The sequence below is a fragment of the Chenopodium quinoa genome, unplaced genomic scaffold (assembly GCF_001683475.1).
Source record: "Chenopodium quinoa cultivar QQ74 unplaced genomic scaffold, ASM168347v1, whole genome shotgun sequence".
NCBI classification, from domain to species: domain Eukaryota; kingdom Viridiplantae; phylum Streptophyta; class Magnoliopsida; order Caryophyllales; family Amaranthaceae; genus Chenopodium; species Chenopodium quinoa.
Window position 1 is genome coordinate 1332343 of NW_018743791.1, and position 50941 is coordinate 1383283.

Sequence of the window (50941 nt, forward strand, 5' to 3'; positions counted from 1 at the left end):
AGTTGAAGTTTACTTCTGGCAGGAATCTCATTCTGAAAGATGTGTTACACACTCCGGAAATGAGGAAGAATTTAGTTTCTGGTTTTTTGCTCAATAAGGCTGGTTTTATACAAACCATAGGTTCTGATTTGTTTACTTTAACTAAGAATGGAATATTTGTAGGAAAAGGATATGCTACTGATGGCATGTTTAAACTGAATGTTGAAGTTAATAAAATTTCTAATTCCGCTTATATGTTGTGTTCTACTATTAATGTTTGGCATACTAGACTTTGTCATGTGAACAAAAGACTCATAAAAAATATGAGCAATTTAGGCCTTATTCCAAATATCTCTCTCAATGACTTTGACAAATGTGATTCTTGTAGTTAGGCTAAGATTACAAAAACACCTCATAAATCAGTGATTAGAAACTCAGAACCATTAGACTTAATTCATTCGGATATTTGTGAACTAAATGGAACGTTGACCAGAAATGGACAACGATACTTTATCACCTTTATTGATGATTGTTCTGATTATACTTGTATTTATTTGATGAAAAATAAGAGTGATGCTTTTGAAATGTTTAAGTTGTTTATAACAGAGTTTGAGAATCAGTTTAACAAGAAAATAAAAAGATTACGAAGTGATCGTGGAACTGAGTATGATACTGATGCTTTTGTAGAATTTTATAATTCACATGGTATCATACATGAAAGGACAGCTCCTTATTCCACAGAAATGAATGGAAAGGCTGAAAGGAAAAACAGGACCTTTACAGAATTAGTAGTTGCTATTTCCTTATATTCTGGTGCTGCTGATCATTGGTGGGGTGAAATTCTACTAACTGTTTGTTATGTCTTAAACCGTATTCCAAAGACTAAGAGTAAGGTTTCTCCCTATGAAATACTTCGTAATAAACGACCTAACATTTCTTATTTCAGAACTTGGGGTTGTCTAGCATATGTTAGGATTCCTGATCCTAAAAGAGTTAAATTAGCTAGTAGAGCTTATGAATGTGTATTCATTGGATATGCTATTAACAGTAAGGCATATAGATTCTTTGATTTAAATGCTCGTGTAATTATTGTATCTAATGATGTTGATTTTTATGAGGACAGGTTTCCTTTTAAATCTATAGTGGGGGTTCGTCCACCTCTATTATTCCTAAAGTCAGGTCTAACTCACAAGAATTGGATGCTGAACCCGAACTAAGAAAGAGCAAGCGGGCTAGAGTAGCAAAAGACTTCGGCCCAGACTTTGTAGTTCTTAATGTAGAGGAGGATCCTTCTACCCTCCAAGAAGCTCTAACCTCAGTTGATGCAGATTTATGGCAAGAAGCCGTGAACGATGAAATGGACTCACTTGAGTCTAATCAAACTTGGCATCTAACTGAGTTACCACCAGGCTGCAAGTCAATTGGTTGCAAATGGGTCCTAAAAAGAAAGCTGAAAGTTGATGGGACCGTTGATAAGTTCAAAGCCCGTTTGGTAGCTAAAGGCTACAGACAGAGGGAGAATGTTGATTTCTTTGATACCTATTCACCTGTAACTAGAGTAACATCTATTAGAGTACTAATATCTCTTGCTTCTGTTTTTAATCTTGTAGTACATCAGATGGATGTAAAGACTGCATTCTTGAACGGTGAATTGGAAGAAGAAATCTACATGGATCAACCGGAAGGATTCGTTGTTCAAGGAAAAGAGCATCTGGTATGTAAGCTAGATAAATCTCTTTATGGTCTCAAACAAGCACCTAAACAATGGCATGAAAAATTTGATAACTTAGTCATCTCACATGGTTTTAAGATAAATGGTAGTGACAAATGCATATATGTAAAATTTGAGAATGACATATGCACTATAATTTGTCTATATGTGGATGACTTGTTAATTTTTGGCTCGAACATTCATGCTGTGAATGATGTAAAGCTATTGTTGAATGCTGAATTTGACATGAAAGACCTAGGAGAGGCTAATGTAATCCTTGGAATTAAGATTACTAGGACAGAAAATGGATTTTCTTTGGATCAATCTCATTACATTGAGAAAATCCTAAATAAATATGGTTACTTTGACTGTAAACCTGCTAATACACCTTATGACTCCAGTGTTAAATTATTTAAGAACACTGGTGATGCCGTAAGGCAATCGGATTATGCGAGCATCATTGGCAGCCTTCGGTATGCCACTGATTGTACTAGACCCGACATTGCCTATGTCGTGGGATTGTTAGGCAGGTTTACTAGTTGTCCTGGTAATGAGCATTGGCATGCTATTGAAAGGGTCATGAGATACCTTAAGAGGACCATGAACCTAGGGTTGCATTATGAAAGGTTTCCAGCTGTACTAGAAGGCTATAGTGATGCTGACTGGAACACCTTATCAGATGACTCTAAGGCTACTAGTGGATATATTTTTTTCTATAGCCGGTGGAGCTGTATCTTGGAAGTCTAAGAAACAGACTATTTTGGCTCAGTCCACCATGGAGTCAGAAATGATAGCACTAGCTACGGCTAGTGAAGAAGCAGGTTGGTTAAGAGGCCTGCTAGGTGAAATTCCCCTATGGGAAAAGCCATTACCGGCTGTCTTGATCCATTGCGATAGTACCGCGGCTATTGCAAAAGTTCAGAACCGCTATTACAACGGTAAGAGACGACAAATACGTCGTAAGCACAGCACTGTGAGAGAACATCTCTCTATCGGAGCTGTTAGAGTGGATCACGTACGCACTGAGAATAACTTGGCTGATCCTTTGACGAAAGGATTAGCTAGGGAGAAAGTCCATTTTTCCTCTAAGAAAATGGGACTATTGCCATTGAAATGAACCACACATAATGGTAACCCAACCTATGAACTGGAGATCCCAAGAAATAGGTTCAAAGGGTAATAACAAGTTATGGTGTGATATGAGTTGAATATGTTCAAAAGACATAATTTCCTGAATCGATCAAGGATGAGTTAATAGGAACTCTTAATGAAATCTATACTCCAATTTGGAGTGGAGTACCAAGCTACAGGAGTACTCTTGATAGATTCACCTATGTGAATGTGGAAGTTAGGCCGCTTCCTATGAAATGTGTGGCAGCATTTCTAGAGCATTCACTACACTGGGATAGACGTGCATGGCCGAAATAGCACGGGTCTAGAACAACACCAAGAGTAGGTTGTGTGTGGTACTTTGTCAGAGATAGGGTTCAAAACTTCGAGTCACCCTTGTTGAATCTGAATCGTACTCACTACGTAGAAGTTCAAGTTGAAAAACACTTCTGTTTATGCGCAACCTATATATGTATGGATTTTGCTCGAAAATGTTTTCAAAAAATTCAAGTGGGGGATTGTTGGAACAACAAGTGTGTAGTGTGTGAATTTTGTGAAAAAACTCAAAGTCCCACATTGGTGGGAAATGAGAGTTTTACTCTCTTTATAATATAGAGAGTGGGATAAAGGGGTGTGGCCCTTGGGCTACCCACATTTTGTGGAGAGGGAGGACCTATATGGTAAACCATATATCACACACACGCGCGCCGAACCGAGCCGGGCTGGGTCGGGTTTGGGTTTGGGTTATTAAACAAACTTAATTTTTGTTACCGGTTTGATTAATATTCAGTTACAAAACGTTTTACTGTTTTGGTTTAAATTTTTCCGTTACATTGCTTGATTCTCGTTGCTGTTTTACTGCTAAACGTTGCACCGTTACACTGATTTAATGCCTTGATTCTTGCTTAACGGATACACTAATTGCAGTAAACGTTGCTAATCTTTCTCCCGTTTTCATGGTTAAGCTGTTACGTATCTTTACCTATAAAAGGACGGTTCCAGTTTTGTTTTTATGTACCCGAAAAAATACAGAAAACCACTTTGCAAAATATATTCTCTTCCTCTCAAAACAGTCGAGCAGTTTCTTTCTGATTTTCTGGTGTTCCGTTGTCCGGTGGTTCGGTGCAAAACCGCCGGTATTTTATACTTGTGAAAGACTGTTTTATCCTGGGGGCATCCGGTTTGGTACGAGCTGCTTGCACAAGTTTGAGGCAGTGTCGCGAATGTTCTAAAGAGAGCGACATAGTCCGCGACTCAGTCTTATTCTCGGTAACATTGTTCTTACTATTTTATTTGTGCAATTCCGTTTATAACACTAGTCGATCGTAGCTAATTGGTCCCAAATATCTGCAAAGTTTTTAGAGTCCTCCACTTTAATTTTTGTTAACAGCCATTTTCACCAGCTAGTAAATGGTCTGAATGGCGCAATAACGATGGAGTTATTTACAACTTTTGTGTATGGGGTGAGTCTGTGGTCACAAATAGATCGAGTGTATGTCCATAGGTTTAGACTACGTGTTGAATCCGTTGATTTTACCAGATACTGAATATTCTGTAATCGAGACGAGTTGTACTCCAGTTAATAATGTTGTTCCTATTCGAGGGTAGCTCAGCAACTAAATATCACACTTTTGGTTAAGTTGAAACCACAAATACTTTTAACATTTTTATCACGAGGTACATCCTTAAACCTATAATTTATGCCAAGTATGTGTTGGTTAGGTCCTTGGAGCTAGCTGTAATGATTTTTTTTTTGCAAGGCCTTATACATAAAGTCGGTGTTATATGTGTGTATGAAGCACGTGACTAAAATGCTACTTGTAGATAAGTTAAAGTAGCTTTTAGTTGCGTAGTGTAGTGTACACGCTAATACACTCTATAGAAGAATGAGACATGGGAGAGTTAAATGACATATACTCGTAATGTCTTAAATCATGTGTGTACACAATCTCGTAATTTTAGAGGCAAAAAAACATGGTATGTTACTATGTTATCTATCCTACGTAGTACATTATGAAAAAGAAAATGAAAGTATACAATAATTATGTATCATGTTCATGATGGTTATGCATTCTTAATGTTGTTTTGTTCATAATCATCTAACATAATTAATCTATATGCCATATCAAATTTGAATCACGAAAATTTTGGTCTAGTATTTCGTAAAACATCTTCGATCATATTATATTAGCCTTCTAAATATTGTTCTTCATTAGCAAATTAAATGATTTGGGGCTTTTGTAAAACGTAACATCGCTATTAGATAGCTTTATTTTACATGGTATTGTCAATTGATATTTTATCATGGAATTGCAATTAGCCAATTAGTGCATGCTTTTGAGACCAAAGTGCGTACTTTAGCTTTGGAAGCCACATTTTTATTAAGTTGGCAAAGAAATGAGTCCACACAATATAGCTATTATTCAAGAAATGAATGATCTCTTTGTGTCCCAATCTACTTTTCATCTATTCATCATCTTTAGGTCATTTGGCATATCAAGTTATCAACATCATTAGAATCTGTGATTATGCATATATGGTGAATATACTTGTTCCTTACGTATAATAGTATGCATACTACAGATAGAATTATATATATATATATATATATATATATATATATATATATATATATATATATATATATATATATGATAATATGATATTATATATTGGGGATTATTTTGGTTAGTTGTATTTTGCCCTAATTAGTTGTGATGATCAATTGGTGCCGCATTAGTCTAATAATAGGTTTGTATAAATTCTTTGCTGATATACATAGTAGCTAGGGAACTTAACTTTTACTAAATTTTAGCGTGGTTTCAGAGTCCGGCTTAATTTTAATAATATTTACGAATGTACTAAGGCCAATTGCAAACTTGAACTAGCTAGCTATGTTATATATATAATAGTACATTTTTGTCAATATACATCTTATGAAATTAGATACCAATTATTGTTGGAAAAAAAACACATTAGTATGATATATTTGAGATTTTATATTTTAAATAAAAATTATGTAATGAACATTATATGTATAGTGCAAAACTAAAGGGTGGCATATTCAAAACGACGAAGTATCACAAAATTGAATATAAAAATATATGGACCATTCCACTTTACGATATCTATATACCAATGACATTTAATACAATGGTCTTCATATCAGAAAGGGATTGGTTTAATTTAAACATGCATGGTTTAGTATCTTGGACAACTCTATGTCTACATTCAATATATATTCTCATCCCTCACTACCTGGCCTATTATTAAAAAGATCTTAGACTCAGTGAAGATTTTCTTAAAGTATATAAAATGGCCCTCACCTTCTTTCACTACACCTTAATACTGTCCTACCATATTAATTACTTCATACGGAGTATATATATATATATATATATATATATATATATATATATATATATATATATATATATATATATATATATATTAAATAATCTAAAACATAAGGATTGGAATCTATATTACTATATATACGGAGTATATATATATCTTTAGGGGAAAAAAAAAGGTTTTAAATATAGTAGTACACTATACATTATACGTAAAGAAAGATATTAAACGATTAAAACAAATTAAAACATGACGGTTGAAACTCATTGTAAACCCACTTATAACTTGTGAGTGTCTCACATTGAAGAAAAAAAAAATTTAATAATTAATTCCACTTTAAAAAGTAGAGTATTTACTCCTAGTATCACTAATTGATTTTAGTAAGAAACCTCCTTAACATTGTTTATAAACCAAACATTCTTCCTCGGAAAAATTAATATAATGTAATCCATGCAATAGAACATGTATTAGAGCTCAAAAAGAATTTAATAAGATTGAGAGCAACTTTTAACAATATCAAGCAATAAATCGTGGTAGGACGAGCTAGGACTAAAATTTTTCTTTGTAGATCATATTTTATCATCCTATCAAGACACTTGTATTCATCCGGTCGTTACTCACTCTACTTGTATGTGTAACCTTTATCCTCGCGCTACCATACTTTATAACTCCGTTAAACGTTATTGCAGAGTACAAAAAAATAAAAATAAAAAATTGAGCCCACGAATTATTAAGAAAAAAAATAAGAAAAAAATCCACCTAAGATTGATGCCAGATCATCAAGCAAATAGTCATGAAAGCCAGTTATAAAACCCCACCTCTTCTTCTCATTTCTTGCATCAAAAAAAATTAACAGAGCAAAATACTCCTCTAAGTTATTGAAGGGGAAACAATCATTCCCTTTCCCCTTTATCAAATCCCCCAAACATTCTAAAACTCCCTTCTTTTCAATTCCCTCCTCCTAACCAAACCCAAAAAATGGTGAATCTGATTCCCAAGTCCCCAGAAAATGAACTGACAAATGATCAGTTAATAGAGGAAACAAACAGGGTATTGGGGTTAGGGAAAGGGAATGGGAAAAAACAGGGGAAAAGGTTTGCAGTACTATTATGTGCAGATGATTCAGAGTATGTGAAGAAGAAATACGGAGGGTATTTTGGGGTTTTCGTAAGAATGTTAGGGGAAGAAGGAGAAAAATGGGATGTTTACAAAGTAGCAAGAAATGAATTCCCTAAAGAAGAGGAATTAGGAATGTATGATGGTTTTGTTATTACTGGAAGTTGTAGTGATGCTCATTCTAATGATGTTTGGATCTGTAAACTCGTTAATCTACTCAAGAATCTCGACTCTTTGAAGAAGAAAGTTCTTGGCATCTGCTTTGGTCATCAGGTAATTTTGTTTTTAATTTTATTAATTGTCATTAGTAATAATTAATTAATTTAATTAATTTGTTTTTTGAGATATGGTCAGAATCATGCTGTTGATGTGTTGATACCTTAATTAGAGGGATGTGTCCCCTACAAATAGTAAAAACTTTTTTTTGTTTAATGCGAAACTAATCATGTGATCATTTATAACGCGACTAGTAATTCTGAATAGAAAGAGTAACTTTTCTATTTGTTTTTTGGTACATTGTCTAGTTTGTAGAGTTAATTAACTGGTTTAGCTAGAAAGAGCTAGACGTGTGATGAATATACTTAAATTCGATTGATACTATAAAATAAGAGTATTAATTGAGGCGATATACAATACTGCCAAAAAAATTGCATCATTTCGATTTGCGTTGAAGCATGTATAGAGCATAAAATTTTGTCTAGGGAAAATTAAATTTTGTGTCATTAGACAGATTTTAATGATTTTCTTGCTGAAAAATGGGCAAGTTGAGGCATAATACCTAACCATGTTGAATATAAGTGGATTCTATACGTTACATTGTACTATACGGAATTTAAAGTAGCAAGGCTTGCTAAATTTACTCGTAATACATTCCTTTATTTTAAAGGAGTTTTTCATGTTATTTTTTAGGCTACTAAATAAGGCCGAAATTTATCAGTTATTACGATAGTTTACCATTTTACCCCTTTGATTATTCATCTTCTTCTCCCTTCCTTCCTTTTATACTCAAGTGGTCCAGTAATCGTACAAGCTGACTAGTTGTTACTTGTTAGGGTAAATTGGAGCCTTAATATTACTACATACTTCGTATATTGTATGAAATTGGTCTACCACTTTCCTTATTGCGTAATAACGTATTAGTTCCTCTATCTATTAATATTAATTAAGTGGCAGTACATCACTTGGAAAAGTGTTCTTAACTTATTTATTAATTTACAAAGTACACACGTACAAATATGTGTTTAGATCCAAAAATGGCCAAGTCTTAGCTTGCATTGTTAGTATGATGAGTAGCTTCTAGTGTACCAATTATTATGAATTGATAAGCTTTATTTCGCGAGTTCTACTTAATACTCCCTCCATTACGAATTACTCGCAATAAAGGGGTATTATTTGTGAGAGATAAAATATTAATTTGTTGCGAGTAATATGTAACGAAGGCAGTATTATAGATCATATAATAAGAGGGATTGGAGAAAAAAAAATCAAGTGGACCTTTCCAACGAAACCCTATATAATTTTTTAGTTGTTGACAATTTGATATTAGTGGTGTAGAATTTGTAGCATGAAACATGAGTTAATTAAACAAGGCACTTTCTAATATTGCAGGGTTAGCAAAATCTCTATCTATTTTACTGGCTCCTACATACTTGTTTTTTGTTTTTTTTTTTTGGGTCACAAATATGAAAACATATATCTATGGCATTTTAATTTTTTCATATTAATTTAGAAAAATATCTCATGCAATTATTACATATTTACATACAAAATGTACATTACAATATATAATCAACAAATTGGAGTATTAATAATATATTTATTGCTTATTTATAGGGATAGCTAATTATAAAAATAAATTAAATTATAACTTTGGGGGGTATATAATGTCAATCTAATTCAAACTCATGTCGGCAAATTACTAGATCATGTAATTTGACTTGCACTATTAAAATAGTGTTAAATGTTAATGCTTTTTAATTGCTTACTTGTTCTTAATTAATTTTAGGTAATGTTGCCAGATACTAGTGGGCCCACTTGCTTTCTATGAGCATTTAGGCCATTTTAGAACAAAAATTATGGGTTACGTGCTGGTTTTCAAACCCTAATATAGTAGGGGAGGAAGATTGACACTTATATTTTTTATGTACTACCTCTGTTTGTGTATCATTCATTTTTCACTACCAGTTCAATTATCATTGTAGTATATTATGAACGATAAACATAAAAAGTAAACATAGTATTTGTTTGATAGAGAAGATGTTTATGTGCGAGTTTAAAATTTTATCTAGTGGTATAGACAAGGGAGTATGAAGCATTCAACTTTTAAGTTTGTTGCAAATGACATTACTTTTACGAGTATAAAGTAATAAGATATGTCACAAACGATAAGCATATTAGAGGAAAGAAAACGAATGCAATTTTTTAAATCGTCATCTTGTTTGGTTCATAATACATTCTCAGTTATACGTAACACGTTTTCACTGTTACTATACTTATGTAACAAACACTTGTTGCTTCTTGTTTGAGCAGGTATTGGGCCGAGCATTGGGAGGAAAGATTGGGCGGGCTAGTTCGGGTTGGGACATTGGGCTTAGAACAATTAAGTTCTCATCTTCATCAAATAAACTCATCTCAAATCTCAAAATTCCTTCTACGCTCAACATAATCGAATGCCACCAAGATGAGGTTAGTACTTATTAGTACTAATTAAGGAAAAAAAATACTACTTGCTAATCAGTATTATATCAATCTTACATACATTTTCTAAAGTATTTCATAATTTTTGTTAAAAAAAAATAAAGGTGTTAGAACTTCCTCCCAAAGTTGAAGTGATAGGTCGGTCCAACAAAACTTCAATTGAGATGTTTAAATATGGTGATCATATGATGGGCATTCAAGGTCATCCCGAGTACAACACGGACATTCTTCTACACCTAATCGATCGCCTTCTACAAAAGAGTTTTATCGTGGTATGTTATTGACATTTTACTTATACTTCTTCGTTTCATAATAATAACCTTAAGTATTTATTACTCTGTAACACTTAAAAAGGTGTTGATAATAACTAACCACGCGTTTATGGTATAATGGTGGCTAATTATTGAATGTGATTGGCAGGATGCTTATGCTAATGAGTTGAGGGCTAAGTTTATGGAGTTGCGTGATCCGGACAAGGAAGCTTGGAGAAAGCTTTGTGTCAATTTTCTTAAGGGAAGATTGTGATAGTAATTAAATTAAGCCATGATTAGTGTTCTACATTCATGTATTAGCAAAATTAAATAAATTAGTGAGGAAAGATCAAATTTTTTAGATGTATATATTTGGTGTTATGAACTACGTATTTACTTGATTACATACTACTTGTAAGTTGTGTAACAAGTATAATTAGTTCCGAGGAATTGAATGAGGCAAGGTTGTATTACCAACTTACCATTAGGTATCACATGTTATTTAGAGAGATTTCTCTTGAAATTATGAAATTTCCAGACTCTTAGCTTGATATCACAAATGTTAGCGTTATCTGAAAGTTTCTCTCCTTAATATTCTCAACTTGACGGCTAGTAAGCTTGAATCATGTATATACAAGATGGGACCGACTAGGCTCATGGCATTGTATAAAAAACTCTTTAATTAACATGTGATTAGCTAGATAGTTAGACTTACGATCATTTCATAATCTCATTACATTACATGAGACTGTCTCATCTTAGAATTACATACCAAAGAAACTATATACTCCATACAACAGCGGTGCATTTATTTGATCAAGCTATATACCTAATTATGTGACCAAGTCATTAACATTAAGCAGGCAAACTTGAATGAATGATCACTATAATATTGTCCAAATACAAAAATGTTGGCTTTAATTTGATTGCATTAGCTTGCATGCTTTGACATAAATAGGTAAATAACTTAATCAAAGATTACGTTGAAAATGTGACTTGTGCATCCAAACACGTACGGAGGGGAATAATACTGTAATAAAGAACGTATTGAAATTGTCAATTTCCTCGATTAATAGCATTATATCATCACTATTTCATCCTAATTAAGCATCACATTATGTAATGATTATGAATATGTATAGAAGTCAAATTTCTAAAAAGTTCTAGTTTTTAGCCAATTACAAGCGTTAAATTTAAATATTGCATGGTCTTAATCAATATTCCTTTAGTCTACGACCTTTCCTTCATTTGTAAGTTTGAAAAACAATTTTTTTTAATAATTTTTGTTGTTAATCTATGGATTGGAGGGAGGCTAAAATCATTAGACTCAGTCTCTTATGCTAGCTTCTTTAATTCATTGACTTGCTCATTGAACACTGGTTTTCTTTCATATTTTCAAAGTTTCCATTTTGTCTGTTTTGTTTCATTTGAGAGTTCATTATTTTATATATGGAATGAATAATTAATTAACTACATGACTAAATCCACCATCATGTACTCTCCCTCTAAGAAAATTTAACCTAATTTGATATGTCTTTTTAGTCTTTTATAGCATCCTTTGTTTTTAACATGATTGCAATACGTTTTATAAGCATCTATTATACAAGTAGCATGATTTGCTCTTTCGTGTTCAAATAGTTTTAGCTAATTTATTTATTTATCTCATAATATTGTATAACATTTGTCAATACATCATACTATTAGTTATTAAGATTACTGCGCATTAGATGATGTGTCCATCGAATAATAGACTTTCTATTCTTTTGATTGTTGCGAATAATAGACTTTTTATTCTTTTGGTTGTTGCCTATAATTCAAGTGCATATCAAATGATGGGAATTGATGGAATTTTTTTTGTTTGTTTTTAAGTGGGGGCGATCAATTGATGACAATGATGGACATTTGCAAGAGCAACTTTAAATATTGGTAAATGACTTGTAACCCATTGTCATTTGTTCCATCAAACATACCTACATACTTAGACTAGCTGTAAAATTGATTATCATTTGACACAATGACAATATGGTTAAAATCTTTGTCCATAAACAATCCAAAAGAATGCAAGCAATTTTGGTTCTTACTCACTTCACACTTACCTCCTTGTAAGTTTGAACAAATACCACCAATGAATTCGAAAGAAGAACTAAATTACGGAAAAGAGGGAGTAAGTTATTACGTTATTATTTTTCATAGACCAAGCTTGCTAAAGCGATGACATTTTATGAGAAAGAAAGTTATCTCATATGGCCACTAATGGACTATCCAGAGAAGGGCAAGGTAATATTACCTCATCTTATCTCAATTGCTTGGTATGTTGGTTAAACCTGTATTACTAAACCCAACCAACGTACATGGACGCCATCACTAATAGATTTTTAACTTTTAATGACTAATTACATGGTGCGTGTTTTATTTTAAATATTATTGTTATTATTCTACTTCAATATTTATGATTTTAGTAACATTATATTGTCTCAACTCCTGATCCTCATAATTTAATTAATAATGCGATATACTTTTACATCAAGTTATCAATTGTGTTATGGTATGATAAAATCACTGTGTATTCTACAACCCCTCAACATATTTTCTAATCAATGACATAAAAAGTACTATAAAATCCAGTGGTAAATCATTCATAGTTTTAAGAAGCAATGCAGTCATACAACAATACCAACTACCAAGCTAAGTGTCACATTTAAAAAGGTTAATTCATACGAATCATACCCCTTATAGAGTATGAGCATTAATTTCACTCCAAAAAATATATATATGTAGTATAATAATATTGTATTAATCCATAACTCAAAATAAATAAATAACCAAAGTTAATACATATTTGCATATAAAAAAAAAACCATGAACTCCAAAAAAAAAAAAAAAAAAAAAAAAACTTACAAAGTAGAAATGAGAGCACCTTTCAACCATGAGGTTGGAGGTTCAATCCCTCGTGCGAGTGTTGCTTTGTAAGTTGGTACAATGGTACATCATTTGAGTCCATGATTGCCCAAAATTATTCTAGGGTTGTCCAACACAAAGTGGGCTCGTAACACCTAACAAGCACATAATCACATCTCTTTTTCGTTGTTCCCTCTCAAACTCAAAACGACACCTCTCCCTTTCCTCCACTCCAAGAAATTGGCAAAACCAAAAATCTCCTCCAAAAAAAAAAAAAAAAAAAAAAAATCACAGTAGTAACACATCACACCTTCCTCTCTGAAAAATTCCCAATCTCTCTCCTCTTTCTTCTTCTTCCTGTAAAATTTTGAAAAACCCCTCTTTCTCTCTCTAGGGTTTGTTTCCATTTCTATCGATCGATTTCTCTCACTTTCTCTCTCCTCACCTCCAATGTCATCAATGGCGGACGATTCAATCCCGCCGCCATCGCCACCACCGTCTACGGCGGCGTCGTTAGGGCAGTCGGTGATTCCGATTGTGAACAAGCTTCAAGATATTGCGGCACAGCTTGGAAGTAGTCCTGCGTTTGACTTGCCGCAAGTCGCCGTCGTCGGAAGCCAAAGTAGTGGTAAATCGAGCGTTCTAGAAGCGCTTGTTGGCCGCGATTTCTTGCCGCGAGGTTGCGATATTTGTACTCGTCGTCCGCTTGTGCTTCAGCTCTTGCAGACTAAGAGGAGTGATGAGGAGTGGGGAGAGTTCTTGCATCTTCCTGGAAAACGTTTTTATGATTTCAATGATATTCGGAGGGAAATTCAGGTATATTTATGTTTCTTTTGGAGTTTAGTAAAAATTTTTGTTTTTTTTTTGTGAGAATTGGATGTTTTGATTTGCATTTTAGCTATGTTTATGGAAATTGATTGGTAAATCAAATGTAGAAAATGCGAATTTGAGTGCTTAATTTGAAATTGAAGTCATTAGAATTGTACGAGTAAGAGTTAAAATGCTGCATTATAATCTAATTTTCTTTGATTGATTACAATAATGGCAAATGATTGATGAATCATCTGTGGAGTGCGAATATGAATGCTTAATTTCGAATTCAAAGTCATTAGAACTGTGTGAGTAAGAATTGAATGTTGCATTAATCTGATTTTCTTTGCCTATTTATGAGGACGAAATGAATGTGACTAATTTGTGAATTAAGGTAGTATTTAAGTGGATAGAGTATTGTTTTGTTTAATTGATGGTTGTTTCGAAGCAGGATTGCCTCTTTAGTGTTATTACCCTGTATGAATGTCTGATCGGAAGAATACTGAATATACAGGTGCAGTTGGAACATAGTGAAGTTTTGAGGCTTATTGATCATGCTTAGTAGAGTGTTTAAATTAGTGTTGGGTGGTGTTGATATTTTTTTTTCATTTTTTTTTGGCGTGGTCAATTTAAGCTTTCTAATGGTGGTAAACAACGGTACTATGTGCTTTGGAGTTCAAACCTAGTGTTTTGCATAATGGTTAGTGGCAGCTGCAAGTATGAATACTACGTTTTGGTGGAATGTACCTGAAGTATGTATTCTATATGTGTGGTTGTGTGAAAGGCTTTTGATGTGTTTCGGATGAAAGAACCAAGCAACAGGCAGGTTCTAATAGACAGCACAAAGGGAAATATTTATAAAGGAAAAAAAAATGTCAAATTTTAGATTTACGAGAGTGTAAATCTAAGTAACATTATATCTTACTTATGAGCACAAAGCAAGACTAATTCAGAATCAATGATCAATGTTCACACACAAAGTAAAACCACTTGTACATCTTCAAAAACTAACACTAAACATTACTTGAAATAAAATATGCACAGCTCTCAGTGAGTGTGGAGGATTTACTCCTTAAGATATCTATACTGATTGGTAAAACCAAGTTTCCTTATAACGTTGAGGATGGCAGTGTTTAGTATAGGATGGAAGTAGTGGTAATATGAATGACATCCAGTGGTATCAGGATTTAGTTCTTGTGATCTCTATTGATTGGGAAGAGGAATCAATTAGCTACTTGATTTGTTATACTTGATGCTTTAATTCAGGATGTGAGATGTTTCTCACCGTTTGGGCTTCTACTTGCTATAAGGAAACACATACGACTCCCTTGCTAAGGTTATAGGTTTAAGAAGCTTCATGTAATAATCTTTCATTTCCTCCTTTCTTAAATATGCACTAGGCAGTAGTGAAATTATGAACAGATCGATCTATTGTAGTTAATTGGTACATGCTGTGTACTGTTTCTGTATAAGTGAAGAGGAGTTTTTTTTACTACTTTTTTCACCCTCTTTTTGCATCATATTAAAATTTCTATCTCCCCTATTTAGTTTTTTTTTTTATTTTTTTATTTCCTCTTTATATTTATTATTTATTGCTGGAGTGGCATTCACTTGCTAAAGGAGCATTGAAAAAGGCTGGATTATCGATTTGGTAGCTTTTTGCATTGCCAAATGCACATTTATGACGATGAATGGTCTTCTTTCTTTTGTTCTGCAATTGAAATCATGCACAACTCAGTTTTGAGAGTGTCCGTTGGCCTATTTTACATGACACTAGGTCTTGATGTCTTGTTGATGAGACATTCGTTGGAGTCCTTGTCAATGCTAATTCGGTATATGAATGGGTCACCCATCTACAATAGGAATAAGGGCGCGGGGGGGGGGGGGGGGTTCAAAGCTTTAGGGTCCTCAAAGGAAATTTCAAATTTATATAGTAACGACCAAAGCTTTGGACAAGAACTATTTGCTCATGGTTAACGAAGGGCTGATGTTGCTTGCAACGAAGCACTAGGCTACAAGCCCCCCATATTACAAAATCCTTAAAAAATGGAACTTGCTATTTTAAATTGCGGAGCACTCTCAATTCATTCCTTTTAAATGTATGATGAACATTGTCATGGAAATTTTATCGAACTTGTACTACTAGATTGGCTTGATTATGTTCCATTTATTCTTTGAGTCCTCCTCCATGCTTCAAATTGATGCAATCAAAAATTTAGAATGACATTTTGTTTGACTTGAGCCAGTATAGTCGTCTTGGTTTGATTTGTTAAATTATACTACCTCCGTTTCATATTTTTTGCAACTTTGGAATATTTTATATTTCACAAATAATACCCAAAGTTGCAAAAAATTATGAAATAGAGGTAGTAGTTATTCTGATACCATTGTCTATTGCATTGTGAGAGTTTTTAAGTAGAAAAGTAAACTGGTTAGTTTTAGAGTTTATGGTTGTGCATCGTTGCACTTTATGCTTCTGTCGCATCTATTTGGAGTAGTGTATAAAAAGGTGCGCCTAGGCGCTAGGTGATGGTAGCACCTATTTTGCTCTAGGCAAGGCGCATTTAAAGAGGCGCACCAGAAGCGCATATAATTTCTCTAGCTGTTTTATACTGTGCGCCTGGCGGACCATAGCGCGCTGTAATAGACTAATAATCTGACTCTGTATTTCCGATTTAACAAGGTGAATGAGTAAAAATTAAAGCTTGATGGATAATGGAAAAAGAGGTTGCAAAAGATAGGTTAGTAGCTTTAGGCTATCACTCTCTAACAATGGCTTTAGGCCATAACTCTCCAAGGGTTCCCAATGCAAATTTTTGCCTATCTTCCTTTTACTACTCTCTACCTATATATACTACTTAGCTAAGCAAATACAACTTTAGTTGCTACCTTTACTAATTCATGTCTTCATCCCTAAAAGCCAACACAAGTACTGCAGCATTAAGGCAGTGCAGCTAATAAGCCAACACAACAAAAACTGCAGTTTTAAGGTAGTGCTTCTCCTTGTGGTGGTGTGTTAGCCTACCTCTTTTTCTGCCTCTTGCTGCCAGTGTGAAGAACAGGTGGTTTGTTGGCCTGATTTGTTATTCGTGCCCAAGGCGCACCTAGGCGCAGCAGGACCTTTATTGCTTTAATTTGCCTTTTATTCATTTATCTGGAGCACCAAGGTTAAGAAATACGAAGTATATTTCACCTCAAATACAGCTTACTGACCAGAAAGAACCACTATCTACTGTACACTTGTTTCAGCTTTGATGTTTGAAGATAGCCATCTTGTTTGCAGTAATGCAGTTGGTTTGTTTTGTGCTCCACATTCTAAAATATGTTCACATGTATATTCTTAATTAATTAGTTCAAATAAAATTTGGTTGGTATCACTTCTTCACCTTGCTGTTGCTCTGTTTATATTCTCTACTTGTTTTAATACCATACGTGTGATACCTCTTAGAATTGGCCTATGACTCTAGTAGTCTAGTAGGATTGGGAAAATCTAATGACTAATCATTATTATTATATACTTTTTTATATTGCAGGCTGAAACTGACAGAGAGGCTGGAGAAAACAAAGGTGTTGTTGACAAGCAGATTCGTCTGAAAATATTTTCACCTACTGTTCTTGATATTACTTTAGTAGATCTCCCCGGGATAACAAAAGTTCCAGTTGGTGATCAGCCATCTGACATTGAAGGACGAATTAGAACCATGATAATGTCCTACATCAAAATCCCTAGCTGCTTAATATTAGCGGTTACCCCTGCTAACTCTGATCTAGCAAATTCAGATGCCTTACAGATGGCTGGAATTGCAGATCCTGATGGTAAGTTGAGCGAAAATATTTCTTGCTCAATTTTTTTTTTTTAATCAATCAACTTGTGATTTTGCAACTATATTCATCAATTTTTTGGCTTATTTTGGGCAGGATATCGAACAATTGGTGTAATCACTAAGGTGCATGGCATGTTAGCTAGTTTATTATACGTTAAATGATACCGTGATTTCTGCTAAGATGTTGGACTCTTTTTGGTGTTTCAGCTAGACATTATGGACAGAGGCACAGATGCTCGCAATTTTCTGCTTGGAAAAGTTATACCACTACGACTTGGTTATGTGGGCGTTGTGAATCGTAGTCAAGAGGTATATTTTTTCTTTTATATATTTTGATGGCTTTGACCATATTTGCAAAAACTATGCTAATGAATTCTGGATGTTTGGTCCATTCATCTTGTCTTAGAGAATTTCTATTTATTGCCAAATACTCCTTATGTTGGGAGGATTAATTATTGGGTTCTTGACTCTTGGCTTAAGGATTTTTGATTGTTTTTAATGAATTCTCAAAAGTCATGTTTTAAGGAATTTTATTACTTTAAGTGAATTTTAGGGGTTTTTTCAAATCAAGTTTTTTGCATGTTTCACCTATACCTGCTTTTGCTGCATAATGCTGTATCTTTGCTGAGCTGAGTCAGAATTGTCTTTATTCCTCATATTAGTGGTAGATAGTGGATGATTTTTCCAATGAAATGATTCATAATGATTTGACAAGGAGCCAGAAGCAAACAAATTCATAACTATTGACATTGACATAGTCATATATTTGTAATTTACATGATAAAAAGGCTAAAGAACATAATATGGTGTAGGTAGTTAGAATGTGATTGATGAGCTTTTAGAACATGGCTGTATGGGTCGGTTAATTGGACTGAAGAGGATGTTACACGAGAATTGTTTGTTAATTTTAGGTGTAACAATTACTGATTGTGTGAAATGGATCTTGCTCTCTGGACTCTTTAGAGGTGAAGCTTACCATACTGCTGTACCCTCGAGGTTGGGATTGAGCAGAACTTTCAGCTAAGTAGTTTTGGACATTTTCAGAGGGAAACGATGGTGGTTGTAGTGTAATTGTGGAATTAACAGCTATAACGACAAGATTATGGATGATAGATATAGAAATAACGATGGTGCTGATTGTAAGAACAAAAGACAGCATATTGTATATGGTTAAACACATATTAGGCATCCATTAGTGGTAATGATGGCTGCTGTCTTATGAAGTATATATCTGCATCACTAAAGATTGTGTTAGTTGTGTGAAATACCAAACAACTTTTGTAATGGCTGCTAACAATGCACATGCGTGAAACAACTTAATTCAAAGCATGCATCTAAAATTCATCTTTGTCCTTGTTGATGACTTGATGTTATTTGTAGTTTGATTAATAAGGTTAGTTGAGTGTGTAGACTTGTATTTGGTCTGTAATGTAATTGGTTCCAAAAGTAAGGAATATTTCTTTCTTTTCTGTCAGTTCAATTGATAATGCCTATTGAATTCAGGCATTACTGGAACACCAGACTTTAGTTGTTCCATGTGTTTTGGATCTTGCGTTATGTAAAGTTACATTGGATGTTGTAGAATAAAGAGAGATCTTTTTTTTTTTTTATAGGTATTGTTAGTTTGTTACCATGCCTATTATATTATTTCACAGTTTTCTGTTATCAAGTCGGTTATATTTTTTCACCACTCTGCTGTGTCTTATCAAAACAGGACATCGCGAATAATAGAAGCATAAAAGATGCCCTCGTGGCTGAGGAGAAGTTTTTCCGTAGCCGTCCAGTATAGTACCTCTAGCCTTTTGTATTTTACTCATTTTGCTTATTTAATTGCGTTGTAGGTATATTCCATTCCTGATCTTTCTTTTGGGGTTTCACTTGGGTTATGCAGGTGTACAATGATATTGCAGATCATTGCGGCGTTCCACAACTAGCCAAAAAGTTGAACCAGGTGAGAACAATTTAGTGCTACTGTATCTTATTTCTGATATATTTGGGTTTTAAGCCTGATGGTTGGTTTTTAATTATTTATTTAATCATTTTGAAGATTCTAGTACGACACATCAAATCAGTTCTTCCTGGTCTGAAAGCGAATATTAGTGCTCAACTTGTATCTGTTGCCAAGGAGCATGCCAGCTATGGAGAAATTGTTGAATCTAAGGTAGGATAATTGTGTATCCTGGTTATCTGTTGGAAGAGCTGGAATATTCACTATCACTTGGTTAGTTTGTTTAGAATTATGCAGGATATCTTATAATATAGCATGGTTTGGAGTGCTGTTGAAATTTCTGCTTCAAATTAGCAGTTAGACTAAATGTAGTGGATCTATAAACTTGCATGTTGCTAAACTTCTACTTAAAATGTCTTTGCCTTTTGTTGTTGCTAGGCTGGTCAGGGCTCTCTCATCTTGAACATTCTGTCTAAGTACTCAGAAGGTAGGTCTGCTATGTGTTTGTCTGTACATACATCTTATTTACTTTCTTGTTCATGGTTAATGCCTAATTGGTAAGATTTGTTTGGACAGCTTTTGCTTCTATGATAGAAGGGAAGAATGAAGAAATGTCAACATCTGAGTTGTCTGGTGGTGCCAGAATTCATTACATATTTCAATCAATATTTGTTAAGAGTTTAGAGGTTCAAATTCTGACTTTACTCGTTCCCTCTACTTTTGGATTTCTGTTTCTATTGTTAATGTTTGTGTCTTTCTTAGTGTGATTTCCTGTTTGAAAACTTGTTTTTAGTCGTAATTTCAAGTAATAGCGAACTTTTACCGATTACTATATATTATTAATAATCTTTATTATAGGAGGTGGATCCATGTGAGGATTTAAGTGACGATGACATCCGAACAGCTATTCAGAATGCAACTGGTCCTAAATCTGCATTATTTGTTCCAGAAGTAAGCTCTTTAATGATACCGAATTGATTAGTTTTTTTTTTAATAATGTGTTTTGTTATTTGGTTTCCGTTCAAGTGTCTTAACATCAAACATTTCTTTTCTTTTTTTTTTTCCTGGCTTTTAAACCTTTTGAATTTAACTGTTGAAAATTTAGGTACCATTTGAAGTTCTTATCAGAAAACAAATTGCTCGTTTATTAGATCCAAGTCACCAATGTGCGAGGTTCATATATGACGAATTGATAAAGGTAGTGAAGTTTTTCTATACTATCTGGCTTATAATAAATTCCAGTTGCTAAAATATAGAAAATTCTTCGTGTAGATGAGCCATCGCTGTCTGAATAGTGAATTGCAGCGCTTTCCTTTACTTAGGAAGCGAATGGATGAAGTCATTAATAGCTTCCTGAGAGAAGGCCTCCAACCTGCTGAGGCAATGATTGGGCATATTATAGAAATGGAGGTAATTGCTGCTAAAAGAGTGTTAATAATTTATTTTCAATTCATTGGGTATTTTCCTTTTTCATGTTTTTAGTTGTCTCTATTTGTATGTGCTTCAATTTAAAATTTGTTGTGTCCTACTATTAGTGACTTTGCTTACATTAGTCCTTATTCTTACTTGTATTGGGTTATCTGTAATGTGTGTTACTTATTCTTGCTTGTACACTAGTCTTCTCTGAGGATTATCTGTCAAGAGTAGGGGTTGTTTAAGTGGAACCTAGATTGGAGTTGTATCTGACTTACTGAAGTTTCTACTTGCATTAGTAATTCACTGATTACTTGAGCACCATAGAATTATAATCTAGGCTATCTAGCTAAACAATTTGATCTACTCTGTTACATTGCTTATGCTGTTATTGTTGTTACATTATTAAGATAATATTCCCCATTTCCTGTATTAAAGGTAGAGCCACCATTTTTTGTTAAACGTATGGTAAATTGTTTAATACATCTACAGAGGAGTAATCTGCTAGTGGACTAGATCAAGCCCCATTAAGTCCTTGCGGTAAGACTAAAATCTTGTTTAAATTTCATAGATGGACTACATAAATACTTCACATCCTAATTTTCTTGGTGGAGCCAAAGCTGTTGAGGTTGCTTCTCAACATATCAAGTCCTCGAGAACTTCAGTATCTATCCCAAAGCTAAAGGTACCTGTCAAGCCACAATTAATGAGTTCATGATTATTTATTTATTTATTTCATTACATAGTTGGTGCATATTGGCTGTTAGGATGGTGGGGATACAGATAAAGCACCTGCATCTGAAAGGACCATCAAAACACGAGCTATTCTTCCCCGAAATGCAAATGGAATCATGACAGAACAGGTACGAAAACTCGGACCTGACTATATCTGCAGGGTACTAAGTTTCATTTCCCTTTCTAGCTAGGTTGTAATAGACTGATGTTGTATTTTCTGATTTAAAGACTAATTAAGATATAAATGCTTGATAACTTAGATTAATAATGGCAGAATTTGGGTACAAAAGGATAGATTAATAGCTTAAGGCTATCACTCTCTTGATAACTTTAGGTTATCACTCTCCTAGTAACTTGAGGTTACTACTCTCAACATTTTTCCTCACAATTCCCATGATAGCTAATGCATATACTATCCCTTATTTATACTAAGGCTTAGTTAGGAATAAGGGCTACTAACCTAAAAGTACTAAAATTCCCAAACTACCCTTGTTAATGTTAGTCGATTACATAGGTCATTCAATTATTTGGAAATATGACTGTCACTAACTGATTGGCTAGTAAGTAGATTGAGTAGTAAGTACTAACTATTTACTTGTTTAATGACTTTATTGCAAATTTTGTATGATTGACAGAGCATTCGGTCTGTAGTTGACAGTGAAAAGCCTGCTCATTCTGGTAAGATTCTACCCATATTTATTACATTAGATACTTCAACCTAGACAAATTGAAATAAGACAGTAGTTACCATGTTCAGAGGAAACCATGGGTTTTGTAATTTTGATATTATAGATAATGTCTGAACAGGAGGTGCAACTAACTCTAGTTGGGGGATTTCATCAATTTTTGGTGCTACTGACAACCGCATGTCTTCTAAAGAAACCAACATTAACAAGTCAAGTGAGCCTGTTCATATCATGGACCATGCCTTTTCGATGATACATTTGAAGGAAGTAAGTGTTTTCTAAATAATGATAATGCTCCCATCTTTGCTTTACTTTGTCAGCTTTGAAGTAGTAATTTTCTTTTCTGTCTTGAAGCCACCAGCAATACTAAGGCCTGCAGAGACTTGTACAGAGAATGAAGCAATTGAAATTGCTGTCACCAAATTGTTGTTGAAGTCATATTATGACATTGTCAGGAAGAATGTGGAAGACTCTGTGCCTAAGGCGATCATGCACTTCCTGGTGAGATCTTAACTACCCTAAATCAATTTCCACCTATATCTGATCTTTAGCTTTGCCTTTTGCATCAACTCTATATGGTTGTCGATATGTACTTTTTTTAAAGTTTGTAGTCCACTTTTGCTCTCTTAGCTCTTTATGGCTTTATGCTTTATGCAAACTTTGTGAATATAGTGATATAAGTCATATATAGCTGTGAGCCTGTGATTTGGTAAGGATCTACCTCTAACCTAGTTAGTAAGTTTCCTTCCTTTTTGGTGTGTGGGAGTTTTAATCTTTAATCGATTAAATGGAGAAGAGAAACAGGTGGATTACAGATTTGTCGTTTTTTGTAGACTTTTATCTACTTCAGATGCCCTTGAAACTCCTGATTATACAATGGTTTGGTTTGGGCATTGGGCTTCTGTTACTTTGTTGTAATCGTTTGTGAATTGACTGCTTTAAATGGTCTATAGGCTGCCAACATATATGAGTTTTTTTTTTTTTTTTCATCATGGTATCACATCAATGTGGTATATACCATCCATGTACCACATGTGCATTCCTTCATCATGGTATGAACATCATCATTTCATCAAGGATGGTTTAAACTATCTGTGGGAGTGCATTATTTCTCCTGTAGTGCTTTGGTTGAAGAGCTATACCAGCATGAAAAAGAACACAGTGGCCTTTCTCCTATAACTCGGTCAAGTTGGAAAATATGATTAATTTACCCCGTTATACTCGCCGATTTCCATATATTTTCACATGAGTATTGAGTGAGGCTTCTGCTGGCCTACTTTAAGATTTTTCTCTTCCAGAAAATATATTAAATTGAAAAAATATATAGCATGTTTGTTTATTTTGCAGTGACTTGAAATATAATGTTTTCTAGTAGGTTAACAATATGAAATATGAACTGGAATATAGATTGTAAAAGCTGTACTTCTGTGTGGCTTTTCTGTTCAAGTATGGTCTAGTTATACTTTGGCACAGTAACAAGTAACAGCTAGTGGTAAAATGGGTTATTGGCTTATTGCTGTCATTATCACTGTATTTGATATATGATTTTGTTATATGAATATTGTGCAGGTAAACCATACAAAGCGAGAGCTTCACAACGTGTTTATTAAAAAGCTCTATAGGTAACATGAAGCTTCCACAACATGTTTATTTTATTTTTAATAACATCTAACAAAGCATACAATATTTTGGAATACACCTCTGACTGATTTGCCCATGATACAGGGAGAATCTTTTTGAGGAGATGTTGCAAGAACCTGATGAGGTTGCAACAAAAAGGAGGCAAACTCGAGAGAAATTACGCATTCTCAACCAGGCTTTCCGGGTAAGTTTCTGTAAACTTAGGAAACCCTAAGAACTGTTACATCGTTGCATATAATTTTTACTTAAATTTGGAGACTATCAATCTGCCTTTGATGCTGTTGGTATTTGCTTAATAGAATTCTCCGTGGATGTGTGTGATGTTTAGGAATTGTTAATATGTGTTTCAAATCTGAGTAATTACAGCATAATTTGTCTTTGAAACTTTGAATTAATGCTTGTAAATTAATAATTGGACTTTCCATAATTGTGACTCAGTTTACAGTCTAGTGCTTGACAGTAGATTATTGAGTGGTATCGGGTTTATTGTTTTCTGGAGGTGATCATAAATTGCACTTCAGAATTTTTGGTAGGCACATGAGAATTTTTTGTTTTTTGGTTGTTATCATCATGATTTGAAGTCTATGTGGTCCTTGCTCTATGTTGGATGCCTTTTTTTTTTTTTTTTCATGTTTATTCATGGCTGCCAAAATGTAATCATCTACTTGTTTTTACCTGTTTGCTTATGTGTTCTTTGGTCTCTGGATACTAAATTTGCAATTTTCGTTGTCTATCTTTACACCCACTTGGAGCACAACGATTCTTCAGCTGTTAGTGTTGAGAGAATGAAATTCTGTAGACTTCTAAGCATCATTCTTCGACTTGCATTCTTGTTTTTCAACTACAGGTACTTGATGAATTGCCGCTAGAGGCAGATACAGTTGAGAAGGGATACAGTTTGGGTACTGATGCTACTGGTTTGCCAAAGTTTAATGGGCTCCCGTCATCTGCGTACTCAAACAGCAGTCATTCAAGTGATTCCTATTCAGCCTCTCCTAAAACCCACAAGTCAAAAAAATCATCCCACTCAGGCGAACTACAGTCACCATTTTATGGTAATACTGATTCTAATGGTGGTGGTGGTGGACGTAATTCTCTACCTGGTTTGTATCCAACTGTCCATATGTAGTTATATGGTCAGTCTGCTCAATCATACCAATTTCATTCATTTCTATTGGTCTGTCCAGTATAATTGAATCTTCGGTGAAAGAAGCCTTTGCACTGTTTGTCAAGATTCATTTCAGTGATATTAAAAGTTGCATAAGTCTTGAGGTGGTAAAATGAAATCCGCTGGTTCGTGTAACATATATCTTATTTTTACTTTTGGCCTATCAGTCAAACGTTTTTTTGGTGCATTTAATTTTCCGTCAGTATAATACTTGTCTTAGCTAGTACGCCTGAAGTCGATTAGGTATAGTAGAGGGAATGTTTTACCTCTATTCAGTTTTGCAATACAAATAATATTGGTTTGTTTGCCATTGAAAGAAGATGGGAAGTATTGATATATTGTATATTCGGAAGTCCTGTAACTGAACATATACTATTGCATTGAAACTATTACACTTTATGGTCTTTACGATCCGCTTATAAGCTATTGTGTCTTCACAATTTGCCTATTTTCTTTTTAAAAACTCGTACAATCTTGGTAAATGTCATTTTTAAATCACTTTCAATCATCACTGAGATCCTTGATGTTGACCATTTCCTAGGGTACAACCGTACAACTGCTTACTACGTAGTATTTTGTGCATGGATTTTAAAACTGAGTTCTATAATTTAATCCAGACATTTTAACCTTATATGGGTCCTTGTGAAGTCTTTAACACTTAGAACATGTTTGGTTAGTGTATACTACCTCCGTTACAGGTTATCTGCAATAATTTGACATAAAGCAGAGAGGAAAAATGTCTAATCGTTACACATAACCTATAACGGAGGTAGTGTTTTGGGTTGGAAAAGGATTTGGATAAACCATTATCGTTACCAAATGTTTGGTAACAATTACCATTACCTAAGGGTAAGGGATTTCACCCTTTTGTTACCTCTCCAAAACCCAAGGTTTCTCTCCTCAAACACAGTGATTTCTTTCCATAGCTAAACCAAACGAACGAAAAGGTAACAGTTACATGATTTTTTTCTCTTGTTTCCTTTCCACTCCATTTCCATTGTTCTAACCAAGCGCCCCCTTAATATTTCATAACACTTTCCCAGTTCTGAAATCATTACCTGAGTATTCAATTGGCCAGTCCTAAGCTTGAACGATCATGTAGATAGAATAAGAGACTGTGCTATGTGTCTTGCATCAATGAGCGTCAATGACCAAGAAACACCTGAAGCGGAAAACTTTTACACAAACCTTTAGGCTCAGTATATGACAGGTTAAAATTGGTAAACAAATAAATCTTTTGTTGTTACATACAGCCTCAAATCTATTGTTTGTAATAAGGGCAGGTAGTCCTCTTACAAACAACAGATTGGAAAATTTGCTTCACAAAATCCTGTAAGTTGATGAGGTGTTAATTACTAAATAATAACATGTACCAACTACTTGTGCAGTGCTAGCCATCGCAGCCCAGATGAAAAATGTGTTCCCAATAAGTTTTAAGTCAGTAGAAAGCTCCCATTGACTCGTCAAAGCCAGAAGGAATCTCAAACTCTGTTCCAGAACCATTGGTAACTTCTTCTATAGCTTCCTACAAAACAGAAGCAAGATGGCCATGAAAACGCATAAACAACAATTCCAAAAAAGTGTATGGGAACAAAGGAGAAAGCACTGGATTTGCACTAAATACATCAGAAACACATATTACAGCAAAAACACAAATTTCAGGACGTAAGTTTGGTTGAAAGCAAGGTTATCCAAACTTCCATCTCATCAATATGGACATACTGTTTCAGGACAAATTACAGCACAAACACAAATTTCAGGACGTAAGTGCAAGGTCTAGGTTTAGTTCACATAATGTTTAATATTCAACCTTTGTTGTATAGAAACACCTTAAATCAATTAATTACTTCATCAAAAGTTTAAGTAGATCCAGTGATCTAAAAGTCACCAAAGCGTGGAAGGCTAATAGTATCCACGTTAATTACTAGGCCTTTTCTCCCCGTTCAGAAGTTTTTTCTTTGATAAGTTATTAAATGTTAAAAAGAATAAACTTTTTCAGAAGAAACTAAACCTTTTCCCTCTTAAATGAACTTTTTACTTATTGAAAGTAAATCCCTCCCTTTCAGAAGAAAAGGCATCCAAGCTTTCAATTATTCTTTTTTATTTTAAATAACTTATTTTATCAATATACTACTACTACTACGTATGTGGGAAAAATAAACAGTGAAGATTCAATCTTGAAACTGTGAGCGCCTTTAGTTTAAAATAGTAGGGATTACTTCAGTATCTATTCCGTATCTGTATGAGGAAACCTACTTTTCAAGCTCTATTTTTCCAATAATAACTCCTAATTTAGGATTGCCGCTTAGATCAATAAATGCCAACAATTCAAAAACCTATTTGGCCACAAGGGGCACATTGTTTTTTCATATCTATGCTTATGTAAATCTAACAGGCGGATAGGGGAAAAATAGTAATCCTACTAGATGATGACATCTGACAAACGTCATTAGTATTTCATATTTGTCAAGGGAGTTATACCTTCCATACGCATTCAATCACAAACGTTATTGCATGTAAATTGAACTACCTGTTCAGTGACACTGACTGATGCATTTTGCAATGAGACAGCAGAATCATTTGTTACTGCTTCGTCATTCTCTAGCAAATCCTGTACAGAAACAGAAAGATGTTACTACTTGTAAACACAATATCCAGACAGAACTCTAATCAACTATTCTATTCCTGATACTGCTGCACACTGAAAAGGGGATTTTGGTTGATGATGTGGCCTAAACCAAGATTAAGCTTTTCACTCATGTGAATATGGTAATCCAAACTAAACAAACAGGAAATAAAAATAGGACATTTTTTTGAGTTTTGACACACAAGATGATCTCGATGAAGCATGGTGATGATGTCACCAACTTGCAGGATGAGAGGATTAACTTGGGTTTAGAACCTAGAGTCAGACTTTCACTTGGTTACAGAATCAAAGCGAAAAGAATAGGGCTGGCATAAATCATTCATATTTCATACCTCTGATCATCTGTCAACAGCCTCTTTGCAGATGAACAGTTATAATTATAAAAACCTATTATATTCAAGTATCCAACCCAGAAAACCAGATTTTCATTTGAGAATTTGTACCTGTTCATCCTCCCTAGTAGAGGTTTTTCCTGATTCAGAAGTGAAAGGCTTTGCCTCCTCTGGGCTTTTCTGCAAATAGATTGATATCAATGTGAACCATGAGTCTTTCAAGATACAGGGCTTTGTTAACACTTTTATATTTAGAAAAGTGAACTTTTATCATATGTCCTAACAAGCCAATGACAATAGTTAGATTGGCCCTCTTATTGACTTATAACTCACTAAAGACTTTAAACTAAATTAAAAAGTTTATCATTTTTACATATTAACAGTGTGTTACCTAACAGCAGTCTAAAACAACGAAATCAAACAGTTCTACCAGTACTTCAAACAAGCCAAGAGAATCAGCCAAGTTGGTTGCCACTTGCCAGCAAGAACTACTTATGTGCTAGGACAAATTTGCTCCCTAACTACCAAATATTGACCTAATAATTAGATGCACACAGGGGGTGATCCTTAATAGTATAAATTGTAAAATGAGAAATATTACCTGCGTTTCTTGATTGCCATAGGAACTGTCAGGCTCAATGGCCAGAGGCTTTACATCACTTGGAGTGTCCTGAAAATGCATCATGAAATCTAAATAAAGCATAATTACTTCCTCAACACAGGACAAAGCTGCAATAAAAAGAGCTACACATCTCAACAGAATCCATGTGGCAATAAACCCAGTACTGATACTGCGCTTTCAGGGCTATTTCTCCTCCAACTTACTCAAACAAGTTACAATAAAAAAATAAAATAAATAAATAAATAAATAAATAAAAAAAGAAGATAAATTAAGCAAAATAAGTTATTTTTAGAAAATGTTAAGCAAAAGCTCAATAATAATAAATAAAAAGCTACAAGTTCAGGAAAATATTTCAGAAATTAAAGCTATGGAGAACAAAGCCTCAATTTTACCACATCACTAGTCTTTCATATATCTAACAATCAATGCAGGAAAAATAAAAAAAATTTACATTACTCCACATCTAGAAAACTAAGTTCAATACTAAAGAAAATGTATAAGCTGCAGATTACATACCAGGTCACCCTGAAATGGTATAATCCTCCCTGCCTTTGAAAGATCTCTCAGTGTTCCCTAAACAAGCACAGATATCTCAAGCTCTTAATATCACAAATTCATGACAACAAGTCTTAAGCAGATTGATGGAATTAAAAATCCACCTTATTTGCCCACATAAGCCCACAAGCATTACAAAGGGTTCTTGGACCTGATGGGCCTCTACGCATAGCTGGTGTAGACTTTTCATTGGTTCCACAGTGCTGACAACTGCGTGGGCTGTTTGGAAAAGCATACCACATCAGCTCTATCACTTAATAATAGAATACTTCACACAGCATGAATATGTCATCTTTCAATAACTTGCAAAGCCCTTCCACCTTCCAGTCCCCCCCCCCTCCCCAACCCCCACCCAAAAAAAAAAGGGAAACGTGGTAGAGGTTGATTCAAACTTACACACATTCTGGAGGTGGAGTACCATCATTAGGATCCCAATTTACAGCAGCCAAGTTGTACCGATCCTTCAATGATACAAATTGTCCATTTTTCCGATGCATCCTACAGAGTATAAGATATTGTTGATTTATGTAGCAATAAGCATAACACCATATTTTCAAATCACAAAATGTGCTCCAACAAAGCTTTTAAAATTGCACAAACTTTATAAAAAAAATGCTTAACAATTAATTTAAATTGATAATCTTACTATCTTCTTCAACAGACACACCATATTCACATAGCCCAATTCATAAACCAGCATGATAATGTAAAGACACTTATTCAGCCAAAAAAATTCATTATTGTAATGGTGTTAAAGGCCCAGGTTAATGCATCTCTCCCGTGAGGGAAAGGAAGGGGAATTTTTCCTTTACGTACATCAACAACCAAGAAGCAACAATGGAGAGAAGATTCTAAGAAGAAAAGAACATCCCACGGTAAAGCCATACATTGAAAGAGTAAGCCTATCAGGTAAGCCACAATGGAGAGAAGATATTCTAGAAAAATTGAACCAACAGTTTCTTGTTGAATAGAAGGCCATACTTATATATATCTCCAATGTCATTCTTGCATGACAAAAAGCAAAACGTCCTTCAAAAATATACAGTAGGCGTGTAGCTGCACTTACCAATAATATGTTCAGCTGTAGAATGCGTGTATGACCAGTAGAACCAAAACAATGATTCTAGGAGGAAACCACATCCAGACTTTCTATAATATACTTCATATGGAAATTTTAAAAGCAGCCAAAATTTCAGTAATAAGATTTAAACCAACTATCCACTTGTTACCAGCAACATCAGAAATTCAGAACAAAATCTCTCGAGTGCAATAAGAAACAACAGAAACTTATGCTAGTCAAGGTTTCAGAGGGCAAGACGAAAAAAGTTCTTGATACTTCAAAAAGCACACGAAAAGATTACCTCTGAGCAACTTCTTTCCGGCATGTGTAGCGAATTTTCTTATCATAGCATCTTTCTTTCCTCTTTTCTCGAAATCTAACCAAAGACGCAATTCTATGAGAGATTTTTTGGCCACATGAAGGATCACCTAGTGCCTACATCATTTTGCAAGCATATAACCTCAATTAAATTGATAGAATAACATATAATTAGCACATACATCGCTTCAATTATACCATATGATGCTGCTGGAGTAGAAACTCTGATGTAGGTACACTAGCTGATACATCACGCCCTCCCAAGAGTAATAAAACAGCTTGCACCTGTCAAAAACCACATCACAACAAAATCAAACCTCCATAAGAAGTAAAACACATGCTCAAAGTTGCAGGGAAATCAACTAAAATAACTAAATTCTGTTTGTCACGTAAAATTACATCAAAACTATCCAAAAAATCACATGATCATAGCTTGAAAGTTGAATAGCTAACCTTACAAGTTCACATCAAAAACTGTCAAAAACCACATCACAACAAAATCAAACCTCCAGACGAAGTAAAACACATGCTCAAAGTAGCAGGGAAATCAACTAAAATAACTAAATTCTGTTTGTCACGTAAAATTACATCAAAACTATCCAGAAAATCACATGATCATAGCTTGAAAGTTGAATAGCTAATCTTACAAGTTCACATCAAAAATCATACATCAACATAAACTTCTTACAGTTTACCAGATATTCATGCAAAATCATTGCATAATATATACTGATATTCCAGTTCTGATCAACACCTATATCTGATCATTATTACGAGTATCAACTATTATATCCTCTGTTATAATACAAAGAAAATGCAACATCATCTAATTCTTTCCTTTGAATTTCAAGAATGTCTACTAAATGTCTATTATACACTCGAGCGTGTTACACCTACTTTCGGCTCTACCTAAATGAGCAAAAAGATAGCCTCGGGTTTATTACACTCTAGGTACACCCCGGTGTATAATCGAAACAATCAATTGCACGTCCTTGAATCACTATTCTACAATTTGCTTCCAAAAACACAAAATCAAACCAAAAATTGAAAGAGGAGAGAGAAAATCACCTTATCAGGTGTAACAGCAGGGAAAACATACACTTCGCCTTCGAACGCGATTGTAAGCTCACTAGTTCTCTTCCGAATTAGCGGAGATGAAGATGAACACCTCACTGCAGCAGCAGCAGCAGAAGAAGCAGGTCTACTCGCATTACCAGGAATCGCTATGCTAACATGCGCATCTTCGCCGGCGCTTTCACCTCCGGCGCTGAAATCGTCGTCGTCGTTTTCCTCCATAATCGCAAGCTGATTTTGATCATCGAATTGCTTCGTTGAAACCTCCATTACAACAACATTCGAAGAGCATAAATCTCTCTGTAAAACCCTAATTCTCAGGAATTTGGATTTTTTGAGGAAGACGAAGAAGAAGAGAGAGAAAGTAGAGAGAGAAGTAGTGCTAAAAATGGATAATTATAAATATATAAATGAAAAAAAGGGGAAATTAGATTTTGTGTTGCAGAGCAAAAAGTCGTTTGTGAAGAGACCATTTCACAGGTTCTCAAGGGACAATTTTCTGATTATTATTTTATTTTTTAAAAATAATTTATTTTATACTCCTTTATTTTTTTAAGTATTTTGGGTTTATGTGGCCATGTGGGTGTTTACTGTTTAGGCATAGGGCAGAAAGAAAGGATTGACTAAAGCCTTTGACTCTTTTTGTTTCAAACACAGAGAATAAATTAAAAAATTGAAATGTTTCAAAAAAAAAAAATTGAAAAATTAAATGGAATAAAAATTTGGTTGTAAGCTTGTATTTGTGGGCTTAATGAGTGATAATAGAGGATATGGGGTAGAATTTAAGCTTTTGAGGTGAGATGCAATCATTGTATAAACAAATGAGGTTAAAAATTTGACTTATTTAAACCTATGTGATTTGTAAACTCATTTGAATTTGTAAGAAAAATAAAATTATTTTATCATATGATGATGAGGTTAAAAAGAAAATACTACTGTGAAATGTATAGCAAAATGTAAATGTTCACATTAAGTAATTAATAACATATCCGACATTAAGGGACTTAATTTTATATGTGTAGCAAACTGTTAATATTCGCAATGAAACTTTAGTTTATTTATAATCTAAGTGACTAATGTGATTGGCAAGTGATTCATAGAAGGAAACTCAAACTAAGTTTTGTTTAAGGATTTTTCAACTCCCACAAGATGACCCTCCTCAATTCTTTAAGGAATTTTATTGAAATTGACAAGAAATAAGTTTCATTCTTGACAATAGTTTTACATTGCATATTTTTTTTTTACAACTAATTTCCATCTTTTCACATGAAATTATTTCCATTATACAACCATACGAATATGCCTAACATGCTACTCCGTAATATATAAATTGTTATACTTCATATGATTTAAGTATTTTCATCCTATTTAATAATAATAATAATCTTCCTTAAATTGTGCCGAAATGTGTCATATGACTTTCGACATTTGATAATGACACATCACACAATAATCCTAATGAGGCATAAGCAATTATTGCAATTTGCAAGTAGTCTAATTATCAAAGGCCTAATTTAAACAGAAGTGGGGAAAGTGGGAAACACTTTCATTTGTATAAGTCCATTACTATCCTGTCTCTTCGGCCTCAGCTTTAGCTCTTACAGAACAAACAAAGAAAGAGAAAATCATCAGCCATGAATGTTGAAGAAGAAATTGGGAAGCTTCAAGAAGAAATCAAACGCCTTGGTCAGATCCAAGAAGATGGATCTTATAAGGTCAATCCTTTCTCTAAATCTAACACATTTTTACAAATTTCTTGTTTTTTTTATCCAATTTCACTGAAATTGAAAATTTTCATTTTTTAGCATGATCTGGATTTCTGGGTCAATCTAATTTTTCTGCCAAATTATCTGCATCAAATTATAATTGATCTAATGTATTGATCTGGGTTATCTGACATTGCTTTATATTTTTTTCAATTTTGGATTTTGAAATTGTAGGATCTAACTTCAGTAATTGGACATTGTTTAGTAATATTATCAAATTTGACAGTGAAATGAGCATACATATATTTTTGGATATGTGCTAAGAAAGACCAACATTTTTGGATGACATTATATCTTTAGTATATGGTTGGTAAACTTACATAGTTAATCTTGTAATTATTGTGTAATACTGTAATGTGACTAATTTAATTTCATTATGTGAGATCATCAAGAATCTCCTGTCTTATGGATTGAAAGCTTTAATCACAACTTAATACAATGCGAAATGCTTGGATTAACAAGACTAATCCCGGCGTTGTACTCCAAAATTACCCTCCAATTAAGTTTGGAAAATCGCAGTTAAACATATCGACAGTCAAAATATCGAAAAAATTGCATTTATGTAGGACTAAAAAGTTCAGTCACCATGAGGGTTTTCGATTTTTCAACATTGCTCGAAAGAGTGCACCCCAGAAGTCATTAGTCATCTGTTAGCTTGCTGAATGAGAGAACAAGAAAATTAACTGATATTCTACTGAATGTCAGGCAATACATTCTATGTAGTCTGTAGTCCACTTGTCCTACACTTAATCCTTAGCCTTCCTTTGAAATTTGCTCTATGTATTCACTGTTTTTTTCTGCAAAATCAGGGCTGCTTGAATCTTATTTGATCCTTGTATATATAGGTCACCTTTGGTGTCCTATTTAATGATGATCGTTGCGCAAACATATTTGAAGCTCTCGTTGGAACACTAAGAGCTGCAAAGAAGAGGAAAATATTGACATATGACGGAGAGCTTCTTCTACAAGGTGTCCATGATAATGAAATTATTACCATGAAACCTTCTGCAACAGTTCCTGCTGCTACTGATGTCGCGGAGAAGAGTTGATCAGCTTCATGTTTCGACTGCCTTTATTCTATTGAGGACGAACCTTACGTGCTGTAATTCATTCTCTCATCTGTATGATTACTCTTTTTTCTCTTCCTTATATGTAATTTTGCTCTACCTGAGATGTATGTGTATCTGGGCTGTCGAGATTTGCCTGAATGTGAGTCTTTGTGCTAAACCTTTGCTGCAATTCTCTATATAGTTGGAACATTGAGTTCTCATCTTTGTCATCAGCAAACTGTCCTATCGATAATACAAAGGCCCTGTTTGGTAGTAAGTTTATTGGGGGTATATTAGCATATTTGACTAACTTAAGTTGATTGACTAGTCAAACAAGCTAATACAAGTGTTAGTAGTAAGCTTGTTGAAAGAGCTTATTCCACTAAATAAGCTCTTTTTGAAAAAGCTCATTTTAGGAGCTTTTTCAATTAGCTTATTTATTAATTATTGTGAAATGACACTTATAACCTCATTTAATTTTAAATCCTATCTAAACTACCTATCCCACAATTAGCTTATTAGTCATTTCACATACTCAATCACCTTTAATCTATCAGCTATTTACCAAACACTTTTATATAATCAGTTAATACAATAAGTTATTCAAATCAGTTAATAAAATCAGCTAACTCAATCAGCTTTCTCCCAAACAGGGCCAAAGTTTCATACTATTGGCCCATTTGGTATCCGATTATAAATAATGATAACCAGAATAAAGCTATAGGTATCTTTGGTTTAGCAGAGATGGACCCGAAATGACTCACCAAAATGAGTTGATTGAGACTAGAGCTGTCAATTCGGGTAAACGGGTCGGGTTTAGGTCGAGTAAGAATGGGTCGGGTCAACTCGGGTTGAGTCAATTAAGATTAATTCCATAACCTATGCGGGTCGGGTTTGGGTTAGGTCATGCTTGAGTCGGGTCACGTCGAGTCATACTTCTTATCGGGTTTAGATCGGGTTAATAACAGGTCAGATTACATTCGGGTCGGGTAAACAATAGGTTAGGTTTAATTCGGGTTTTTACAGGTTAAAACATGTTAGGATAATCCTCGGGTTCGAGTCAGGTTCGGTTCAAGTCAATAATATGCGGGTTAGAATCAGGTCGGGTAATTCTCATGTTTGAGTCGGGTTCGGTTCTCAATAATTTGCATATTATAATCAAGTCGGGTCATTTTCAAGTCGGGTCATTCTCGAATTCGATTCAAGTCAATAATTTGCGGGTTATAATCAGGTTGGATCATTTCCAAGTTGGGTCATTCTCAAATTCAAGTCGGGTTATGTTCAGGTTAATAATTTGCAGGTTATAATCAGGTCGGGTCATTTCCAAGTCAGGTCATATTCGGGTTCAACTAACTATAAATAGATAATAACCATTTTTATCAAGCTAATTATTTCCTTTGACTATAATATATATGGCAATATATTAGAGAACTATAGTCTATAATTTAGGAAGATAATTATCTCCTTTGACCATACAACAAATACATACTATACTTAACTCTTAAATTTGAGGATGATGATCATTTCTTTTGCTGGCCTGGATCGACTTGGTCTCCCAAGACAAAATGCTTTGATCAACAATAATAAGGTGGTCTAAATTGCATTTAAGGTGAATTAAAATCAGGTCAGAACAATTTGGGTGCAAGTTGTAAACTGGTAAATTGGTCGTTTAAAGGCAAATTAGATGGTTGAATTAATGAAATCGGTGCAAGTTGTAAACCGGTAAATTGGTCGTTAAAAGGAAAATTAGTTGGTTCCACCCACCCAATTAGACTCCCGGAGGGTATTAGGGACCACGGTAAACATTTCGGCAATTTTTATTTTCGGGCGAAAAAAGCCAAAAAATTCTAAAATTGAAGACTAATATCCATGCTTTTTGAGAAATTTTGGAGTTTTCCGGGCCCGGTGTCGAAAAGTCTTGAAATTTTAGGGTATACATCTAGGGGTCATATAATGTTGTTTGGAACCATTATTTGTTGTCATAAATATTCATGGTAGGCTTGAATAAATGAAATCGGTGCAAGTTGTAAACCGGTAAATTGGTCGTTTAAAGGCAAATTGGATTGTTCCACCCACCCAATGGGAATCCCGGACGGTATTAGGGACCATGGTAAACATTTCGGAAACTTTTATTTTCGGGCAAAAAAAAGTCAAAAAATCCAAAATTGAAGGCTAATATCCACGCTTTTTGAGAAATTTTGGAGTTTTCCGCGGCCGGTGTCGAAAAGTGTTGAAATATTAGGAGATACATGTCGGGGTCATAAAATGCCATTTGGAACCATGTATGATCATTATATCTTGTCATAAATGTTCGTGGTAGGCCTGAGTACAGTTAATGAAATCCGTACAACTTGTAAACCGGTAATTAAATAGGTCGTTTAAAGGAAAATTGAATGGTTCCACTAACCCAATTGGACTCCCAGAGGGTATTAGGGACCATGGTAAACATTTCGGCAACTTTTATTTCCAGGCAAAAAAAGTCAAAAAATCCAAAATTGAAGGCTAATATCCACGCTTTTTGAGAAATTTTGGAGGTTACGGGGCAGGTGTCGAAAACGCTTGAAATTTTATGAGATACATGTCGGGGTCATATAATGCCGTTTGGAACCATGTATGATCATTATATCTTGTCATAAATGTTCGTGGTAGGCCTAAGTACAGTTAATGAAATCCGTACAACTTGTAAACCGGTAATTAAATAGGTCGTTTAAAGGAAAATTGAATGGTTCCACTAACCCAATTGGACTCCCGGAGGATATTAGGGACCATGGTAAACATTTCGGCAATTTTAATTTACGGGCGAAAAAAAAAAGTCAAAAAATTCCAAAATTGAAGGCTAATATGCACGTTTTTTTTTTGAGAAATTTCAATTGTTTCGGGGCCCGGTATTGAAAAGATTTGAGATTTTAGGGAATAAATCTCGGGGTCATATAATGTCGTTTAGAACCATATATGATCATTATTTGATGTCATAGATGTTCGTGGTAGGTTTGAGTTAATGGAATCGGTGCAAGTTGTAAATCAGTAAATTGGTCGTTTGAAGGCAAAATGGATGGTTCTCCCCCACGCAATTGGACTCCCATGGGGTATTTGGGACCATGGTAAACATTTAGGCAATTTTTATTTCCGTGCGAAAAAAATTCAAAAATTTCCAAAATTGAATGTTAATATCCATACTTTTTTAGAAATTTAAAAATTTTCAGGGCCCGGTGTCGAAAAGAAATGAGATTTTAGGGGAAACATCTCGGGGTCATATAATGCCGTTTGGAACAATAAATGATCATTATATTTTGTAATAAATGTTCGTGGTAGGCTTGAGTTAATTAAATTGTTGCAAGTTGTACACCGGTAAATTGGTCGTTTAAAGGCAAATTAGATGGTTTCACCCACCCAATTAAACTCCCGGAGGGCATTAGGGACCATGGTAAACATTTCGGCAATTTTTACTAACGAGCAAAAAAAAGTCAAAAAATTCCAAAATTAAAGGCTAATATCCACGTTTTTTGAGAAATTTTGGAGTTTTCGGGACAGGTGTCGAAAACGCTTGAAATTTTAGGAGATATATCTCAAGTTCATAGAATGCCATTTGGAACCATATATGATCATTATATCTTGCCATAAATGTTCGTGGTAGGCTTGAGTACAGTTAATGAAATCCGTGCAACTTGTAAACCGGTAATTAAATTAGTCGTTTAAAGGAAAATTGAATGGTTCCACTAACGCAATTGGGCTCCCAGAGGGTATTAGGGACCATGGTAAACATTTCGGCAATTTTTATTTTCGGGCGAAAAAAAGTCAATAAATTCCAAAATTGAAGACTAATATCTACGCTTTTTGAGAAATTTTGGAGGTTTTGAAACGCGGTGTCAAAAAGTCTTGAAATTTTAGGGTATACATCTCGGGGTCATGTAATGCAGTTTGGAACCATATATGATCATTATATGTTGTCATAAATGTTCGTGGTAGGCTTGAATTATTAAATCGGTGGAAGTATTGAATCGGTAAATTGATCGTTTAAAGGCAAATTGGATGGTTCCACCTATCCAATTGGACTCCGGGAGGGTATTATGGACTATGGTAAACATTTCGTCAATTTTTATTTACTGGCGAAAAAAAAGTCAAAAAATTCCAAACCTGAAGGCTAATATGCACGTTTTTTTTTGAGAAATTTCAATTGTTTCGGGGCCCGGTATCGAAAATATTTGAGATTTTAGGCAACACATATCGAGGTCATATAATGTCGTTTAGAACCATATATGATCATTATTTGTTGTCATAGATGTTCGTGGTAGGTTTGAGTTAATGGAATCGGTGCAAGTTGTAAAACGGCAAAATGGATGGTTCTACCCACCCAATTGGACTCCCAGGAGGTATTAGGGACCATGGTAAACATTTTGGCAATTTTTATTTCCGTGCGAAAAAAGTCAAAAAATTTCAAAATTGAAGGTTAATATCCATGCTTTTTTAGAAATTTAAAAAGTTTCGGGGCCCGGTGTTGAAAAGAAATGAGATTTTAGGGGGATACATCTCGGGGTCATATAATGCCGTTTGGAACAATAAATGATCAATTATATTTTGTCCTAAATGTTCGTGGTAGGCTCGAGTTAATTAAATTGTTGCAAGTTATACACCGGTAAATTGGTCGTTTAAAGGCAAATTAGATGGTTACACCCACCCAATTTAACTCCCGGAGGGTACTAGGGACCATGGTTAATGATTAGGGGATTTTGCTCCCACCAATCACCATCTGACAAGTGGACCAATCAGGTTCCGCCATGTGTCCGTCACATGGGCCAATGGAGCCTGCCACGTGTCAAGCAATGATCCGTCCACCTTGGACCAATTACGACACGACATGTGTCCTTCCCATGACACCTGGGATAACCGGCCACCTAGGCCCAACTTCCGAGGGAAGCCCAATCAGCCCTAGGTTAACCTAAACCTAGGATTGGCACGTTTCCCAAGGTTATAAATACCTCCCTTAATCCTCATTAAGGGAGATTACACATTAATTACACAAATTACATAGAGATAACAGGCTGATCACGCTAACAAAGCAGATTACCTACATTAAACACTCTCACCTAGAGAGACCCAATCACTTTAATTTCCGCATTAATTACTCCTTAATCAAGTACTAACTTGACCGTTGGAGGCGGAGCTCCCACCACCAGGAGTCTCCGTTGTTTTGCAGGTACAGGCGTCCGGTTTCAGTCTCGAAATTGTAACTCTCCCGCAGGACATCAGAAAACCCCGAAACATTTGGCGCCGTCTGTGGGGAGAGTACTTCTGAGATGGCATCCAAGTCTGTACCGACTCCTGAAGAGAGGCGTCCCCTAGACGACCCTCAAGTTCAGTCGGACCACGATACTGAGAGTGAATTTGAAGTTGAAGCTCACACAGCTTCAGACGGGACCCTAAGGGCCCGACGTACCCGTCATACCGAAAGGAGGGAACGGGAACATCTTCATACAGGAAGCGAGCCAGCAGGCGCACCGCCTGTTCGGCAACAGCCGACTGATGGGTCTGCTCCCATCACAAGGAACGAACTCATGACCTTCATGAGGGACTTCAAGGGAGAGATTCAAGAGCTGATCAACAAGAAGCCGCCTGCTCTGGTCAAGGAGCAGTCGGCTAAGAAACCCTCCACTTCACTGAAGAGGAAGCCAGTTCAAGGGCGAGAGGCGACTCCTCATCCTAAATCTAGGAAGCGGGAGCCACCTGCCCTTGATTTCACAAAATTCCGTTTTCCTACAGGAAATAGGAAACCTGTTCGTCATATTCAGGCGGACGGGTCGAAGCAAACATTCACAGACGCTCGGCTACTGCTAGAGCAGAAGAAGAGTGACCGATTGTCAGAGTCGGCCTCTACTTCAAACTTCCAAGACAGTCTGCGAAATACCTCAATGAGGCATACGCAGTCATATCATGAGAGTCAGTCAGGCGGTACCTCCCGTCAGTCCGGCTTTCATAGCGAACAGGCGGTACCAAACTTACCGTTTGTGCCGCAACAACAGTATTTTTTGCAGCCACCTCCGTTTGGTGGACATGTAGCAAAAAACGTCCAACCTATGGACTGGCAGCTACGGTTGCTTAGACTTGGTGAACAGCCGTCGGCCTTCTCCAAGGAAATTACTGAAGCCGCTCAGCCGGCCAAAGTGAAAAATGTATTAGTAGGCGCCTATGACGGCACTACTAACCCAGAAGACCATCTGATGGCATTCACCAACCTGATGTACCTTCAAGGGTTGGATGATCCCACTTAGTGCAAGTGTTTCCCAGCGACTCTCAAAGGAATCGCACAACAATGGTTCGGCAACCTGCCGACTGGTTGTGTAAATAGCTTCAGGACGCTTGCTTACTTATTCACCTCCAACTTCGCCATGAACATCCCTGCGAAGAAAACGACCCTTGATTTAGGAACAATTCAGCAGGGCGAGAAGGAGGGGCTTCGTTCTTACATCAGACGGTTTAACCTGATGAGAATACAGATTCAAGGGTTACCGGATGAGGTAGCCTATACTGACTTTTTCAGAGGTCTCAAAGACGGGTCTACCTTCAAATTTGATTTGGTTCGAAAGAGGGTGGCGACTCTTCAAGAGGCCTTGATTGAAGCGGAAGCCTATATACAGGCGACTGATCTTTGTACGGTAAAACAGTCGGACGGTAAAAGGTCCGACAAAAGAGAAGGACGACAGAAGCAGTCGTCCAACAAAGACGAGAAAAGAAAAGAGGTCTGGGCGGCTGATTCCTCTAAACAGCCGGCCCAGAAAAAGAAAAAAGAATTCAAACCATACTCCCCAAAGTATGCGTTTAACAAGGATAACCAGTTTATCCTAAAAGAAATCAAGGGACGGATCTCAATTGAGAAGTCGGTCCCCATGAAGGGTTCTGCAAACAACCGAAACCAAGAAAAATTTTGTGCTTATCATGATGATGTTGGTCATCACACCAATGACTGCATCAGTCTCATGTGGTATCTGGACCGCCTGGCTGAGCAAGGTGATCTTGACACTTATGTCAAGAAATCTACGGGGAACACTTCCTCAAAAAAGCAGTCGGCCAAAAAGAATCAACAGCCGACAGCTCCGATACAGATGATGCAGTCGTCTACACCATTGCAGGCGGCTTCTCAGGAGGCGGCCCCACTATTAGGGGCAACAAAGACAATATCAGGCGGTTAGATGTAAATTCCGTTCACCAAGAACGGCCCTCCAAATATTCATTTCCTGAGATTGTCATCACTGAAGAAGATCTAGGAGGGGTAAGAGGGCCGCATGACGACCCTATCGTCATTGAATGTAAAGTGGCCAACCAAAGAGTTGGCCGAATTCTCATAGATACCGGAAGCTCCTCAGATCTCATCAGTAGCAAATTTCTGTCGAAACTAAAATATCAGACTGATTGCATACATCCGGCCTCCCACCCTTTAGTAGGATTTGGAGGAGGAGTCGTCCACCCAGTGGGATGAGTGGATTTACCCATCCGTCTGGGCGAAAAAGGGGAAGGACGACACATGGTAGTCCGGTTCCTGGTAGTAGAAGAACTCTCGGCCTACAACATGATTCTGGGACGACCAACCCTGAATAATTCCAAGGCTGTTATAATCCCATCTCTTATGTTGCTCAAGTTTGAGAGGGATAATGGAACAGTCGGCTCCCTAAGGGGAGATCAGAGGATGGCCCGAGAGTGCTATCTCTCGGATGTCAAGCCCACTGTTATGGCCACTGGGTCAAGTGGTGAAAAGACAAACCTTGACAATGTCAAGGAGAGTGCGCCTGTTCAGAAAGCAGGCGGCAAGAAGAGAAAGGCATCCCAGACAGGGGCCGCAAGAAAAGATAAAAAATAGCAATCATTGGCGGAGAAGCGGTCGGATGAATTCCGCCCTCAGTCGGCTGGTGAGCATACGGACTTGATCTTAGACGACTCACGTCCTGAGCGAACAGCCAAAGTTGGGACGACTGCTCTGAGAGACCTTGGTGACGACTTTCACAAACTATTGAAAGAATACAAGGACATCTTTGCATTCGAAGTCCATGAAATTCCAGGCATTAGTCCTGATCTGGCGGTACACAAACTGGCCGTGGATCCGAAAAAGAAGCCGGTACGAGAGAAGAAGCGGAACCATGGCGAAGAAAGAAGTCAGGCGGCAGCCGCCGAAGTTAAAAGATTACTTGATGCAGGGTTTATTCGGCAATGTTACTTCCCAGACTGGGTTGCAAATGTGGTGCTTGTTAAAAAGCCGAATGGCACCTGGCGAATGTGTGTAGACTACACAGACTTAAACAAGGCGTGCCCCAAAGACAGTTACCCTCTGCCTAAAATTGATAACCTGGTCGACTCAACAGCCGGCCATGCTTTGATGAGCTTTATGGACGCCTACTTTGGTTTCCATCAAATTCCAATATGGAAGAAAGATCAGGAAAAGACGGCCTTCGTCACTGATCAGGGGTTATACTGTTACACGGTCATGCCGTTTGGTCTTAAGAATGCCCCGGCTACCTTCCAGCGAATGATAAACACTGTGTTCTTTGATCAGATTGGGAGAAACGTCGAGGCATACATTGATGATATGATTGTCAAGACTAAGCTTCAGATAGATCATCTGTCGGACCTCCGAGAAACTTTCGCCACACTCAGGCGGCACCATGTCATGCTCAATCCCAAGAAATGTGTATTTGGAGTTGAGTCTGGGAAATTTCTCGGATTCCTTATCAATCAGAGAGGAATAGAGGCGAACCCTGAGAAGGTGCAGGCGGTCATTGACATGCAGTCGCCTCGTACCATCCGAGAGGTTCAGAAGTTAACAGGTTGTCTGGTGGCCTTGGGAAGATTTCTAAGCCGATCAGGCGACAAATGCCTATACTTTTTCCAGGAAATTAAGAAAAAGGCAAGGTTTGAATGGGGGCCGGATGCTGAGGCCGCTTTCCAGAAATTGAAAGTTCACTTGCATTCCTTGCCGAGGCTGGTCAGCCCTTTGCCCAAAGAAATACTCTACATGTACCTGGCCGTCTCTGATCATGCGTTAAGCGCTGTTCTCCTTGCTGAAAGAGACGGATGTCAGCTCCCGGTCTACTTTGTCAGTCACGTACTGAAAAATGCCGAGTTGAGGTATCCCTTAGTGGAGAAATTTGGTCTTGCACTCTTCATGGCTGTTAAAAAATTGAAGCCCTACTTTTTGGCACATGCAGCCGTCGTGTATACAGACCAACCTATCAAGCGGCCACTAACCATCATGGAGTCGTCAGGCCGAATGATCAAATGGGCCATAGAAATACAGAGCCTCGAAGTTACTTTCGAGCCTAGAAAAGCAGTGAAGGGGCAAGCCTTTGCTGACTTTATTGTTGAGATGACTCGTCCTCCTGACTCTCAAGTTCCAGACCAAGTCTGGAAGGTATATGTGGACGGAAGCTCTACTTCAAATGGTTGTGGAGCAGGCGTCATATGTCAGTCGCCAGAGGGCGACAGGTACGAGTATGCTCTACGCTTCAGTTTTCAGGCCTCAAACAATGAGGCAGAATATGAAGCTTTACTAGCCGGAATCCGCATGTGCAAGGCGGCAGGGGCAAGAAAAATAGACGCCTGTTCCGATTCACAATTGATAGTGAGTCAGTACAATGGCGAATACGAAGCAACCCATCCGGCCATGATCAAGTATTTACAGGCGGTCCGACAAGCAGCCGGCTCCCTTGAGGATTTCCATCTGATCCAAGTGCCGAGATCAGAAAACAACCTGGCGGATGCACTGTCAAAATTAGCATCATCCGCCTCCTCTGATACTCCTCGAACTGTTTTTTGGGAAGTAATGGAGAAGAGAAGCATCGAGGAAGACCCTATTGGAATCCTAGACAGAAGCTCAACCTGGATGGATTCAATCAGGGCATATCTGGCAAATGGTACCCTGCCGGATGATCATCAACAGGCGGCAGCACTGAAAAAACGAGCAACCTGTTTTGAAATAATAAAGGGAGAACTTCACAAAAAGGGGTACCTTCAACCCTTCTTAAAGTGTGTTACTCCAGAAAAGGGACGAGAGATACTAGACGATCTTCACTCTGGTTACTGTGCTTCTCATATAGGCGGTAGGACGCTTGCTCAAAGGGCAAGGCGGCAGGGCTACTTTTGGCCTACTTTGGAAGCAGATGCAATGGAGATGGTGAAAAAATGTGACAAGTGCCAAAGGTTTGGCAAGCTAATTCACCGTCCGGCTACTGACCTCACTACCATTCATAGCCCACTACCGTTTGCTAAGTGGGGCATGGATATTCTGGGTCCATATACGCCTGCTACAGGCGAATGGAGGTACATACTTGTTGCCGTCGACTACTTCACTAAATGGGTAGAGGCGGAGGCTGTAAAGGGAATCAAGACGAAGGATGTAATTTCATTCATTTGGAAAAATGTCATCACTCGGTTCGGGGTTCCCATGTCTATGGTTTTTGATAATGGTCCCCAATTTGAGACGCCTGTTCTCAAAAGCTGGTTGGGTAACTAAGGAATTGCACACTACTTTGCATCTGTCGGCCGTCCACAAGCAAACGGCCAGGTAGAAGCCTTTAATAAAATCATCTCAGACGGTCTCAAGAAAAAGATTGAACGAGCAGGCGGCCTATGGGCGGATGAATTACCACATGTTCTCTGGGCCATTAGGACGACTGAAAAAGGGGCGACTGGAGAAACTCCATTCCTCCTAACTTATGGTGCGGAAGCTTTTCTTCCAATAGAACACTACGAGCCGACTCTTCGAGTAATGCTATATGACGAAGAGGCAAACTGGGAAGCCATGCGCCTGGCATTAGACTCACTTCCTGAGAGGAGGGGCAATGCTGTCTTGCGCCATGAAATTTACCGCCTGAGAATGACTAGATCATACAACAAAAAAGTACACAGGCGTCCACTCAAAGTGGGGGACTTTGTACTTAGAAAAATGGAAGCAGTTGGTAGGGCTAATGAGTCTGGCAAACTAACTCCCAACTGGGAAGGACCCTACCGAATCTGTGAAGAAGTCAGGGACGGTACCTACCGTCTGGAAACACCAGACGGACAACCGTTGCCTCGAACTTGGAATGTAGATAATCTTAAGAAATATTTCTTTTGAATGATGTAAATAGTCAAGAGCTACTTAATAAAAGTTTGCATACTTTTCAATTTTGTACTAAGAGGGGCACGCCTACTAACAAATAGTCGGCTACTCTCCATGTTTAAATTCTTACTTTAGAGGGGCATGCCGTATGTACCTTTACAGCCGGCTACTCCCCATTGAGTATTTTACTCTATCTTAAGAGGGGCATGCCGTCTGTACCTCTACAGTCGGCTACTCTCCATTGAGTATTTTTACTCTATCTTCAGAGGGGCATGCCGTCTGTACCTTTACAGTCGGCTACTCTCCATTGAGTATTTTACTCTATCACCATAGGGGCATGTCGTCTGGACATATAGTCGGCTACTCTCCATAGAAGAGGGCTGACTGGTTCCAAACACACAGCCACCCCCCTTATACTTAGCTGAAAAGATTAGGGCCTGGCCGACCCTATGCCTAACAGGCGGCTACCCTCCTTTTACTTAGCACCTACATTCACCAAGAACTTATCAAGGCCACAGGCCGAATGATCAGACCAGGCGCCAAGCCAACTGATCCAATCTTCAAAACTAATACGACCTGTCCCAACATCATAGCAGGCGTCCGGCGGCATCCCTCCGGATGAAATTCGTCGCAGAGAGTAGCTCCCTTTTGGGTGGAACATTGCTCTATAAACTAATTACACGGCACCTATACGACTGTCCCCAAGGGCAACCACGTAGCCGTTTTTGAGACAAGGATAACTCTATCACTAACCAAACCAGTGGTACAGTTGACATCTGAGTCAGATGACCGCCTGTATTACTTGGGATAAATGCAGGGGGTACCTCTTGAGTTAATAGCCAACAAACATTGGCGAATCAAGGGGTCTAGCCGGCCTCCGCCGCCTGGTACCTCTACTTCTCAAACAAGAGTGACGGTGACTGAGTAACACCAACGTTAACTCATAGTCACTCCCTCAAACTTGGTATGGAACCTAAAAGGTTTGAGTAGATCGCCTGTTTTTTTTTGGCAAAAAGGGGCACTCAAACCCCTATTCCTACTAGGTAACCTCTTGAGTTAATAGCCAACAAACATTGGCGAATCAAAAGGATCAGCCGGCCTCCGCCGCCTGGTACCTTTACTACTCAAGCAGGAGTGACGGCGACTGAGTAACTCCAAAGTTAACTCATAGTCACTCTCAAACTTAATATGGAGCCTAAAAGGTATGAAGTCGTCCGCCTGTTTTTAGCAAACAGGGGCTCTCAACCACTACTCCTGCTAGGTTAAAAACTTATAGTTAAAAGCCAACAAACATTGGCGAATAAAGGGGAACAACCGGTACCCACCGCTTGATACCTCTACTACTCAGTTACTTGGCGACTAGGTAACAATCATGTTTACTTGGTCAAACCACTTTCCTACTTGGTTAATTTTACAAATGACAGGACCGCCTGCCTAAAGGGGATCCAGTCTTTAAAATGGTTCGAATACCGATTGGATAAATGGCCGACTGATCGTCTAGCCTGGAAACAGACAACCAGTCGTCCAGGGGCATAGGCGGCGTGACTAACTATCCGTACCTGTCTGCAACTATCGGCCATGTAAAACAGTCGGTATAGTGAACAATTGGATATCAGAATATTCAATACTTAGACAAATTTGAAGCAAAACAAAATTCATTAAAAAGAAGCCGGTCATTAAAAACCGGCAAAATATTCAGAGCCCCGGCCCCCTGGCCGGGTAATTACAAAACAAACGGCACGCAGGCCGTAGAAAGAAGACATAAAGCTTAAGAAGGGGGCAGATCTTCAATATTAGCAGCTGCCGCCTGGTCAGCACTCTTCTTGCTGGACTCGGCTTCAGCTGCATCCTTTTTTGATGCATTACCCCCAAGCGGCACAAGCGCCACTACCGGCTCCTCCTCCTCCAACGCTTCCTCCAACGCCTCTTCCTCAGCAGCCGCCAGGATCTCTTGATTATATGTATCAGAACACTGGCGGTACGTTTTTTCCCATGAGGCAAAGTCGGCATTGGGGAATAGGCGGCCCCAAGTCATGCGCTGGATTTGAGCGGAGTCTTCCATCATCTCCCGGACCAGCTCTTTCTTTTCTTGCTCGGCCTTTTCCGAGAGCTCCTGGGTAAGACTCTTCTCCTGGGTCACCAGGCGTTCCTTTACGTTGGCCAAGGATTTCTCCAAGGCTTCGTATGAGTACATTTTTAGGCGAAGAGGTTTCAGCTCGGCCTTGAGATTAGTGATGGTCACCTCCAGCTCGCCATTCCTCTTCTGGGCCGCCTCTAACTGAGCCCGAATAGCGGCGGTAGCCTGCGCCTGATAATAAAGAATATCAATGGTCAGAACTTCATTTTGGGCAATTTGAAACATTGCCTTATCACAGTTGGAGGCGGCCATGGCTTTTGCAGCCTTTACCTCTTTGTTCTTCCGGTCAAGCGGCTTGCGAAGGCCGTTCACTCGGAGCAGGGCCTAAGTAAAAAGGAACATGCATCAGTTTCCAAACAAAAAAGAAAACAGGCGTCCAGAAATTCAAATACTCAAAAATATGCTAAGTATACCTCAGCAAGGACCCCTGCAATCCCGTCTAGGTCAAGGGTGCCGACACCCCTGACCGTCTCCCTTTCAGCTGGAGGAACGACTCTGATCATAGACTTGGCCACCTCTACCAAGTCAGGCTCCTGAGGGCCGGCTGCATCAAGCATAAACAAACGGATTAGACCTAGTAAAAAAGGGAGCAAGTCTAAAATTTACAAGGACAACTTCATACTTCTAGGTGGCCCAATTGGAGTTTTAGAAGAAGTGGCCGGCTGTTTCTCAGCCGCCACATGTTTCCTGGCAGAACCAGGAAAGCTCGCAACAGTCGTCCTCCGGGCCTTGGGGTCCGGCTGTTGGGAAGAAGAAGCCCTTGGAGCACCCGTCTAAAAAAGAAGAAAAAAGTCAGTATATGCATAAACACAACTCCAAAAAAGGGTGAAAGGTTCGAAGCTCATCAAGGGTGCCCCCTTCTTGGGGGAGTCGGTTGAAGCTTGTTGCATGATGGAGGCCCGCAACATGGCCGCCGCAGTCTTGGAGGCGGTAATTTTGCTCATAGCGTCCGCTGCAAAAACAAATAGCAAAGTTAATAAGTCATAACAAGAAATGTATGGAACAACAGAGTATTCGACAGGCCGACTACCTCTTGAGCACCGACTGCTGAGGCCACAGGCGGCCAAAAAGTACTCGTCATAGAGCCATTTGAAGCTCGGGACGCAGTGCAGAGGTACTTGCTCTCGTACCCCTGAAGTAGAGTCGACCCTTGACTCTACTTTAAAGAGTCCTTTATCCAGGATCTCTTTCTTAGCCTTGGGGGGAACAAGCGGCATGCTGCGGCCGCCTGCAAGAAGGGGCGAATTCCTGTTCCACCTGTTGAGGCGCTTGTTCAGCTCTGTGTCTGAACTCTCAATGATGAGGAAGGTGCTCCGCCAGTCCTTCCATTTGTTTGCTTTACCTCTCGTCATGAGGTAGCCCCTGTGGCTCGTCAATTGATACCAGCCGGTACCGCCTGCCTTAGGGGTCCGGCTGAGATAATTCATGTGGGCGAAAGCCTCGAAGCTCGGCTCCACCCCGTGCAGTTCGCACCCGGCCACATAGCCGAGTACGTTGACCCAGGAGTTCGGGGCTAACTGCCATAACCCCAACTCATACCCATCCAAGATCCGCTGAACAGCCGGATGTAATGGGAAGCGCAGCCCAGCCTTGATGGCCGCCTCGTAGCAGCCAAAGCAGGCGCTATCATAACTGGTACCAGCCGGCCAGACGACTGTGTCTTCTGGATCCAGCACAAACACTAAAAAGTCGGGGCCCATTGTGTGGTTTGCGATAAAGCTCTCCACTTTCTCTTGCATGGCCGTGATCCGGCCCCGAGGTACCGTGCAGTAGTAGGAGGTATTTTGCTCTCGGTAAGAGGCGGATGGCTCCGCCCAATTGTCCCCCTTCTCAACTGCGTGAGAAAGCCTCGCCTCTTGCAGGCGACTATTTTTCTCTTCTGTGTCCACAGAAGCATGGCCAGAAGAGCTAGACTCGGAATCGTTCTCTGACGAGTCCGTAGAGGACGACTCCTCCCCTCTCCTGGAGGGGCCCGCCTCCTCTCCTTGAAAAGGAGCAGAATTGTTAACTGTAAAATGGGAAGGGGTCACTATGACTCCTCCCTCAGAATTGCCGGCTTTCAGGCCGCCTTGTTTCACTTCCACATCTGGCGCCTGGTCAGATGTTTCACTAATCGGCACCTTGTGGGAGGAGTCGTCTGAATTTGAGATCCTAGCAGTCTTTTTTGTTCTGGCCATCCTGCTCTGCATAGACACAGATACAGTCGGACTTTGTATAAAGGGCAAAGATGGGTCCGGAAAGGGCAGGCGGCACTCCTATTCCTAGATTCAGCCGTCCCCGGTGACGGCTGATCACTAACCTAGGTCGTGTTGTGTGCTTCCGTGGTGCCATTTCAAAAAAAGAATAAAGAAAATTAAGAGTAAGAGAACCGACAGTTACCTGAACGAGTGACGGTTGATGAAGTTCTGAAAATCCTTTGCAGTCGGCTTGTCAGAACAGGCGGTAGGCAGAAAAGGTCCAAATTGTCAGAGCAAGTTCAGGGGTCCGAATGTTCTCTCACAAAGTTCTCAATGTGAAAATGACTGAAGTCAACACTCCTTATATAGGCGAAGTGAGAAGGCGAAGGGTCACTTTCAGAATTCAAAATTTGGGCGGGAAAATCTCTCGGCCTTTCGCCGACTGACACCTGTAGCAGGCCGTCGCCTGTTACAGTGCGACACCTGTCACAGGTAACACGTGACCAATCACGTGCCACCTGTGAGGGGCAAATGATTAGGGGATTTTGCTCCCACCAATCACCATCTGACAAGTGGACCAATCAGGTTCCGCCATGTGTCCGTCACATGGGCCAATGGAGCCTGCCACGTGTCAAGCAATGATCCGTCCACCTTGGACCAATTACGACACATGTGTCCTTCCCATGACACCTGGGATAACCGGCCACCTAGGCCCAACTTCCGAGGGAAGCCCAATCAGCCCTAGGTTAACCTAAACCTAGGATTGGCACGTTTCCCAAG

General features: G+C 37.6%; 4 protein-coding genes across 4 annotated transcripts; 3 read left to right on the forward strand and 1 right to left on the reverse strand.

The window, feature by feature from the left end:
• Positions 1-6995: 6995 nt before the first annotated feature.
• LOC110685084 (gamma-glutamyl peptidase 5-like) lies at positions 6996-10769 on the forward strand. Its single transcript, XM_021861548.1, has 4 exons — positions 6996-7543; positions 9800-9955; positions 10072-10239; positions 10388-10769. Exons 1-4 carry the CDS (start codon positions 7133-7135, stop codon positions 10490-10492), a joined length of 840 nt encoding a protein of 279 aa, XP_021717240.1. The 5' UTR covers positions 6996-7132; the 3' UTR covers positions 10493-10769.
• Positions 10770-13071: 2302 nt separating this feature from the next.
• On the forward strand, positions 13072-25763 carry LOC110685085 (dynamin-related protein 3A-like). The gene is made up of 20 exons (XM_021861549.1): positions 13072-13932; positions 17460-17742; positions 17845-17873; positions 17958-18059; positions 19465-19533; positions 19642-19701; positions 19798-19911; positions 20137-20185; positions 20275-20384; positions 20557-20649; positions 20804-20896; positions 20971-21108; positions 21683-21796; positions 21879-21974; positions 22482-22524; positions 22654-22799; positions 22887-23033; positions 24102-24154; positions 24258-24357; positions 25021-25763. The coding sequence occupies exons 1-20, from the start codon at positions 13567-13569 to the stop codon at positions 25300-25302; spliced, it is 2487 nt and encodes an 828-aa protein (XP_021717241.1). The 5' UTR covers positions 13072-13566; the 3' UTR covers positions 25303-25763.
• A 741-nt stretch (positions 25764-26504) lies between these two features.
• Positions 26505-32696, reverse strand: LOC110685086 (GATA transcription factor 24-like). The gene is made up of 10 exons (XM_021861550.1): positions 31944-32696; positions 31074-31160; positions 30859-30992; positions 29894-29995; positions 29602-29716; positions 29459-29515; positions 28922-28990; positions 28432-28500; positions 27872-27952; positions 26505-26866 (listed from the first exon to the last, which is right to left on the reverse strand). The coding sequence occupies exons 1-10, from the start codon at positions 32217-32219 to the stop codon at positions 26780-26782; spliced, it is 1077 nt and encodes a 358-aa protein (XP_021717242.1). The 5' UTR covers positions 32220-32696; the 3' UTR covers positions 26505-26779.
• A 747-nt stretch (positions 32697-33443) lies between these two features.
• LOC110685087 (costars family protein-like) lies at positions 33444-35041 on the forward strand. Its single transcript, XM_021861551.1, has 2 exons — positions 33444-33664; positions 34561-35041. Exons 1-2 carry the CDS (start codon positions 33584-33586, stop codon positions 34762-34764), a joined length of 285 nt encoding a protein of 94 aa, XP_021717243.1. The 5' UTR covers positions 33444-33583; the 3' UTR covers positions 34765-35041.
• The last annotated feature ends 15900 nt before the right edge of the window (positions 35042-50941 follow it).

Excerpts from the sequence above, each read along its gene's own strand:
- LOC110685086 (XM_021861550.1), bottom strand. The coding sequence starts at position 32,219 with ATGGAGGTTTCAACGAAGCAATTCGATGATCAAAATCAGCTTGCGATT. Across the intron at positions 27,953-28,431 it reads CTACTAGGGAGGATGAACAG|GATTTGCTAGAGAATGACGA; the intron begins GTACAAATTCTC and ends GTTTCTGTACAG. Across the intron at positions 26,867-27,871 it reads CAGTCAGTGTCACTGAACAG|GAAGCTATAGAAGAAGTTAC; the intron begins GTAGTTCAATTT and ends TCTGTTTTGTAG.
- LOC110685085 (XM_021861549.1), top strand. The coding sequence starts at position 13,567 with ATGTCATCAATGGCGGACGATTCAATCCCGCCGCCATCGCCACCACCG. Across the intron at positions 13,933-17,459 it reads ATATTCGGAGGGAAATTCAG|GCTGAAACTGACAGAGAGGC; the intron begins GTATATTTATGT and ends TTTATATTGCAG. Across the intron at positions 19,534-19,641 it reads AGTTTTTCCGTAGCCGTCCA|GTGTACAATGATATTGCAGA; the intron begins GTATAGTACCTC and ends TGGGTTATGCAG.
- LOC110685087 (XM_021861551.1), top strand. The coding sequence starts at position 33,584 with ATGAATGTTGAAGAAGAAATTGGGAAGCTTCAAGAAGAAATCAAACGC. Across the intron at positions 33,665-34,560 it reads AAGAAGATGGATCTTATAAG|GTCACCTTTGGTGTCCTATT; the intron begins GTCAATCCTTTC and ends TTGTATATATAG.
- LOC110685084 (XM_021861548.1), top strand. The coding sequence starts at position 7,133 with ATGGTGAATCTGATTCCCAAGTCCCCAGAAAATGAACTGACAAATGAT. Across the intron at positions 7,544-9,799 it reads GCATCTGCTTTGGTCATCAG|GTATTGGGCCGAGCATTGGG; the intron begins GTAATTTTGTTT and ends TTGTTTGAGCAG. Across the intron at positions 10,240-10,387 it reads TACAAAAGAGTTTTATCGTG|GATGCTTATGCTAATGAGTT; the intron begins GTATGTTATTGA and ends TGTGATTGGCAG.